Here is a 72,089-nt window from a genome sequence, read left to right as displayed (position 1 = left end):
GTGATAGTTTTGGATTTGAACTCTTAGTTCTTAAAAGTACACGGTATTAGAATGACTTTTTACAAGAATTTGAGTGTTAATAATTGAAATAAGTATATTTTACATGTATTTTTATAATAAAAAGAAGTTAAAGTAAGTTGTAACTTATCGAAACCTATAAAATGGAGAGTTTATCTAAAATTGTTTATCATTTTTAAACTCCTAAGATCAATAAAATTCAGAATTTATTTTAAATAATAATAATTTAACTAAATTAATTTAAAAAAAATGGCCATGAAAAAAAGAAGAATTACAAAATTAATGTAAATGAATCTATTTATTTTAAAAAAGGAGTAATTTATTTTTGAATTTAGAAATATAAATTAGTTTTATTTTATAAAATTGTAAATTTTAAATAATTTATAAACTCATATGATTATAAAATATTAAGATGATAAATTTAAAATAAATTTAAGTCTTTATCTAAATTTTAGTAGTTACACTGTTTTAAATCTTAATTATAAATATTTTCAGTATTTAATATTTTATAGATTTAATTTATGTTTAAATTAAATTTATGAATATTTAAAATAAAAAATGTAGCCAGAAACATAAAATGAAACTTCCCTAAATGATGTAAGGAGGTGTTTTTTCCCACCCCTTCCCTCACTCCTTAATTAACTCCAAAATGACATATTTATCTCTATCACCTTTATATATTTACATTTCTTATTTTATTTATTTTATTTAATTTACTTATTTATTTTATTTAATTATTAAGTTTTTTTTATTAAATTTAATTAATTAATTAATTTTTTATATTTTTTAACTTTATTTATTTAATTAAAAATACAAAATATTATTATTTTTATATTATAATTATTTAAAATATATATAATATTATTAAGTAAAATATTATGATTAGATTAATTATTAATTATTATTTAATAGATAATTTCATTTATAAAAATATTAATAATTATTAATATTATGTTTGAATAATTATTAATATATAATATTATTAATTAAAATTAAAAATAATTATTAATATATAATATTATTAATTAAAATTAAAAATATTATGTTTGACTAATTATTAATATATAATATTATTAATTAAAATGTTATGATTAGACTAATTATTAATTATTATTTAATAAATAATTTTTATAAGTATTTTAATATATATATATATAATTAATATAATAAAATATTAAATATTTATATTTTATTAAATTAGTACACATTTCAATATTTAATATATTTTAAATAATTATAATATAAAAATAATAATATTTTGTATTTTTAATTAAATAAATAAAGTTAAAAAAATATTAAAAATTAATTAATTATATTTAATAAAAAACTTAATAATTAAATAAAATAAGTAAAATAAATAAAATAAGAATATATAAATATACAAAGGTGATAAAAATAAATAAGTAATTTTTGAATTAATTAAAGAGTGAAGCGAGTGTGAAAATATGGGAGGGATGGGAAAAGCAATTTAAAATAGTACCAGTAGTGAGTCCTTAGAGCATCCGCAGCGCAAATGACCTCTGCCCTCTTATTTTGTCAAATTAATGTTCCACCTCAGCATAAAGCGGGCACATATTGAACTTGGGCAAAACACTCCAATGGTTCTGCCCGCCCTCTTATCTAAATAATTTAAAGGTGTTTTAAATAAATAACTAATTTATACTATTATAACTAATATTCCTATATTATAGATATTATAGGAAAATTTAAGAAATATAAAATATTTTTATAATTTAAAATATATTATAATATTAAAAACATTATAAGAATAAATTTGAGAATATATAACTAATATTCCTATATTATAGGAAAATTTGAGAATATATAACTAATATTTCTATATTATAATAAAATATAAAATATTTTTATAATTTAAAATATATTATAATATTATTATAATTTAATATATAATTAATATTCCTATTTTATAGTAAAACTTTAGAATATATATTTATTTAATGTTATTATAATATTACTTAAAAATAGTAGAAAAAAATATTATAATTAAATATATAACTAATATTCCTATATTATATAATATATTATATTATATAATCATGAAAAAGTCAGAAGAGGGCATGACCGGTATAGAGGGCACTGCCCTCTTTTTCCTTTTATCTACAATGCAAAAAATGAAAAAATCCAATGACCTGCCCTTTTCCACACTGTCCGATGCGGGCACAGGTCATGCGTTGGAGATGCTCTTAGTCCTAACTCACAGCCGGGCCGGGCCTAGATGGTTGCAAGTTGACGGTTATTTTAAGATATGGGCCATTCAACTGGATTATACAGGTTGGCCTCACTTATTTAATACTCAAGTCTAAATATTTCGAGTTACTATTTTTAGGAGCTAATTTACATTCATTCAATTAAAAAAATAGTTATGAAAAGTTATTTTATAAATAATATATATAATAATGTTTAATTTGAATTTGTTTATTTTTCGTTGAGAAACGGTGGTTAATTTATTTATATATAAGAGTAAATGAATACTTGGGTCAATCATGGGTTGACTCGCTCATAAACTTGAAACGATTAAAAATAAAATTAAAAATACTATGTATATTTTAAACTTTCAACTTAACAAAATAATTACAACCCTTTAATCAACTAAGTTAATAAAACTTTATATTTTAAATTTAATACCAAATTTGATAAACATGCGACATTCATAACAATATAAGTTCAACTTTTTAATATAATAATGCTTAATTTGAATTTATTTGGTTTACCAAATCGAGAGTTGTGTTTACTTTGAATATATATATATATAAATATATGAGAGTAATGGATACACGGGTCGAATCATGGCTTGACCCGCCCATAAATTTGAACGGTTAAAAATAAATTTAAAAATACTATATGTATGTTTCAAACTTGTAACCTAACAAAATAAGTATAACTCTGTAACAAACTAAACTAATAAGATTTTATATTTTAAATTTAACACCAAATTTGATGAACGTGCGACAATCCTAAAAATATAAGTTCAACTTTTTAACTAACTAATATATATATAATATATAATTTAAATTTACTTAGTTTATTAACAGAGACGAATCTATGTAGGGGCTCGGGTGGACTGAAGTCCACCCCAAATTTTTTTTATGATTCAAGTTTGACAATATCCTATAATTTCTTTAAAAATTTCAATATAATTCACTGTTTTTTATCTATTTATTAAAAATAATGGTAAAACTTACATTTATACACTCATTTTATTTAGAATTTTTTCGTTATTTTTTTATTCCAACCCCAAATTAGTTTTAAACCCACCCCAGTCCTAAATCCTAGGTCCTTCCTTGTTTGTCGGGTCGAGAGTTGTGATTAATTTGGATATATATATATATGTGTGTGTGTGAGAGAGAGTAAATGAATATTTGGGTCAAATCATGTGTTGACGCGCCCATAGACATGAAACGGTTAAAAATAAAATGAAAAATGCTATATGTATGTTTTGAACTTGCAACCTAAATAAACAAGTATAACCTTTTAACCAAGTGTGATTGAGTTATGGTTTTCCGAAGAATAATAGGTCGGTAACAAATGAGAGCGGTTTGATTTGACCAAAGTGTGTGGTCACGAGGTTAAATGTCGATTGAGATTGGTGGTTTATTTCTTAAGGATAAGAGTCGTTTGAAAGTGTGATTGAAATGTGGTTTGATAAGGGATGAGAGGTGGGTAGTTCCGGCCCCGAGAATTGGGTTGCCCCATCCCCATTTAGGAAAAATAGAAATTTTTGTTTGATGCCCTAATTTTAGTTAAAACAATTATTAAAAGTATTTTGGTGATATTTGAACCCATGACCACTAATTATAATATTTTTTTTCATTTTAAACGATTAGGCTAAACACTATTATGTTTAAAATTTAATATATTTAATTAAAATCCTATTTTCTTTTTTATTAAATGGCTTTTTTTTAGAGTGGGTTGTCCTAGCCCGTGGGCTAGCCGGTCTTACCCTAGGGCTGACCCTAGAGGTTGGTAAAAAGGATCGTGATTTCACAAGATTAGAAGTCGATTGATATTGATTTGAAAATGTGATTGAGATTGATGGTTATTTTAGCGAGGGATATGAGGCGTGTGAAAATATGATAAAGAGACACATGAAAAAGTGTGAGTCATAAGATGTTGACTAATTAACTAATTGGTAATAAATATTAAATATAAAATATATATACATACACCAAATTATAAAATAATTTCAACAATCTCAATTGGCCTAGCGGTTAAGGTGTGAAATTGTCCTAGCGGTTAAGGTGTTCACATTTCATGTTTAAGAATAGAGTTTGAATCACAAAAACTGTAAATTTAAAAGTAAGTATTATAAATATTTGAGAGATTGATGTTAAATAATACATTATTGAGTGTAGTATATGGTGACACACCTTTTAAACAAGAGATAAGATGAATGTGAAAGTGTGAGGTCAGATTTTTGGGTTGGTTTGATGAACATTTGAAAGTGTGAGGTCATGAGATGGAGGTCGATTGTTGGGTGATTTGTTAGCTGAGGGGATAAAGAAGCTTATGAAAAAGTATGAATCACAAGATGTTGGTAAATTGGAAGGTTAGTGGTTAGTTTGACGGGGTATGAAAGGTGTGTAATCAATTAGTATTGGTTGTTGATTTGTTGAAGTGGGTGATAAAAGAGGTCGTCTAAGATTGGTGAGTTGTATGCCAAGGGGTTAAAGAGGCACATGAGGGGATAAATAGACATATGAAAAAGTGTGAGCCTCAAGATGAGGGTCAATTGGGGGATTAATTGTTGGTTTGCCGAGGGGATAAGAGGCGTGTGATCAATTGGAATTGGTTGTTGATTTGTTGGTGTAGGGTAAAAGAGGTCGACTAAGATCGGTGGGTGGTTTACTGAGGGGGGATAAAGAGGCATATGAAAAAGTTTAAGTCACAAGAGGTCAACTAAATTTGGTGGGTAGTTTACTGAGGGGGAAAAAGAGGCATATGAAAAAATGTGATTCACAAGAAGTCGACTAAGATTTGGTGGGTGGTTTGCCGAGTTGATAAAGAGACATATAAAAAGTGTGAGTCACAAGAGATCGACTAAGAATGGTGGGTGGTTTATCGATGGGATAAGAGGTGTGTGAGGTCACGAGATAAATTGTTGATTGGAATTTGGTGGTTGGTTTGTCGAAATGAGAGTAAATATAAGAGGTTTTCTTAACAAATAAGATATTAATTGTTAAAGAGGCATATGAAAAAGTGTGAGTCACATGAGGACGACTAAGATTTGGTGGGTGGTTTGTCGAGTGGATAAAGAGACATAAAAAAGTGTGAGACACAAAGGTCAACTAAGATTGGTGAGTGGTTTGTCAAGGGGATAAGAGGTGTGTGAGGTCATGAGATAAAATATCGATTGGAATTTGGTGGTTGGTTTGTCGAAGTAAGGGTAAATATAAGATGTCTTCTTAATAAATTAGATATTAGTTGTTAAAGAGGCATATGAAAAAGTGTGAGTCACATGAAGAGGTAAATTAAGATTTCGTGGGTGGTTTGCCGAGTGGATAAAAAAGACATATAAAAAAAGTGTGAGACACAAGAGGTTGACTAAGATTGGTGGGTGGTTTACCGAGGGGATAAGAGGTGTGTGAGGTCACAAGATGAAATGTCGATTGGAATTGTGTGCTTGGTTTACCAAAGTGAGGGTAAATATAAGAGATCTTCTTAACAATTTAAATATTAGTGGTTAAAAATATATGAATGATATGTTGATTGACCGTATTGGTCGATAGGGAGATTGGTTGTTGATTTGTTGAAGTGGGGATAAAAGAATTGCGATAAGAGTAAATATGATGAAATGTAAGGTGAGGATTTGTGGTTGATTTGTTGGGATAATAAACTGATAATATAAGGAGATATCGATGGTAAAAATTTATAAATGAGATGTTGATTGACCGAAGTATAAACGTATGTGTGAGGTCATGAGATTAGAGGTCGAAATTAAGATTGGTGAGTGGGTTGCCGAGGGGATAAAAAGAAATATGAAAAAGTGTGAGTTAGAAGATGAGAGGTATATTGGGAAGATTGATGTTTGGTTTGATGAAGAATAAGAGGTGTGTAAAAGTATGTAAAAGGTCATGAGATAAGATGTCGATTGAGATTTGGTGGTTGGTTTACTAGAAGTGAGGAATAATTTAAGAGGTTAATAACAAATGAGATATTACTGATTAAAAATATATGAATGAGAGGCTAATTGACCAAAATGTAAAAGTGTGTGAGGTCACGAGATTAGAAGTCAATTGTGATTGGTGAGTTATTTATCGAGGGAAAAAATAGACATACGAAAAAGTGTGAGTCAAAAGATGAGAGGTTGATTGAGGGATTGATGTTGGTTTGACGAGGATAAGAGGTGTGTGAGGTCACGAGATGAGATGTCGATTAAGATTTGGTGGTTGGTTTATCGAAGTGGGAGTAAAAAAAGAGGTCGCGATAATATAAAAGAGGATGGTGATAAATGAAATATTAGTGGTTAAAATATATGAATGAGATGTTGATTAATTGAATTGTAAAAGTGTGTGAGGTCACGAGATTGATTGAGATTTGTGGATGATTTTCTGAGTGGATAAAGAGATATATGAAAAGTGTGAGTCATAAGATAAGAGGTCGATTGGTGGTAAAAGATGTCACGGTAAAGATAAAAATCATGAGATGAATGGTGAGATTTGTGGGGATAAGATGTCCATAATAAAAGAAATATCGATGGTTAAAAACAATATGAATAAAATTTTGATTGACCGAAATGTGAAAATGTGCGAGCTCAAGATACTAGTTGTCGGTTGAGATTGGTGGTTGTATTGTTGAGTGTGATAAGAGGCATGTGAACAATGTGAGGACATGATATGAGTGATCGATTGAGATTTTAATGGCTGATTTGACGAGAGATAATAGGTGTGTGAGGTCACAATATGAGATGTGGATTGTGTAATTGGTGGTGGTAAGAAATGTCGCACTAATAGATAAAGGGTCGGTAATAGTGTAGAGCACGTATAACATTACTTTAGATAAGAATAAAGTATATGACACAACTTTAAGTAAAATCTCTAGATCAATCTATATTAACTAACTAGATAAATAGTGTAATTGACTTGATTCTTACTTAAAAAAAAAGAAGTGTTTTACAAATTTATATAAAAAAAAAAATTAACTTTATATATTTACTGAATTTAAAAATATATATTAACATTAAAATGATGTATTAAACTTATTTTTACAAATTAAAATTAATTTTAGATTAATTAAATTTGAATAATATTAATTTTGTCTAAAATATTTATAAATAAATAATATTTTGTTTATATTTTTATCCATATATTTGCACAAAATTCAGATTTGCACAAAATTCAGATTTGACATTATTCAAAATTCTTAAATTCAATTTTGTTGCAATGTGCCATTCGAGTGAGTAATTTCTATTAGGGTCATTATGGCTTATTTGGAATTAATTTATGTAAGCAACCTATTTTATTTATTTTATTTTCAAATTAATTATTGGAATGATCAAATTCAGTATTTTTATTACTCTTATAAGTAATCAATAAATATATCCTAAATTTAATAATTTATATTATATATATATATTTAAATTATTACTTTGATTAATTATATTTTAATATATTTATTTAAGTTATTATTTTTATAAATTTAATTATTTATATTTTCATTTATTTTTAATTTGATTATATATATATATTTAAATAATAATTTATTTTATTTTAATATATATTTTATTTTTAGGTTAATTATAGTAATTTATACTGTTTATTAGTTTTCAAATGTTAGTAAATATGTACAATTTAAAAGAAAATTTATTATAATATTTAGATATTGGGAAGGATTATATTTTAATTGACAAATTCATTTATATCCGTTTTTGTTCAATTGGTTTTATTTATTATCTTTTAAATTATTCAATTCTTTTATTATTTTTTTCTCAACATGGTGTTATATCAATATCATAATTAAACAAATATGAAAAAGAACTTTTCATATATATAAAATATCAATGAATGTCTATGCAACACTAATCTCTACAAAATTTAAGTAGAAACTATTGAAGTAATAATTATTTAAAAATATAATATTTTAACAATAATTGAAATTACTAATAGATACAATTAATGTATTTTATAAATTAATAATTAATTAAAATAAAAAATTTAATATTACATTTTCAAGGTTTTTAATAAATTTATATATATATATATTAAATTTTTTAATAAATAAATATATTATATTAGATCCGTAACAAATAGTTATCAATAAACTTGAATTGAATGGATATATATTTTATTTTAAATATATATAATCAAATTAAAAACAACAATTTATAGATATATTAAAATATAAATAATTAAATTTATAAAAATAATAATTTAAATAGATATATTAAAATATAAATAATCAAATTTATAAAAATAATCATTTAAATTGATATATATATATATATAATATATATATATATATTTAAATATAATCAAATTTATAAAAAATAATAATTTAAATATATATATATAATATAAATTATTAATTTATGATATATTTAATAATTAGTTATAAGAGTTAAAATTAAATAAATAAAAAATTAAATTTGAACTGTCAACTAGTTAGTTTGTATATAAATGAAAAAAACAAGTTAATTTAAAAATTTTAATTTCAGAATTAGTATAATATTAATATAGGTTAAAAATTAAATTAACTTAAGTGATGAACCGTTTTGAATATTTAGATTAAATAATTAAAAAGAGAAAAATTGTTAGATAAATTAGATGATTAATTAATAAGTAATTAATTATTTAAAGAACTTAACCAAATTCATCATTTGTGCAGGATAAAAAGAAATCAAAAAGCTAAGAAGTTCGATTTTTATCAAAACCGGAAATGCAGAAATCGGTAAAATCGCAACCGGTAGTCTACTCCTTCCGCTTTACAAATCGGCAATATGTTCAGTTCGGTAGTGGAAAACGGTTTTACCGCTTAGCTTGATTGACCGGTGTTATAAAGACGGCGCAAATCGGTATTATCTGATCGACTTTATGTTCGGTTATCTATACAAGAACCGAAACCAGTAATGAATCAATTCGATAGTGAAAAACGGCTTTACCGCTTAGCAAGTTGTTCGGTAAAATTATCGATAATATGTCAAAGAACCGGAACTGGTAGTAAATCGGTTTGATAGTGGAAAATGGCTTTACTACTCAATAACATGATCGGTAAACTTATTAGTTATGTGTCAAGATGCAGAATCGGTAAACCGACCAGCAGTATGACCGATAATATCTTTGGTTTTATAAAGACGGTGCAACCGGTAATTTGTCCGGTAGTTTTCTCGATAAAATCCTCGGTTCTTATACATGACACGCAATCGGTAATTTGACCGGTTTTTATACCAAGAAGCGGAACCGGTAGAATCCATGCAACGGTAACCTAACCAGTTATTTACAAAGGGCGAATTCGGTAATATGATCGGTAGTTTGACTGGTCAGATTCAAGAAGAGGAACCAGTTTTATGCTAAGACAAATTTATACTGAGAGCAGCCGACAGTTTCCTTTTCGATGCTAGATAGAACAATTTAGGTAATTACATAAGGGAGCCTTCAAATTATTAGACTGTATTATTGCCATTTAATATAAGTCTGATGAAATCTTTTAGGAAGCAGAAACCTGCTAAAGAAGATCAGATTACTATTTCGGTATAAGTCCAATACAGTCTACATGGAGCAGATATTTGCACACTACTCTAGATAGCCAAATCATTAAAGAGAAATCTGCATGATGATCCGCTCCGTGGAAATTATTAATCCAATTAATGTCATGTTGACTTATTATCACAAGATCAGAGGATATCCCAAGGCTGTACCTCAACGATTCTCAACCAATCAGATTTAAGAAACAAAGTACTATCAAGGAAATATATCCATTGAAAAAGAAGAATATGACCTTTGTCATATTTCTATTTAAGAGAATTCAGCTCAACCAGATCACATACCTTGGAACAACCTTGAGAAAACTGATTGAACATCTTCCGAACTAACAACTTTGCTAGAACCTTCGAACCACTTTTACGATAACCTTTGTTCAAGCTTTTAAACTAGTGTGTTTTAGAATTTCACGTGTATTACAAGTTCATCTATTCTGTGTGAGTGGTGAGTGTTGTAAGTTGACAGAATCTGTTTCTGTTCAACAGAGTGAGCTTAGTGATGAGTCAAAAATGAGCAGTAAATAAGTCTCGGTTGTTCGACGTAAACACTGAAAATTGTTTGAATATTCTGAGTGAATATTCTTCTCAAGGTTTGAGAAGAAGGGGTGACGTGGTAACTTTATCTCCGAACATCCATAAATCATGTGTTGCGTTTCTCTCATACTTTGTGTCTTCTTATTACTGTCTAAACCGTGTTTGTGTTGCTTCAAGTTGAAATAAATATTACCGCACTTGAACTCGGTTCAAAAGTTTGTGATAACTTGCGAATTATTGAGACTGATATTGACCTCTAACAGGGTTAGTATCAACTGGCGTGTGTGTAAACGTTCAACCTAGCGAGACCACAGTCTTCTTCGACGATCCCGATCATAACAATATATTATAAATTTTATAACAAATTTTCTATATTAATATATATATATATATAGAATTTATAGGATAATTTCATATTACTATTTTTGTAATATAATATTATTACTAATAAATAATATATAATACATTAATAATTTATTGAAAAATATAATATAAAATCTATAAGCAAAATTTTTAAATTAAACATAAGTTATTATATTTAAAAATAATTATAATAACATATTTTTAATTTCACTAAATATATTTTTAAAATATATATATATATATATATTATTATATAATTTTAATTAAAATATACAATAATTTTAATATTATATATATAACTTTATAAAAATATATTACATATAAATAATAATTTTAAAAAAAATATAAAATTTCAAATAACTTATTAAATTATAAAAATATATATATTCTAAAATTATTATTTTTTAAATAATATTATGTCATTAGTGATAAGTAAATATAATAAATTTAAATTATATATACACAACAAAATTTGTATCAATAATAAGTAAAATTATATTTAATAAAAACAAATAATTTAAGATAATTGTGATAAGAATATACTTATTCAATTTTGATTTTGATTTATTGTTAAAATAAATTTATATAAAAAAAATTAAATTATTATAAATATTTACATTAATTAGAAAATATGAAAAAACAAATTTCTTCTCATTTTTCATTATTATTATTAACAGTGGAATTTATCATTATTATTATTTTTTAATTTTCAATTTATAAATAAATAAAGTTCTCATCTATCATCCTACATTGCAGTGGCAGCTAATGTGATTTAAATTAAAATTCAAACTTGACTATATAATGTTTTTTTTCAAATATATATATATATATATATATATATATATATATATATATATATATATATATATAATATGATGTTTAATTTCAAAATGTCCGAATTGTGGTTAATTTAGATATATGTAAGAATAAATAGATACTTTGATCAAATTGTGGGTTGACTCGCCCATACACTTAAAATAGTTAAAAATAAAATTAAAAATGATATATATTCGAACTTATAACTTAATAAAACAAGTACAAGTCTTTAACAAACCAATAAAACTTTATATTTTAAATGTGTCTGGATTGTTGAGTCGAGAGCTGTGGTTAATTTGGATATATATGTGAGAGTAAATTGATATTTGGGTCGGATTGTGGGTTGACCCGCCCATAAACTTAAAACGGTTAAAAATAAAATTAAAAATATTATATGTATGTTTCGAATTTTCAACATAATAAAACAAGTTCAACCCTTTAATTAAGTGTGATTGGAATATGGTTTGCAGATGGATAATAGGTCGTTAACAATTGAAAGTAGTTAAAAAATATGATTCAAATATTTGATTGATCAAAGTGTAAGGTCACGATGTTAAATTAAAAAAATATGAATCAAATATTTGATTGATCAAAGTGAAAGTATAAAGTCACGTTTATTGGAAAAAAATATGTGATAAGATATGTGAGAAGATGAGTTATTTTACCGAAGTAAATAAAATGTGGAATGAAAGTTCTTTTACCGAATTGAATAAAATGTAGAATGAGAGTATTTTATTTTTTATTTTAATATATTATTCGTGAAATTTTAAACATTGAATACATATTATTATAATTATTTATTTATATTTTTATTAATATGTATCGCACGAGAATATTATTAGTTTAAATTAAAAATACACAATGATTTAGCCCGTTAATTTTTATTTGTAAAACTAAAAATTAAAATATGATTCTATCTTAGGTTTTAATTTTCATTAATACCCTCTTATTCAAAATTTAACAAATTTAATTCAAACTCATTAGTCACCCTACAAATATTTGTATGAATCTATTTAGGGTCACCATCACATCCATCCCATACATGCTTCCTGTTAAAATGATAATAATGAATCTCAGAAATCAGTTTTTTTTCCAAAAACAAATGGAAATAAATAATTTTAATTGAAAATTTATTAAACTTGTTATATCTTACTAATAATTAATATATGAGAAATGATAAACTCAACGAAATGTTAGCGAAAACCTTGCTACGTGGATAGGAGAGAGAAAATAAAAATAAAAATATAAAAAATATAAAAAACGTTTCACTTCCCTCTCTTTCTTCTTTTCATTTTTACTTCCGGCGATCGTTCTCTTTCTTCTCTAGCGATTTGGCTCTCCGGCATCCGCGACTTCTTCTCTTTTCTTCATCGTCGTCCGATCGAAAATGGTAAGTTTTGAAGCTCTCCTTCGTGTATATTCACTTCATTTAGGGTAAGTCCATGTTCATACTACTCTTTTTTTCAGGCTGGTGTTGGTCCAAGTACATCGCCCGACAAGACTCCAAAATCTCTAAGGACTCCAAGGTAAATAAGAAATCTTATCTTTTAGAAACGAATCTGTTTAACATAGATGATTTTGATACTAATATTTTCTTTAATATTTGATAGAGTTTACCTCCATTTAGAGTTTCACGACAGAAAAGTATACAGGATTTAGGGTTTAACGTAGAAACGTTTTTGATATCCATATATTGTGTCCTAAAAGGTTTAATTGTCTGCATATTGTGTCCCGAAACCATGATTTCGGGACAAGAAACCATCATATTGTGTCCTAAAACCACCCTTTCAAGTCCTGAAACCACCCATTTCGGGACGAGAAACAATCATTTGAAAAGAAGAAATGATGGTTTCAGGACCTGAAACGGGGGTTTCGGAACCCAAAATGGTGGTTTCGAGACACATTATGATGGTTTCTTGTTCCGAAATCGTGGTTTCAGGACACAATATGATGATTTCTTGACCCAAATTTGTGGTTTCAGAATAATAAATGATTCATTTATTTACTTATCTGCTTCATGGTTCATTTATTTACTTATCTACTTCATGGTTTTTAAATGCTTATCTTTTGTTTTTGTAGAGAAAATAAACGTAAAAGAATTGCGGTCCAAGAAACCAAAGCAGCCCCCACAACATATATTTAACGAGGACTTTGTCTTTTGGCCTTTACAATCTTCTTCAACTACTGTCTAATAAATAAAAAGAGGTTGTGAAGTCAATAGCCTTTAGCTCTCTTCTATCACTATCGATTTCAAAATACTCCGGCGAGATATCTCGTTATCTCGTCCAACGTTTTGAAACTAGTAAATATGCATTCATCCTAGAGAGTGGCGAGAAAGTAAAAATAGAAGAAGAGGATATTCAAATCGTATTGGGTCTCCCTAAAAGGGAGCTGGACATTGTAGAATACGAGCATAACTAGACCGATGACAAGTTGAAGACCTTTAGGACTCGATGGGTTAACCCGCTTAATGTCGCTCCTATAGTGATCGATATGCCAATGAAAATCATGGAGAACAAAGCTGCTGATAACAATTTCAAGATAGACTTCGTGTTATTTGTTGTCAGCTGCGTTCTCTAGTGTGATAACCTAGGTCAACTAACCAGGTATATCTCAAAACTTACATATATATATGGAATATGTATTGTTAATAATCCTCAAATATGTTTTTTTCACTTGCGGATTTAGAATTCTAAAATATATTTCAGATGTTCATAATATCAAAAAGTTTAATAGGTGCAAATTTGTACTTGAATGATTAGTTCAATAATGTGAAAAATGGAAGGCGCATGAAAAACGACATTTCCAAGGACCACAAACGTTGCTTATTGTAAGTTATCACTAATTTATTTTCGTGGTTGCAAATGTAAATAGTTTTAACATATGTATGTTTTAAGCTGTGCTACGTGTAAAGGGTGAGCAACCCTGAACTAGGAGTTGATGAGCGTCGATTTCTTATATTATCATGTTGGAATGTGTTAGGCCTACGCATCAAGGCCTCGGTCCTAGAATAAATTCCAGCAACCTTCCTCGACACCCGGTCTCGGTCCTAGTGTGCACATGGGCCAAATTTCTGTTTTGTTGTATTAATATTTTGTTTTGCTTTCCTTTTCTATTTTACAAACCGAATTCTGTTATTTTTTAGTATTTGTTGTAACCAAATATTATGGGGCAAGACATCACCTATATAAGGATGATCTTTCTTCCCCAAGGACCCATGAATAGAATGATGAAGATGTGATTTCGCCCCTATTCGTCTATTATTATTATTATGGACTGTTTGATATAAACCAACATTATTTCTCTTCGCACCCTTGGTTCTTCTATCCCCTCCCCCCAAATTCTCTATCAAACATTCCGCTGCCCTTTGATTGTAGAATGTCCATCGGTCTTAGAAATCAAGAACTTGATTCTTGAACCCAAAACACACCTTACGAAATAAGTCGTAACATTCTTGTTATCAGAGCAAGACGATTCTCAAATGAAAGAAACCCGATAGCAGCAAGGATGGAGGATCTTAAGACCCTACTCGAAGGGTTGACCCAACAATATGCATCCATGAATGCTGCCCTGCAACAACACTTGACCGAACAGGCTGCCTTGCACAATGCCTTTCATCAAAATATAGACAGAAGGTATGCTGCTGGAAAAAGCTTGACAACAATTGAAAAATGTGCGTTTAATAATGGCCAAGATCCCCCCACCCGACCCCATATTATAGCTTCTTACCACCTTCCTCCAACCCGGCTCACAAATATTGATATTCCTGAATTTGATGGGACTGATTTGGAGGGTTGGCTCTTATCTTCCGAGCAAGTATTTAGGGAGAGCAAGACGAATGATGCCACAAAGCTGGACATTGTCCGCACTCACTTCTCAAAAGAGGCAAGAACGTGGCATGAATCATATTTACGGAATCGCAACCATATGGAAGCATTGACGTGGCATAAATTCAAGAAAGATCTCTTGCTGCGATTCGGTCGCAGGCCCTTGTACAATGCCAAATCGCCACTGCTGCCCAAACCATGCATTGCTAACACGGTCTGGCCGAGCACAAACCAGACGACCGATCCCAAGGAAGACCGGCGCTACACTTGGAATGATAACTTGTAGCCCAATTATAGGTGCAAATCCAGATTGTTCATGGCCCCGGCTAATGATCAAGAAGTCCAAGAACGCGTTCAAGAACCCGTCCAAGAATCAGATTTTTATGACCCGCCTTTGGTGCTTGAGACAAGGGACGAACGTGTCATTATCTGGCACACTTTCTCGGTCCAGCAGGGTGCCCCTCGGTCGCGGGTCAACTTAATACAAGGCAACCACCTAGAAAAGGCCTTGGAAAATCATAATGTTGCTGCCACAGTACAAATAATCAGCAAGAACGAATGCCAAAGTGTTTCACTTGTTTTGGAAGATGCTCCTGAAAATTTCCAAAAAATAATCAAAGGGCTCACCCAACACTGAAACACCAAGAAGGTAGTCCGAAGACATGGCTATGTTGTTGCGCATGTGTAGCTGGACTGGATAAAGGACTGGGCTTGGTTATTTGAAGACATTCTAGAGTATGCCTGGAAGAAAGATGACCCTTTTGCTGCACTTGGCGTGCTGGGTCGAAGGAAGGACTGGTCGTGGAGCAGAAAGACCGAAGGCTTCTAAGAAATGCAGTCCTAGACTCCGACACTTGCTGGACTTGCTGAAGTCCGACCGAATTCTTTGAAATATTAAGCATACGCATTAGAGGCTCGGCAGACTCGGCAGACTACGGTCTTATTTCGTCGAGGGCGACGAATTTGAAGGGGGGAGATAATGTTAGGCCTACGCATCAAGGCCTCGGTCATAGAATAAATTCCAGCAACCTTCCTTGGCACCCGGTCTCGGTCTTAGTGTGCACATGGGCCAAATTTCTGTTTTGTTGTATTAATATTTTGTTTTGCTTTCCTTTTCTATTTTACAAACCGAATTCTGTTATTTTCTAGTATTTGTTGCAACCGAATATTATGGGGCAAGACATCACCTATATAAGGATGATCTTTCTTTCCCAAGGACCCATGAATAGAATGATGAAGATGTGACTTCGCCCCTATTCGTCTATTATTATTATTATGGACTGTTTGGTATAAACCAATAGTATTTCTCTTCGCACCCTTGGTTCTTCTATCCCCTCCCCCCAAATTCTCTATCAAAACCTTCCGCTACCCTTTGATTGTAGAATGTCCATCGGTCTTAGAGATCAAGAACTTGATTCTTGAACCCAAAACACACCTTACGAAATAAGTCGTAACAGAATGACATGAAGTTGAAGTTTAGGTTGGATACAGAGTGGGAAAATGGAGGATTCAGATGTGGAAGCGATGTTGGACGCATTCCACTAACACCTCTTTAGAACGAGGAGACAGATGGCCGGGATGAAGGGGAGTACGAAGAGGCATATAGGGATTGGGGGGGGGGGAGAACAATTATGCATATGGAGGGTGCCTGAGCCTCAAAAAGTAATTCCTAAAAAGGTAGCACCTAAGAATGTAGTACATCTAAATGCAGCACCTCTGAACACAACAACACCTCGGAATGCATCAGCACCTCGGAATGCACCACGTTCGAATTTTACAGAGAATTTGTTTTGCATTTCTAAATGTACAGTGATGATTGACAAAGCCACCAAAAATTTGGCATATTTAAGTGCCGATTGAGATATGTCGCCATTGTATGACAACGCCATCCACATCTTATACACAACCATGGACAATGATAAACGTTTTAGGGATGTCATGCACAAATACTTCAAAGATCGAACACCCACTACAGAAAATAAAAATGTAAATATAAATGAAAAAATACCCGAAGTAAGGGTACCCGAAGAGGGGGTACCAAAAGGGGGAGTACCGAAGTGGAAAATCGTATACAAATAGTTGTTAGTGTTGTAAAAAGACCAAATTGGAGGCTAAAGAAAAAGTCATAAAAAACTTCTGCGGAATGCGAAAATTTCGGCACGCCTTCAATCTCCATATATGATGAAGAACAAGCAAAAAAAATTAACCTTACTTTGACTCTGCCCAAGTAGATTACCGAGATGAAATCATTTTGGGATTCATTTTTTGTAAATGAAGATGATGTGAAGACGAGGTAATTAATGATGTTTATATTTCATAGTTAGTTTAATGGTGCTTTTGGGTCCCGAAAGGGTGGTTTTAGGTCCCGAACTGATGGTTTCAGGTTCTGAAATGGTGGTTTCTTGTTCGAAAATGGTGGTTTCGTGACCCGAAATGGGGGATTTCGTGACCCGAAAGTATGATTTCAGGACACAAAATGGGTGTTTAGCGTCCTTAAATGGTGGTTTTATTTGTTTTTTTTATTATGTAGTTTCAGGAAGGAATTGTTTTATGTAATCGAGCATACCAAGATCAACATAGGGTATTTTCAATCAATAAAAAATGGATGCCATGTTGAAAGTGGTATTATTGATGCGTGGGCACACGTTACGTGTAATTATAGTAAACAATGTTCCCAAAAAAAAATATTTTTTTCGACAATAGTTTTTGCAAGTCACTATATCTTTTATTGTTGTTTAAACCAATGGTCTAATTGTGATGTTGATTCATTTGTAGAGCTTTTTATAGAGATTCAGAACTTTTAATGAAAAGTTATTGAAGAAATTAGACTATTCCCAATAACACCCGAAGAAATAAAAAATGTTAATCTTGTAAGTCCAATATTTTAATATCATCTGAATCTTACTCATATATATCATCTAAATCTTGGTCTTATTTTGTAGATATTTTTTCAAATTTTATATAAAGTCAGTATTATGTTGTTTGCATCAATCTGCAAAATAGAGTAATCGAAATCATCAACACCTCCCAGTGCCCAAAAAAATGCCATGGGAAGATAAATATATCACAACTCCGGAAACTGGTAATGTTGAAGTATTTGTATGAACATGTTTGTATGTTAAAGTATTTTTAAATATATGTTTATTAACTTCATTGATAAAATAGGTAGAAACCTTCGTGGAGTTATTCAAAACTATCGACCTAAACATCGCAACCAAAACTGCTAAATTCCCGTTTAAAGTTTTTAAATTAGCTTGGCAAGACAGTTCAAATACAACAGATTGCGCAATATACTGTAGGAGACATATTCAAACTTATTTGGGCGATGCAAAGTGGGAGTGTGGTATAACCAAAACAAATGTAAGTTACATATTTCACATTTTGATTGTTTTATAATTCTTTAATAACTGCTGAATTATTATTTTTTGTTGGCAATGAGAATTCTTGAAGCTTTACGAGTAAAATTTTGTGTGTTCATCGTTAGGTCAACTTTAAATAAAAATTTCGGGACCCAAAACCATAATTTCTCGTCCTGAAACTACCATTTCGGGACTTAAAACCATGATTTTGGGACGAGAAATCATCATTTCTTGTCCCGAAACCACAATTTCAAGTCCTAAAACACCCATTTCGGGACAATAAACCACCCTTTTGGGACGAGAAACCATCATTTCTTGTCTCGAAACGACCATATTGGGACCCAAAACACCCATTTCAGGACGATAAACCACCTTTTTGGGAAGAGAAACCATCATTTCATGTCCCGAAACCACCATTTTAGGACCTGAAACACCCATTTTGGGACGATTAACCACTCTATTGGGACGAGAAACCATCATTTCTTTTCCATAAACCACCTTTCGGGACCCAAAACACCTATTTCGGGACGATAAACCACCTTTTCGGGATGAGAAACCATCGTTTCTTGTTCCGATACCACCCTTTTGGAACATGAAAACCCATTTCGGGACAATAAACCACTCTTTTGAGACGATAATCCATCATTTTTTGTCATGAAACCACCTTTTTGGGACCCGAAACGCCCATTTTGGGACCTAAAACACCCATTTCGGGACGAGAAACCATAATTTCTTGTCCTGAAATCACCCTTTTAGGACGAGAAACCATCATTTCTTGTCCCGAAACCACCCTTTCAAGACTCGAAATCATGATTTCGGGACAAGAAACCATCATTTCTTGTCCTGAAACCACCATTTCAGCACCCGAAACCACCATTTCAGGACAAGAAACCATCATTTCGGGATGATAAACCACCCTTTCGGGGCGCATTCATTATGAGAAAAACATAAAAATATTCAAAGTTACAACATGATCATATAAATACTATCTTCGTTGAATGTTATCCTTACACACATTATCTTCGATATATATTTGAGAGAACAAAAGTGATGTGAAAGAAAATTGAGTCGAAAGTGGATCATTCCATTGTTGTTGTTGTTGTTGTGTTGAATCCAACACTATAGATATTGTGGCCGTATTTCCCTTCATTTTTGATCTCGACGACTTCTTGGGGATTTTCTCAATTAAAGATTGTTTCCTTTTTGTTGTTGGTCGTTCTCGACTTCTAACTTTTTTAGGAGAGTGTATCAAACTGGATGTAGCGGGAGATGGAAATGGAGATGGAGATGGAGATGCTTTTGTGCTTTTGTCTTTAAATGCTTATGTGCTTTCATGATTAAGTGACATAAAATGTTTCATTAAACATTTTATTCTGTTCATCCAAAATGAACAATTGTCTTCAAATTTTACTCCAACTTGTTGAACCTCTTGCATCAATCGAGTTAGACTATTATGACGTTTTTTTCTTCCACAAACAAATTTAAATCATAAATGTTGATGATATTTTGATACCCTAGTTTAATATCTTTAAGCCACTGGTGCATTATATGATACATTTGTACATCATTCACCCTCATTTTTTTCAACACAGCCATGATGCCTACACAAAATACCTTTGAACTCAAACAATCAACATTGATATTTAACATTGCAGTCTATTTTTGTATAATGCACTTTGTAAGAAACATCTCTTATATGTTCTCCATTAACCCCCAAAATGATTTCTTCAACTCTAAATATACAAGTTGTCACTTCCTCTTCAATGACTGAGATATCGCACAACATCAAGCCTCTAACTTCTTCTTGAACCAATCTAAATATATCTGGAGTGTAGAAGGTTTGGTATTGCCTTTCAAAGGAAAATCCACTAACAGTTGTTATCAAATAATTAAACGATTGAAAATCCAATTTCTTTTCTCTCTCGATATTTCTCAACAGAGCCCTATCATATTGCTCGACGAATTATTTGAGGGATGTTTTGGACTGCACGTAGTCATCAAAGAAGGCGTTCATACTTTCACTCCGTTGAGATGTTGACATCCCGACCCAAAATTGTCCTTTCACATAAACATGTATCCATTTCGATCTTTCCAAAAATAAATATTTTAACCAGACATTATCTTCCAACTGATGATCTTCTATTAGTCTAATCCAATCCTCTTCGCATTGTTGAATATTTATATAGTTGTATACTATGTTTTTCAGCCTCTTCTTTATTAGATGGTATTCAGTATGGCTTCCAAATTTTATAGGAAGTTTATTCATTATATGCCACAAACAAAATTGATGATGAATTTTAGGAAATACCTTCTCAATTGCAATCGCCATTGATCGATATTGGTCTGTGATTATGGCATTTGGAGGTCGATCATCCATACATTCTAACCAAGTTCTAAACAACCAAGTGAAAGAATTTGAATCTTCACTTGACAATAAACCACATCCAAGTAAAATGGATTGACCTCATTAACACCGACAAATAGAGCGAAAGACATGTCATAACGATTTGTCAAATAGGTTGTATCGAAAGAGATAACATCGTGAAAATATTCAAAGGCAGCCTTGCACCTACCATCTGCCCAAAATACGTTTTAAATTCGGGATTACTCGTCCAAATCAATAAGGTAGAAGAAGTTTGAGTTCTTGGTTTGCATTCTTAAAAAATAATTAGTGAGTGCTTCAACATCCCCACTCCTTAACTCCAACCTTCGTGCTTCTGTAATGTAATTTCTGCATTTCTCTCATTGAAAGACATGTTTTCATACCCTCCATCTTCCACTACAAGGGATTGAAATGTTTTGGCCACAGTTATTCCAGCTTCATTGTTTGTATCAAATCTTCTCTTTACATTTTCGTCTATTACTTTGTAGGATCTAACATGGCGTATCCTCTTAGGGCTTAATGTATGGTTGTGCTGAAGATAAATACTTGTTATCACATATTCCCCTTCATTCCGAACAACAACATTAATCTTTTCTTTACGATCTGTCTTTGTTATTGGTCTAGGCTGATGAAACTTATATTTGGCCTTCGATTCTTTCATAAAACTCTTGGCACAACTTTCCTCTTACCACCTACATTTTTGCTCTCTAATTTGGTAATGTCGAATCCAGTTAAGTGGGAATATGATGTGTAGAATTCAAAAAGTTGTTCTTTGAAGGAAAATGTCATTCCAATACTAGAAATGTCACTACAAAAAATAAGTGTAACTGTAAGAAATGCATCCCGAAACCATCATTTCAGGTCCCAAAACCGCCCTTTCGTGTCCCGAAACCACCCTCTTGGGTCCCGAAACCATCATTTTTTGGTTTAGAAACAATACTTTCAGGTCCCGAAACCATCAATTTTTGTCCCGAAATCACCATTTCAGGTCCCGATATGATGGTTTCGGGACCTGAAAAGGTAGTTTCGGGACATTTTGAGACATTGAAATGTATATTTTTTATACCAACAATCGGGTACCTTTCGGGTTCAACAGGGTTGAATTTGTTCAGGTTCAGTGCTTCATCTATTGTGTTGTTCAAGTTCGGTGCTTCAACAGTGTTGGTTTCCTATAAGTTCAAATAGTTCGTCATCATACAAAAACGAACTGAAATAAATCCCTAAATCCTAAATAACTAGATTTGTAAAAACTAAAAACTAAATAACTAGATCTGTAAAAACGATATCATGGGGTTTCGCCGGAGAGGTTTCAGGGAGAGAAATAACTAACGCCGTATAAAGTTTCAGAGAGAAATAAATGAAGCTGAAAAAGATTTATTGGTGAATATATTTTATTTTTTATTTTTTTCTCTTTACTATCCACGTGGCAAGGTCACGTAGAATTCGTGGTCTTGCTTTCGCTAACATTTCGTTGAATTTATCATTTCTCTTAATATATATATATATATATATATAATATTTTGACAAAAAAAATTATCTGATAAATCGTTACAAAATAAATTGTGACTAAGTGGGATATGTGAATAGATAAATTGTTTGTGCTTAAAGCATCCTTATCCATGACCAATTTTTGGTCATTATCATAGTCATGATCGTGAAAAAAGCTTTATAACCAAGATTTTGGTCATTGTGTTTATTCATAACCAACAAAATATTCATCATGAATTAAAAAATATTTTTTATTTTTTTAATTTAAAAATAAAAATAATATTTTTTAAATATAATAATAATATTTAAATTCTAATTTTTATACATAATTGTAAACAAAGGAGGATAATTAGTAAAAATGGAGAAAATGATGATTTTTTTTGTGCTCCGAAATATAGCAAAAGTGGTCTATATTTATAGATCTCGAAAAATTATGAATTTTGATATATATATATATATATATATATTTAAATTATAAATAAATTTAGTTTTAAAGACAAGAGATAAAGAAAATCTAGGCAACCAATCAGATGCTGACAAATGGCAGCATTTGATTGGATGACTTTGATTGTGATTTTTGTCATAATTTGACAAAAACCAATACCCAATAACATGATTTTGGTTTTGGTCATGGAATGACCAAACATTTGGTCATGATAAATTGACGAGATCAATCAGCATCATGACCAATTTTTGGGTCATGGATAAGGATGTCTTAATAAAATTTGAAACTCTGCAAGTAATATTTACACTAGTTATAAAAATATTTGTATAAGAAATTGATTATCAAATATAAATAAATAAAATTATTAATAATATTAAGGAAATAATTATTACTGACCTAAATGCTACCCTAGGGTCTCAAAATGTTTCCAACAATGTTTGGTTACTTGATTAAACAAAAAGTAATAAAGTTAAACTGTATTGAATTAATATTTAAAAATGATATATATATATATATATATATATATTAAATGATTAATTATTAATGTGTATTGTTACAAAACATCTCTAATTGTCTAATCGTCCCAATAAAACACATATACGTGTGATCAATTTGTAATTATATTATATATTTTTATTATTTTTACTTTTACTTTTAAGAAGAATGATTAGACCATAGTCAGTAATGAGAAATTATTTGTGCAAGTAGCAGATATGTAATGGTTCATTTAAGTGGGCCTGGGCCTATTAGTATTGGATACTCAAGAATATAAATGGAGATTAGAGCATAGAATTGATGATCCATGACAGTGGCGGATCCAGAAATATTTTCTCGGGGGGGCCAAATATATAGTAACGTAACATTTTTTGGTGATCAATTAAATACATTTTCTAATTAAAATTTACTCGATAATTACATAAAAATATTAACAAACACAATTACAAAATACTAATAAACACAATCACTAAATTATTCTTGTTCATGAGTCGGTTCAAAAGAAGACAAATTTATTTTACGAGATTCTATTTGTTGAAAATATTACAATATTTGGCTCATTTTCAATTGTTGAGAAAATATCTTTCTCAACATATACAACTAAACTATCATTCATCTATTCATCTCCCATTCGATTACGCAAATCAGTCTTCACGGTCTTCATTGCAGAAAAAAACTCTTTCAACGGATGCGGTTGCAACTAATAAAACTAAAGCCAACTCTATCAATCGATAAACCAATGGAAAGACTATATGTTTTTCTGTTGCAATCAATTTTTGAGCAAGAATTCCCAAGTCTTCAATTTAAGAAAATTGAGGATCATCCCGCAAATTAAATAAGTAAGCCCGAAGTTGTTGTTCCAAAAATAAATAATCATTGCCTGTGAAATTTTTGGGATAAAGTTTGGCAAGACGAATGAGTTTACGAATATCAAATTGGGAGAATGAATTTCTGGGAGGAAGACATGATATGCAGCCAAATAATTCTATATTAAATTCTGAAAAACGATTATTCATTTATTGCATAATCAAGTCAACAACCTAACATTAAATAAGAAATAATAACTATTAATAGATAAGAAATAATTTTTATTATACCTGACAAAAGATTTCCACACGATAATGATGAAGATTAGTGAACTGTTAACTTGGTCCAAAATATCATGTCATCCATCTTCTCTAAATTTTTATAATTGATTTTTCGAACTCGAAATCAATGACATGGCTTGAACTATATTTTGCTCTCCTCTTTGTAGGCAAAGTGACAACTCACTTGTAATTCCCAATAAATTTTTTATCAAATGCAACACAAAAACAAATTCATAAAAAATTAACTATATAAAAAAAATATGAAAATCTATTAAACTGTTAACTTGGTCCAAAATATCATGTCATCCATCTTCTCTAAATTTTTATAATTGATTTTTCGAACTCGAAATCAATGACATGGCTTGAACTATATTTTGCTCTCCTCTTTGTAGGCAAAGTGACAACTCACTTGTAATTCCCAATAAATTTTTTATCAAATGCAACACAAAAACAAATTCATAAAAAATTAACTATATAAAAAAAATATGAAAATCTAATTTAATAGATTTTAGCCTAACTATTTTAACTTGTTTATTAATATTAATTTATATTTTCTTATAAATTACACTATAATAAATTAAAAGTGAGGCCAGGGTTTGATCACCTGACCTCATCTTCAGAGTTCAATTATCAAACCAACTGAACTAAGAGATACTTGTCAAATATATATATAAAAAATAATTTATCTTAAGGTTGGGGGAGGCCCGGGCCCCCCAAGGCCCCCTTGTAGGTCCGCCACTGATCCATGATATATATTACTCTCAAGAATTTAAATAGAGAATTTTTAATAGTCTTAATTATTGAAGAAAAAGTTTCCAACTTTCTAATATAAATTTTCTTTGATTCCAAAAAATCCTTAAAATGTTAAAGAAAAATTAATTAATAAAACTTTATTTTTATTTAGATTTTAGATAGAGTGAAATGTTAAATCAAAAAATTATTATTTAAACATTATTTGATAGTTGAGTTGGGAAAAATATAATAAAATGTGTTCAAAATTTTGTGTAATTATTATTATTTTTTAATTTAAAGAACTTAGCATCAAACCATAATAATGACCTAATCCAAGTTATTCTTATATCAACATAATGCATGTCAAATTAATATTTCATTATTAGTTATTCTAAAAAAATTATTTTTTATTAAATAAATATGTGTCTTTTTCTAATAATAATAATAAAAATCAAGCCACAAATCATGGGAAAAACAACCATTATAATATAAGTTCATTGATAGGTAATGGAACCAATGGTTAATAAATTTGCATATTTTGGCCAAAAACTTATTATTTTGACCTAATGAAAAGTTAATTTTAATTTAATTACCCATTTTTCTTTTATTAATTTTTACAAAATTTAGAAAGGAACCACATAGTATCATCATTTTAACTCATGATATTCTTTTTATAAACCAACTGAAATTTTTAATCTCTTAATCAATGTTTCAATAAAGGAGGCAATATGCTCCTTCCAGCAATAAGAATCTTTGGTTCAATGTCAAACGTGAAATGGGAGAGCAAATTGAATGTTTTCTAAGGATTAGGTTTCAAAGAAGATAAAATAGGTCAAATGATAAGGAGAATACCTTAAGTGGTTGGAGTTTCAGAAGCAAAGATGAAGGAGATAACACCGTTTTTAGTTAGTAGTGGAGAAACTGATTTGTCTATCATTGCTCAATACCCTATATATTCTGCTAATGTTCAGTTTGAAGAAGAGATTAAAACGGCGTTTAGAAGTGCTTGAAGCTTTGAGGAGCAGAAAGAAGAAGAGTAAGCTTTTGGTTATTGAGAAACATAATTTGGTAACATTTTGTTGGTTGTCTAATGCTGATATCATGAATAAAGTTGTTCTTCCTCATTATGATATATTATCACCTTCTTTATTGAATTCTAAATTGGAATTCTAGAATAGAATTATCTTTTAGGAATTTGGCTGGTTTAAAGTCACAAACTTGATGTGCCTCCAATTGCCAATCTATTGGTATGTTTTCTAATTCAATACAGATAGAATGACCTCAAATTATTGAGTCCATTTAGAAACTATACATTTTTTAAAATAAATTTCTTGTAGTTGTTTATTGGGTTATATGCCAAATGGAGTTGTAATTGGATTATCATCTTACTTTTTTACATATGTATATAGTTGAATCTTAGATCCTCTAACCATGAGAGTCAAGACTAGTCATTTCAATTTAAGTTATTCGATTTCCTATAAGCGTTGATTTCCTATAACCGAACTCGGAACTCGGACACCTTTTAAGCGTTGATTTCCTATAACCACGAGAATTAACTTTGTAGAGTCTATTCGATTTCTTGTTTCGGTTTGACTTGTTCTTTGGTTTAATTGAAAATTTATGATAATTAATGTGTTGTGCTCCAAAAGAGTTAACTGAATAATTCAATTTAGTCATTTATTAGGATAATTTGGTTAGGTTGAGGCTTTTAATAATGTTTCAAATCAATCCATTCCACATCAAACAACCATCAACATGTTCAAACTTGCAAACATTAGGGAACTGCAAAATAGAAAGGCTAATAGAGAATTGATTCATCTTAAAGCTCAAGGTATTGATTGACTCATGACTCGCCTATAACCGGCTAATGACTCATATCTAAGGAATCCCATCGCATTGGCGAAATGTCTAGTTTAAAATAACATATAAATCTATGATTTTTTTAATCTAAATTCAAATTAAAAAGAATTAATAAATTACAATTCAAGTGATGATAGTATGATCTTATTTTTTATTCCCCATTATTTGGGTAGGTTAGAATATGAAAATATAAATTATATTGGATGAATTACCGGGATACATAGGATATGTCATAAACATTATAATCAACTTTTATGAAAACTAATATAATATAATAATCATATTATCACAATTTATAATATTGTGATAATATCTTATAAATATGTTATTTTATATTTAAAAAGAGACTCATTTTGACCAACGGTTGGATAAGATCTAAAACCTTTTTATCCATAATCCCCTCAAACTTAGCCGGATGATTGGAGTGAAGGCTAAGTTTGGAGCATCCATGAGTACCACCTCATTAAAAACCTTATCAAGGAAAATCCTTTGGGAGAGAACCTTGATAAGGAAAAAAAGTATGGTCTTCACGGATTAGGGAAGCAGATCAAGGCCTCGAGAGATCTACTAGCCCAAGTTTGTTGTAGATGTGGTTGCAAATCTCGAGGCTAGCGGCCTTGGTGAATATGTCAGCCAATTGATCTTTGTTCTTTGTAAAACATAACAATGTTACTCCTTCTTCAATCTTCTCTTACTTTGTGGTAGTCAACCTTTATATTCTTTGTTCTCTCATTAAAGACTAGATTTTTTGTTATATGGATTGCCGCTTGATTATCACAATGCATAGTGATTGGAGTTGATGCTTTTATACATAAATTCTTGATGAGCGCCTTTAACCATACCAACTAATTTATTTACTTCCTCATAACTCGATATTCAACTTCAACACTTAAACCAGACACCACCTTCTATTTTTTAGACTTCCAAGTAACTAGATTGCCTCCTATGAAAGTGCAATAGCCCGTGGTTGATTTTTCTATCAACGGTGTCTCCAACATAATACACATCACAATACCCAAAAATCTCAACCTTTCCATTCTTTCCTATCCAAATGCCTTGACCGAGTGAGCCTTTGAGATACCGGAGAATCCTTTCAACCATGTTCCAATGATAGACCGTAGACTCCTTCATGTGTTGTCTAACCTAGTTCACAACAAAACATAAGTTAGGTCTAGTGATTGTCAAGTAAATGAGTTTACCTACAAGTCTCCGATATTGAAGAGGATCGACATAAAGTTTGTCTAGTGGATCATCCTTTTCTTTCTCTCCCTTTCGCTTGACCTTATAGCCATCCTTAAGAGGTGTTTTTGTCTAGTTTAGTACCTAATTTTCTTGTTTCACTTATCAAATCAAGAGTATACTTCCTTTGTGATAGAAATAAGCCTTCCGGAGAATGACATACTTCTATCCCCATGAAGTATTTTAGTTCTCCCAAATCTTTAATATTAAAAATAGATTTTAGGAAATATTTAGTTTCTTGAATACCTACTTGACCACTACCTGAAATGATCAAGTCATCCACAAACCAAGATAATAATGATGCATTGAGGACTTTAAAGGGTGAATATGGTGTGATCAGTTTCCGATCTGCTAAAATCTTTATCCTTGAGTGTTGAGTTGAGCTTGTGATACCACGACCTTGGAGAATGATTGAGTCCATAAATTGCTTTCCTAATCCTTTGGACTTTTCCTAAAGTGATTGAATTTTCAATACTTGGTGGCGAAGTCATGTAGAAGACATTTTTCACGTCCATTTGCCACAAATCCCATGAAAGATTGGTAGCAATGGATATAATAACTATAATTGTGTGAAGTTGTTCTATAGGTGCAAAAGTATCCTTGTAATCCCCCTCATAGTTATGTGTGAACCCCATTGCAACTAGGCGTACCTTGTACCTTTATATATCACCATTACTTAGGTACTTGATTGTAAAGATCCATCTTGAACTAACGACTTTTTATCCCATGTATGGTTTCTACTCATGGCACCAATTTCATCATGAACTATTGCAACACATTCTTTACTCTTTTTAGCTTCTTTATAGCTTTGAGGTATGTGATGTAGATCAATTTTTCCAATAAATGCTTTATGATCTGATGGAAAAAGGTCAAGTGAACACACAACTTGTATTGGATGAGCAATAACTTGATTGTTGTAATACTTCCAATGTTTTGAGACAAATCTTTATCTAGTAATTCTTCTTAGTAAAATGATTTCTTCAACTAATTCTTCCACTTGATCCGAAGCTTGATGTTGATCTATAATGGGTTCATTTTCAATCTCCCCCTCAGCTTGATCTGGAGATTCATCATTTTGATATGATTCCATTGAGTTTTGATAATTTTAATTTCCCATTTCTGGACCATTCTTCAGATTCTCATTTTAATTTGGTTGTGTACTGGTACTTTCTTGATTAATCATGGTACTAAATGAATGAAACTGAAGACCCCATTTTATCTGATGTAGAGCTAACAAGATCCTTGATACTTTTTCACTCTATTTTGTCATAGTATCTTTGATTCTCCATAAATTTCACATATATAGACACTAGTAGTTTATTGTTGACCGGATCATAACACTTATATCCCTTTTGTGTTTTTGAGTAGCTTAGAAAGATACTCATTGTAATTTTAACATCCAACTTGGTTCTTTAAACACCTAGTATAAAAAAATACACACACCAAAAAACTTGTAAATGATCAAGAGAGGGTTTCATTTTGTTTAGTATCTCAAATGGAGATGTATCTCTTAGTACTCTTATTGGAATTATGTTGATGGGATATCATGCAATCATTACAGCATCTCCCCGGAATCTCTTTGACGCATGCGAGTGAAACATCATTGACCTTGCTACTTTCATAAGATGCCAGTTTTTTTCTTTCAACAACTCTATTTTGTTGAGGCATACAGGAACAACTCATTTGATGTATAATTACATGCTTAACTATATGTTATTTGAACTTATGTCTAGTGTATTCTTCACCACTATGTTGGGTTTTTTCCTCTTAGTTGGAGAGATCCAATTTGGTATGAGCTTTATTTAGGCCCACATTATATAATGTGAAGAGACATTATTTTTATTTAAGTTTTCAGTGGGTTTTATAGAATAACGAGAAAAATCAGAGCTAAAATAAATTCAGGGGTTTGAGGTAGCAGTTGGAGAAGAATTTTGTTTGTAAGAGTTTGTATCTTTTGATCGACTTCAAACATTGACAACTTGTTGGTTATTTATGAGGTTACGTTCTAAATGGTGAAGATCTATTTTCTAAGGCTTCTAAGTTAGTCTAAGAGAATACCAGAATTGTAAAATTGGTAAGGTTGGTTGATCTTGTTCTTTCTTGTCTTTGTTGTTATTTGCCAAGATTGTTGTATGATATTGATGTAATTTATATCTAGATAGAACCCTTATTTGTAATCTTGTTGATGATAGTGAATTGTTAAGTGGCTTATTCGGTCCCGTGATTTTTTATTCTCGATTTAAAGAGAGTTTTTTCCACGCTAAAACTTGTCTTGCATTATCGTTTCAATTTCATTATATTTTGCTAATATTTTATACTCAATTAATTGAGAAATTGTTCTATTTTGAAGAATAAATTTTCCCATCAAAGTGGTATCATAGCTTAGTTTTTTATTTGAGTATAATAATATAGACTAACACATCTAGAATGGTGAGCTTGAATGATTCTAATTATAATATCTAGAAGGCTAAAATGGAAGATTTGTTGTATGTGAAAAAAATCATTTACCGGTGTTCTCTACAGCTAAGCCTGCAAAGAAAATGTGAATTATTGGAAATTATTTTCATAGACAAGTATGTGGTTATATTCATCAATGGGTTGATGACAATGTTCTAAACAATGTGATCTCTATTACTGATGCTTGTACCCTTTGAGCTAAACTTTAAGAATTGTATGACAGAAAGATAGATAATAATTTGTTTTTGATAAAACAATTGATGTCCTTAATATATCAAGTTGGTTCTGTGATGACTAACTACAAATGCTTTTGTGGGGATTATTTATCAATTGGAGGCAATGAAACTCAACTTTGATGACGAGATACATGATATTTACTTGGTACTCTACCTAACTAATGAGAGACTTTTAAAACAACTCAGTTCAATTATGCTCCAAATGTTGTTCTCTCAATGGATTTAGTAAAAAGTAGTATAATGAATGAAGAGATGAGACGAAAGACATAAGACTATTCTTTACAATTCGAGGTCTTAGTTACAAAATCCAAGGGGAGAAGTAAATTGTGAAAAAGTAATCGTAGAAAATCTCGTTGGGCTTCTAATAAGTGGGCATATGTTGAGTGTCATCATTGTGGCCTAAAGGGCCATAGCAAGAAAAAATTGTTTTAAATTGAAGGAGGAGAACAACACAACCACAAATAAGATAAAAATCATGATGATTTTGCTATTGTTATGATTTCCTTACTATTTGTTATAATGATGTTAATAATGTTAATGTGTATTGTGATGAGATGGAATGAATTATAGATAATGGTGTTTCTATTCATGCTACATCACGAAGAGATTTTTTTCTCAACATACGAGGATGATAATTTTGGTATTGCTCGTATAAGAAATACTAGTCAAGTTAGAGTGGTTGAAATTGGTAATGTTTGTGTTGAGATGACTAATGTAACTACTCTTGTTCTTAAAGAGGTTAAGCATATTCCTTATATTCACTTCAATCTTTTATCAGTTGAAATTCTGGATGATCAAGACTTTTATAATTCATTTTCTGCTGGTGAATGGAAGCTTACAAAAGGATATATGGTTGTTTCTAGAGGTAAGAGATTTTTAAATTTGTATATTATTCGTTCTGAAATATCTAAATTTTACATCAACACTTGTGAAAATGATTTTTCTTTTGGGTTTTGGCACAAACGTTTGACTCATATTAACGATAAATGGTTAGCTATGTTGGCTAAGAAAAATGTGTTATGTGGGGTTTCAATTTATATTTGAAGAGATGTCCAAACTGTTTGGTTGGAAAACAAAGACGAGTGTGATTTAGATCATTTTAATCATAAAGAAAGCCAGAATTACTAGACTTGATGCATTTTGATGTATGTAGGGCAAATGAAGTCAATATCACTTGATGATGTATACTACTTTTTAACCTTCATTGATGACAATTCTCGAAAAGTTTGGACGTAAATATTGAAGACGAAAGATCAAGTTCTAGACACATTCAAAGTTTTTCAAGCCTTAGTTGAGAGAAAAATTGGAAAAAAGGTGAAATATATTCGAACGGATAACGGGGGAGAGTACATTGGGACTTTTAATAAGTATTGTCGACAGTAGGGTATTCGTCCCCAAAAATCACCTCCGAAAATACCACAGTTAAATGAGTTGGCTGAGAGGATGAATATGACACTTGTAGAAATTGGGAGATGTGTGTTTTCACAAGCAAAGTTGCCAAGATATTTTAGGGTGAAGCATTGAGTACAATGGTACATGTGTTCCTTTGAACTTTGATGTGTCGAACCATGTTTGGAGTGATAAAAATGTCTTTTATGATCATTTTTGAGTATTTGGGTATATAGATTATATACATGTTCCTAAAGATGAGAGATCAAAGTTGGAAGACAAGACCAAGAAGTGTGTTTGTCGGATATGGACTGGATGAGTTTGAATAACGATTCTTTGATCCAATTAATAAGAAGTTGATTCGTAGTCGCGATGCTGTATTTATGGAGCATTATACCATTGAAGATATCGACAATGTAGACGAGGTTGTTCCCACTAAAATAAATGAGGAGATGGTTGAAATGAATCCAATTATAGTTGTTTTTAACTCGATAAGCACAAACAACGATCAAACTAAAAATCAAGGTATAGATTTACATGTTGGTAATCCTTTAAATACTAATGATTTTGTTGATATTGGCTTAGTAGTGAACTTAATGCTGGAAATGAAAATGAGCAAGAAAATGTTAAAGAGTCCATGTCTTTTAATGAATTAAGACAGACTACTTAATAAAGATGTCCTTTAGTTAGATACCCACCAAATGAGTATATATTTTCACCAATGGTGAAAAATTCGAGAGTTTTCAAGAAACATTGGAAAGTAAAAATAAAAAGGAATGGATGAATGACATGGAAGATGAGATGCAATCTCTTTGTGTGAATAACACTTTTGAGCTAACAAAACTGTCCAAGGATAGTAAGACTTTGAAAAATCGATGGTTTTATCGATTGAAGCAAAATGAGCATAATTCACAACCTAGATATAAGACTTGGTTGTTTGTAAAAGGCTTCTTGCAAAGAAAATATGATAATGGATCAGATATGATGACAAAAGTGTTGTCACAAAACACGTTTGAGTTATGTCGCTTGGTTGTCGGGTTGACATTAACCTTAAATTAGTCGGTCGGGGGAGTTTGTTGGATTTTGTTCTCTTAGTTGGAGAAACTCAACTTGGCGTGGGCATTATTTAGGTCCATATTATATAATTTGAAGGGATATTATTTTTCATTTAAGTTTTTAGTGAGTCTTATAGAACAACAAGAGAGAACATAGTAAAAATAGATTTAGGAGTTTGAGGTAGCAGCTGTAGAAGATTTATGCATGTAGAAGTTTGCACTATTTGATCGAATTTAAACGTTGATAATTTGTTGGTTATTTATGGGGCTACGTTATAAACGGTGAAAATATGTATTTTAATGCTTCTAAGTCGGTCTAAGATTGGTTGATCATGCTCTTTCTTGTCTATGTTGTTATTTGTCAAGATTATTGTATGATCTTGATGCAATTGATTAGACTCTAGTTTTGTTATATCTTGAGTGAACCCTTATTTATAACTTGTTGATGATAGTGGATTGTTAAGTGGAACATTTGGTCCCGTAGTTTCTTACTCTCGATTTGAAGAAAGGTTTTTCCACACTAAAACTTGTCTTGCATTATCATTTTTATTTTATTTTATTTTGTTCATCTCTTATACTAAATTAATTGAGAAAGTGTTCTGTTTTAAAAAATATGTTTTCCCTTTGCATTGTTCAATCTTAGTACCTTAATTCTATCATTAAACTGATTAATAACATAGTTTTGAAAGTTGAGAAAATCATCAAATACTCTATCTTTAGATGAAAGCAATGTTAACCAAGTGTATTTAGATTTATCATCTATAAAGGTGACAAAAATATTTATTATTATCTCTAGATAGACAAGGTGAGGTTCAAACATTAGAGTGTACTAAGTCAAAACATTTTTCATATATAGTAGAGGACTTAGTGAAAATAATTTTGTAATGCTATCCTAAGATACAAGCTTCACAACTAGTATTTTTAAACGAGATTCTAGGCAACATAAGTTCAAGAGCTCTAGAGTGTGGATGTCCTAATCTAGAGTGCCATAATGCATTATTAGCTAAGCATGAATTAAAATATAAGGCTTGATTGCTTGATATTTTATCAAATAATTTCAGTTCTCCTACGTCTCTAACTAGTATTTATCCCCATTTGTAATTACAACATTTCCATTCGCAGGTTTAATAGTAGTTAATATATCTTAATTGTTAATCATATGATGGGAAGCTTCAGAATCTGTTACAAAGGTTTTGCTTGGTTTAGAGGCAGATAAGATGATACCAGATTGATTTATATTGGCGATTGTTTTGAGGAGAGACTCCATGTCTGATTCCCTCACTAGATCACCATGAGATGTTGCCATTGCCACTTCTTCCATTTTTTATATGAGTCAGCTTGATCTTGACCGCTTTCAACCACTTGAGAAATGTTTTCCCTTGGTAAGTTTGGCCTTAGGTGTGGATAGAGTATGTAGCATTTTTCAACTAGGTGACCCTTCTTCTTACAATGGGTGCATCATGGTGGCTTGTAGTCTTTGATGAAGTTCTTTCCTTGGTATCCACCTTTATTGGTTGTTGGAGTCTCTACATTGTTATCCATTGTAAGATCTCCTTTGTTTATAAACAAGCTAAATGTTTCTTGCTCCTTTTGAATTTTGTAGTACACTTCATCTAAGCTTGGAAGCTTGTCTACCCTCAAGAGATGCTTGATGAGATCATTAAATGAGGGGTTTAAAGTAAGAAGTAATCCAAATACTTTGTCTTGCTCCTTTCTTTCATTGATCATACACGGATCCATGGTGCTAGGTCTCAACATATCTAACTCGGCCCAAAGTGATCTGATTTTTCCGAAATGCTCGGTGAATTCCATGTCTTCTGGACTGAGATTGTTAATGGCTTTCTTGACTTCAAATATTCTAGTGAGGTTTGATATGTTTCCATAGACATTTTTGAGAGTTTCTCAAAGATCTTTTGTTGTTTCACAATAGGAATAAGCCTCTAGAGTAGGCGCATCAAGATAATTTTGAAGGAGACCAAGAACGGTTTGATCTTCTTGAAACTATTTGTCTTCTGCTTCCATATTGGTTTCTTCTTCCTTTCCGTTGATGGTAGAGTTAGAGTCTCCATTTTTTATGATGGGTTTTGGCCAAGGCTTGGTTCCTTCAACATGAATCTATTGGGTCAAATTATTTTGATTAAAATAATTAAGAGAATAAGCGTTTTCTATGCCAACTTTATTTTGATGATATGTAATTAAAACATAATTGTGAGTAAAACTTAGTTGAGAATGAAGCTAAGTTGTCTATTTGTTTCTATGCAGGTGCATTAGACTATGTTATCTTAGACGCGGTCTAAGTAGGCTAATGAGACGAAGTTAGATGTTGACGTCTAACTCCTTCAGACAAGTCTGAAGGGATGCAAAGTTAGACGTTGTAGTCTAACTCCATTAGACGTGGTAGTCTAATAGGATGCGAAGTTAGGCGTTGTAGTCTAACTCCATTAGACGTGGTAGTCTAATGGGATGCGAATTTAGACGTTGTAGTCTAACTGCATTAGACGTGGTAGTCTAATGGGATGCGAAGTTAGACGTTGACGTCTAACTCCTTCAGACAAGTCTGAAGGATGCGATGTTAGACATTATCGTCTAACTCCATTAGACGTGGTAGTCTAATGGGATGCGAAGTTAGACGTTGACGTCTAACTCCTTCAGACAAGTCTGAAGAGATGCGAAGTTAGACGTTATAGTCTAACTCTATTAGACTTGGTGGTCTAATGGGAAACGTAGTTAGACATTGACGTATAACTCCATTAGACTTGATAGGCTAATGTGATACGTAGTTAGACGTTGCAGTCTAATGGATACGTAGTTAGACGCTGTAGTCTAACTCCATTAGACTTGGTGGTCTAATGGGAAACGTAGTTAGACGTTGATGTCTAACTCCATTAGACTTGATAGTCTAATGTGATACGTAGTTAGACGAGGACGTTTAACTCTATTAGACTTGGTGGTCTAATGTAACGCGCATTTAGACGTAGACGTCTAACTCCCTTAGACTTGGTAGTCTAATGGAGTACGTATAATGCCTTGCTTCAGCAACCGTCTGAAGTTAACATACGTATAACCACGATCAACTAGTTATCTACTACTCTGCTCCACTCACTCTTGTGCAGTCTGACAAGGCAGCTATATGTATCCAATGAACGATCTCCACGTACGCAAATGTCCATCCAACGGTTTATCTAGTACAAGACAATATCAGAGAGGATATTCGGCGCACTACCAGTTCGGTACGGCCATGATCCCGTTGCTCAGAGTCTGCAGATTTTTGGTACTATGGGAAGCCTTCCAATGGATGTTTGTCATGTGTCAATGAAGAAGATTCGACCATTGGTGTTCTTCTAATACAAATAGATGCTCAAGGACAACAGACGAATCACCAGTTACCAATATTACTTGCTTACACTCTTTCACTTACTAATTTCTTACATTCTTCAAGCTAGGGAGAGGAAAGAATCAATTATTGTCTAGCTGTGAGAATATTATTGAGAATATTGTAAGTTGAATAGAGGTTGTTCTGTTCAACAGAGAGTTATCTAGCTCAGTAAGCTGTATTTGATTCAAAGTATTTAGTGGATATCCTTCTGGTTGTGGAAGAAGGGGTGACGTAGGAGGGTTTGCTCCGAATATCCATAAACAACTCCCTGTGTTCTTTACTTTCTGTCATTCATCTTTCATTGGTTCAAAGCTTCAAATCCGACGAACATTTTTGCACTTGAAACCGTTTCAATAGTTTGATAGATTTGTGAAGAATATAAATAAATTTTAGCTTTTAACAGAGTTAAAATCGAACTGAAGTGTATAAGTTGTTATCAATAGTCAGACTCTAGTCTCTATTGGTAGCACCGATCCTAACAAGTGGTATTAGAGTCTCGTTTTCTATTCTCAAGCAACAAGAACCTGAATCATGTCTGTCTTCAACCAAATTCGTGTGCTCTCAAAAGAAAACTACGACTATTGGATGATGAGAATGCAAGCGCATTTGGCAGCCCTCGATTACAACATGTAGAATGTCATCACTAATGGTACTATAAAGATTGAAAAGTCAAGATGCAAATGAAAGACTGAAGATAAGATGATGAACAACCTGGATAATGTCGCCAAAGATATTCTGTACAAGTCGATCAACATGAACATATTTAATGAGATCAAGTCATGCTCTTCCGCAAAAGAGATTTGGGAGAAGCTGATTCAAATTTTGGCTGCAATGATCAAATAAAGGAGAACCAAAAAGAACATAAGGTTCTTGTGAGCATTGAAAGTAAGTCCAAATGGGCCGATAGCGACTCAGAGGATTCATCTAGCGAAAGCGATAACGAAGTCGTCACATGCTTGATGGCAGACGACCAATCCAACATATTCGACTTCTCCTCGAAAGACTTTACTAGAGATAATTTAATTGTTGCACTCAATAATATGGTCATTGAGTACAAGAAGTTATCAGACACATTTAATGAAATGAAATCAAAATATGAAGCCAACAACTCTCCATCATCTCAAGTTTCTGAATTAAAGTTTTCTGAAAACAAAGTGGCTGAGCTCTCATCTGAGAATGAGATGCTCAAAGAAAAGGTTCAAATTCTATTTTCCGAAAACAAACGCTTTGACATATGTGGTCACTTCCTAGACGAAGTCTAGAGACGCTAACAGACAGCAAATTTATATGTTGAGGCCTGCCGGATGCAAATCTGGTTTAAGATTTGACAGTAATGACTCAGACAAGTCATGTAAGAAGTTAAACTCAGTAACGGGCAAACTTAAGCCAATAATCTTTGTCAAAGGAAGTCTAACTGATAATGGAACTGATCTAAGTTGTGAGGATCTAACCCTAAATAATGAGATTACTTATGTTCCGCCAGCTGTAAGTTAGCTGAAACTTAAAAAGAAAACATCCAGCAAGTCTGGTAAACTAAAACCTAACAAGAAGTCAAGGAGTTTTAAACAAAAATCATCTTCTAATGTTAAGGGATCAACTGCTAGCAGGAAGACGTCTACTAAGCCTAAAACATGTGCACTTATCACAAAAAAAAAGGGAAATCCATCAAAATAATTGAAATATGGATTCCTAAGGGACTGATTGACCGAGGATCCAAGTGAATGTGGGTACCAAAATATTGTAAATATATTTTTGTGTAGGTGAATCAGACTAACTGTCTGGAGGATTCAGTTTGGTATCTAGACAGTAGATGTTCCAAACACATGACTGGAGATAGACGACTTCTAACTGAAATAAAAGACTGCTCAGGTCCTAAAATCACGTTTGGTGATAATAGGAAGGGTAAGACCATGGGTAAGGGTAAGATTATTCATGGTAATTTAACCATTAACAATGTGCTACTTGTAGAAAACCTGTGCTATAACCTGATCAACATTAGTCAATTATGTGATAATGGATTTTCTGTTGATTTTCAAACTCATGCATGCCTAGTTAAGGATCAATAGGGTAACGTTTTGTTGACCAAAAGCAGGGTAGGAAACTCTTATAAGATGAACTGAAAAAATAAGATATTTGATCCCATGTGCATGAATGCCAAAACTGATCAAAATTGGCTATGACATAAGAGATTAAATCATCTTAATTTTAAAACCATTAACAACATTTGTTCGCATAACTTGGTTTCGGTTTACCCAATTTGAAGTTTTTAAAAGACAAGGTTTGTCCTGCTTGCCAGTTAGACAAGCAAAGTAAATCATCGTTCAAAAGTAAAGAAAAATCTCACTCCAACCGGTGCTTGGAACTTTTAAATATGGATCTTTTCGGTCCAATTCCTGTAAAGAGCTTGGGAGGAATGAGATTCACCCTAGTCATTATTGATGATTTTTTATGATTCACATGGGTTATGTTTTTGCTATCTAAGGATTAGACGGATGAAAATTTGATTAAGATCCTTAGACGACTATAAAACCAAAAATCTTTAAGCGTTATAAAGATTAGAAGTGATCGGGGAACCGCATTCACCAACAGACGCCTATCTTCATATCTCGAGGAGTTTGGTATTACACGCGAGTTTTCTAGTGCCAAAACCCCACAACAAAATGGTATTGCTGAGAGAAGAGTCAGGACACTAAAGTAAACCGCGAGATATATGCTTGCCGACTCAGGTGTACCTCAGAAGTTCTAGGTAGAAGCCATAAACACGTCATGTTATACACAAAATCAGTCAATAATTAACAAACGCTTTGACAAAACACCTTATGAACTGTTTTATGGAAGAATTCCTACAGTTTCTTACTTTCGAGTATTCAGGTGTAAGTGTTTCAATCATAACAATGGGAAAGAGTATTTGACCGCTTTTCATGCTAAAGTAGATGCTGGAATCATGTTAGGTTACTCCTCAGTCAGTAAAGCTTTCAGAGTGTACAATAATCCAACACAAACTATTGAGGAATCCTTCCATGTTGTTTGTGATGAATCTGTTGAAAACAATTCTATTGATCCCATTGACCTTGCTAACATATTAGAAGTAGTAAGTCTTGAATCTGATAGTGAAGATGAAGCTCCGGTCAAAAGAATTTATTCGTCTGATCAAGTGGCTGATCCGGTTGAGAATCAACAAGACGTCCAAACTTCTATTCAATAGGATATTGACAGTTCGGACATCGTAGAGCCATTTAATCAAACGACTAACCCCTTGGGATCAAACTTCAGATGGAACAGAAATCATCCACCAGAACTGATAATCGGTAATCCTAACTCTCGTCGTAGGACAAGACGTCAATTATTGGATGAAATGGCTAACTCCGCATTTATTTCTCAAATTGAGCCTAAGAAAATTGGTGAAGCTGTGCTTGATCCAGATTGGATTAATGCCATGCAAGAGGAGTTAAACCAATTTGTGAGAAATAAGGTGTGGCATCTAACTCCAAGGCCGACTAACCAATCGGTCATTGGAACAAGATGGGTCTTCCGAAACAAGCTTAGTGAAGATGGCTTAGTTGTGATAAACAAAGCACGGTTGGTTGCTCAATGATATAGACATGAAGAAGGAGTTGACTTTGAAGAGTCATTTGCACATATAGCTAGACTTGAGGCAATAAAAATCTTTTAAGAACTTCAAAGTTTTTCAAATGGATGTAAAAAGTGCATTTTTAAATGGTAATTTAAATGAAAATGTATATGTTGAACAACCCCCTGGTGTTCTGGATCATTCTTTACCAAATCATGTTTTTAAACTTCACAAAAATTTATATGGTTTAAAACAAGCTCCAAGAGCTTGGTATGATACTTTGACTAAATTTCTGTTTGATCATGATTTTATTATCGGCTCAGTTGACAAAACATTGTTTAAATTTGTTAAAGATTCTCATATTTTTCTTGTTCAAGTCTATGTTGATGATATCATATTTGGGTCAACTAACCCCAAATTATGTGAGAAATTTACCAAGCTGATGTAGGAAAAATTCGAGATGAGTATGATGGGATAATTAACTTTCTTCATCGGGCTCCAAGCTCGTCAACTGGAAAAAGGGACTTTCATCAACCAATGCAAATACACTAAGGAGTTGTTAAAGAAGTTTGGAATGGAGAGTTGATCAGTTGTAGCCACTCCAATGAGCTCTTCCAGCAAGTTAGACAAAGATGAAGATGGACAAAGCGTTGACATCACTGCCTATAGAGGACTCATCGGATCTTTTCTCTATCTTACTGTCAGCCAGCTAGACATCCAGTTTTTTGTTGGTGTCTGTGGAAGATTCCAGACTAATCCTAAACTATCTCACTTTATTGTTGTTAAGCGAATCTTGAAATATTTAAAGGGAACTCAAAATGTGGGACTGTGGTATCCAAAGGATTCTAGTTTCAACTTAACGAGTTTTTCAGATGCAGATTATGCAGGTTGCAAGATTGATCGAAAAAGAGCCAGTGGAACTTGCCAGTTCCTTGGTGATCGTTTGATTTCCTAGTTCAGCAAGAAGTAGACGTCGGTTGCCACGTCTACAGATGAAGTAGAATATCTTTCAGCAGGTAGTTGCTATTCTCAGCTCTTGTGGATTCAACAGCAATTGAGGGATTATGGAATTGAGGCAGAAGAGTCTCCAATTTTCTACGACAACACAATTACAATTGCAATCACCTAAAATTTAGTTCTGCACTCTCGAATAAAGCATATCGAAATTAGACATCATTTCATCCGAGAGCATGTCAGTCAGAAGCATATTCGCCTTGAATATGTCCCAACAGATCAACAAACAGTAGACGTGTTCACAAAGCCACTACCCGAGACTAAGTTTTCTCACTTTAGAAATATTTTAGGGTTTGTTGATCTTGACTAATTTATATGAACTGATTATGCATAAATTGAGGGGGAATTTGTTGTTTAAAAGTAACTAGACAGACATGTATAGACGGAGGTCTCAATCGGTCTAATAGATCAATCGTTTAAAGAACATACCTACTTAGACGTATATTTTCTTAAACAGTCTATGCTTCTAGGTTGGAAAATTGTCTTGGTTTAAAACCTACACAGGTTAGACATTTGAGTCTAATAGACGGTTAGACATCTGTAAGACAATCGTGATTAGACGCTCACGTCTAACTAGACACGCATCTAACATGTGGTGTTTAAGTGTAATTAAACGCCTACATCTAATAGACGTTTAAACGTCTATAAGACAAGAATGGTTAGATGCCTGTGTCTAATAGATGCTTATCCAACTTAGATGCAACGAATGTGGATAGTAAGTTAAACGTCTAACTACGTACGTCATTATAGCTTTCATCTTTAGACGAATGGCACAGTTGTCCACTGCCACATTATCTGTCTATGTACTATTCCTTCCAAATAATGAACTTGAAGACATGTGTTCTCAATGTTAAAAGAATGACTAAAACTTCTGATATCCCTCTACTTCACGCTCTACATTAATGACAAACTTTAATGATTATCCTTAAATGCTGCTTATTTTAAATGATGAGTCTCTTGGGAACAGGTTTCTACATTTTTTACGGTTCATTTACTCATTGCCATTAATAATCATACGTCAATCTATGTCTAAAAAAGAACGGTCATATTCAAATGGATTGAATATCTCTCTTTGCATTCTCCTCTAAGAAATCCTCTTGTGTCTCTTAGTATTCTAAATCTCTAGTTCTCAAACAACTCTTCGAAATGGGTTATCTTGTGTCGTCTACTCTTCAGATAGACTTTGTTTCTGTGTCCACCGTGATCATTCCTGAAATGGTCACCATGTTCGATTCACTCAAAGCTTCGGGCCTTGAAAATTTTTCTCAAGGCTCCTATCATTATTCACGAACCCGAGGTTCGTGAATTCTTTAAGTACGGAGGTATATACGACAACATGCTTGTCGTAGCAAATTTTTTTAATGATCATGCTTGCTTCTGTGAAGAATCCTTCGCTCATTTCTTCAATCTTCCAATAGAGGGGTTATCTGAGTTCCCAACATCTTTCGAGGAAGTCCTATCTGAGATGAGGTTTGCCTTCTCTAACAAACCTCTTGATGGGAATCTCATTCCTGTCGAAACTCACGGACCAAAGTCCGCTCTGAAAGTTGAGTTTTCCCTACTCAACGATATCATTTCCAAGTCCCTCTTGGTCAAGGGTTTCTCCAACTCAAACTCGAAGATGGTATTCGAGATAATGATTACTATCACAAAGGGGACAACAATCAACTAGTCGAAAATCATTTCAAAAACTTGGCGGAAATGATCTCTCCTGAAAAGAGGTCACCTGGGTATGCTGCCGAACTCATCATGTTGCTTCCTATTCTCCTCTCAAGTGTTGGAGGACATGGGGTCCTCATCAAGTCCTCCAGAGTCTTGAACTATCAAAGAGTTCTTGATTATGTTCTCCGGGTAGGAAAGATTAAGCTCAAAAGAAGAAATCGGGAGATCCTTTTGGCCGAAAGAGCTCATTAGTAATCTATCTCTCCCAATGATGTTAAAAAGGGGGGAAGTAAAATAAGTGGCCTTAGGCCCATGAGGAACTAAGGGTAGAAAGGGATAAGAAAAGACCCAATCTTTTTGTTTTTGGGGAAATTTTTGTTTATGTTATTCATCTCCTCCAGAAAGTATGAATATAAGATCTTTTGTTCATTGTTGCTTTGTTGTTTATCGATTATATCTAATTGTTTTAATCTTTTAACTAAGTTCTAACATCATCAAAAAGGGGGAAATTGTTGGTTGAAATTATTTTGATTAAAATAATTAAGAGAATAAGCGTATTTTATGCCAGCTTTATTTTGATGATATGTGATTAAAACTTAATTGTGATTAAAACTTAGTTGAGAATGAAGCTAAATTATCTATTTATTTCTGTGTATGTGCATCATACTATGCTATATTAGACACGGTCTAAGAAGGCTAATTAGACGAAGTTAGACGTTGACGTTTAACTCCTTCAGACAAGTCTGAAGGGATGCAAAGTTAGACGTTGTAGTCTAACTCCATTAGACATGGTAGTCTAATGGGATGCGAAGTTAGACGTTGTAGTCTAACTCCATTAGACGTGGTAGTCTAACTCCATTAGACGTGGTAGTCTAATGGGATGCGAAGTTAAAGGCTACAGTCTAACTCCATTAAACGTGATAGTCTAATAGGATGCGAAGTTAGACATTGACGTCTAACTCCTTCAGACAAGTCTGAAGGGATGCGAAGTTAGACGTTATAGTCTAACTCCATTAGACGTGGTAGTCTAATGGGATGCGAAGTTAGTCGTTGACGTCTAACTCCTTCAGACAAGTTTGAAGGGATGTGAAGTTAGACGTTGTAGTCTAACTCCATTACACTTGGTGGTCTAATGGGAAACGTAGTTAGACATTGTCGTCTAACTCCATTAGACTTGATAGTCTAACGGATACGTAGTTAGACGCTGTAGTCTAACTCCATTAGACTTGGTGGTCTAATGGGAAACGTAGTTAGACGTTGGCGTCTAGCTCCATTAGACTTGATAGTCTAATGCTCCATTAGACTTGGTGGTCTAATAGAACATGCAGTTAGACGTAAACGTCTAACTCCCTTAGACTTGGTAGTCTAATGGAGCACGTCTAATGCTTTGCTTCAGCAGCCGTCTGAAGTTAGCATACGTCTAACCACGATCAACTAGTTGTCTTCTACTCTGCTCCACTCACTCCTGTGTAGTGTGACAAGCCAGCTAATTGTATCCAATGAACGAACGCCACGTATGCAAATGTCTTTTCAACGGTTTGTCCAGTACAAGACAATATCAGAGAGGATATTCGACGCACTACCAGTTCAATACGGCCACGATCCCGTTGCTCAGAGTTTGCAGATTTTTGGTACTATGGGAGGCCTTCCAATGGATTCTTGCCACGTGTCCATGAAGAAGATTCGACCGTTGGTGTCCTTCTACTTCAAATAGATGTTCAAGGACAACGGACGAATCACCGGTTACCAATCTTACTTGCTTACACTCTTGCACTTACTAATTTCTTACATTCTTCAAGTTCAAGAGAGGAAATAATCAATTACTGTCTAGCTGTGAGAATATTGTAAGTTGAACAGAGGTTGTTCTGTTCAACAGAGAGTTAGCGAGCTCAGTAAGCCGTATTTGATTCAAAGTATTTAGTGGATATCCTTCCGGTTGTGGAAGAAGGTGTGACGTAGGAGAGTATGTTCCGAACATCCATAAACAACTCCATGTGTTTTTTACTTTCTGTCATTCATCTTTCATTGGTTCAAAACTTCAAATCCGACGAACACTTTCACACTTGAAAATGTTTCAAGTTTGAAGGATTTGTGAAAATATAGAAACAAATTTTAGCTTCTAACAGAGTTAAAATCGAACTAAAGTGTATAAACTGTTATCAATAGTCAGAAGTCTCTATTGGTGGCACCGATCCTAACAGAATCCATAACCCTCAGCCACAAAGAGCTATTCTTGTGGTTTTACAATATATGAGATAACTGATTTAGTGTTATCCGTGATTTTAAATTGATTCTATCTTCAGCAAAATAGAGATATCTATAATTCTAACATTTTTTCACAACTCATGAATCAATGATTTTGAGGACTAAGTCTCAGATTGAAATAAGGCTAATAAGTGAAGATTAAAGAACTAGAAATTTTAAGATTTGAAAACAGAGTTTTTTGCGGATACTATGTTAGAATATGAGAAGTAGAAATTGTATTGGATGTATTATTGAAATATATAGGGTAGGTCTATTATATAGACATTATAATCAACTTATATGAAAAATAATAATATAATAATATATTATCATAATTTATAATATTGTGATAATATTTTTATAAATAAATTATTTTATATTTAAAAAAAAGTTTATTTTGACCTATGGTTCTAAAATCTTTTTATTAGTAATCTAAACGATTAGAGTTTAGGGTCGAAGTTAAATCGATACCACTATCAAAATTGTGGAATCGATTCAATCAAAATCGAAAACTAATCAAACTAAATAACTGCAGTTTTAAAACTATTGAATTGACTCAACGTTTTGTTAGTTGATTTAGTGAATGTTAAACGTTTAATAGACCAGTCATAATTAAAATTTAAAAAATATACGTAAGTGGTGAAAATTCAGTTGTAAAACATAATGAATTGTGTCATCAAGTTTTTGGGTTCATACAAACAAATATTTACATTTATTTAATAATAATTTGAGAGAAAGAATAAAATTAGTTAAACCTTGTATTTTTCTAAAGGTTGAAATCTAACCTAAACTCGAAAGGTGTGATTGAAAGGTGTTTTAATTGTGAATTAAATTCAGGACTTTAATCTATTAAAAATTATAAGGTTAAAAAATTGAATATTCTAATTTACAAACAAATTGAAATAGACTTTTTTTTAGATTTAAATAATCCTATTGAAAATTTAAAACAACATAAACCCTTGTTTGTGCGAGGTAGAATCCGCAATTGGAAGGATCTCTCACTCCAGTGTCCAGTCCAGACAGAAATGTCTTCTTCTTTGTACCGCCGCCTTCACGGTCTATTCGCCGCGTCCACCGCCATAGCTGAAACCGGCGCGGCCAAATCCAAAGTTTTCATTTCCAAAACTAAAGCCTCTTCCCTTTCACCCCAAGCACCACGAGACAAAGAAAAGGTGTTAGAATTATCCTAATTAGATCCTAATTTAATTTGTGAGAAATTAAAATATTGAATGCAGCGTAAACGTACCTTAATTAATTAATTAATCGCATGAATAGTGAATCTTCTCTTTCCTTAAACTTTGCATGGATTGAATGATTATTTCCTTAAACTTTCCTTATATGGAATGGTTCTTCCAATTGATGAGTAAGTCAATAGGTTTCTCTCTCTGTTGATGGGGACGCAAAGGAGAATTGACGTTACTTCAAATGGGGACCATTACCGTTACATATAACCAACAATAAGTTAGTTATTATAGTTTGACAATTTCTAATTTAGCCCCTTCATAAAATTAGAAATGTCACTTAGGTATCCTCACTTTATTTTCATGACAAATACACCCATAAGCCATAAACTTAATTTCACATTAGATCACATTATTTTGGCTTATATTAAATATGACACATGCACAATTATTTATTATACAAGTGACCCTAAAAATTCCAACAATCTCCCACTGGGTCACGTATGTACAAAAATAAATGTATCAACCATAATGCGCCTGAAGTTTTATGTCATCTTAATCATATGTTGTATAAACAATTTTATCAATTAATTATATTAATATAGGACCAAAGAGCTCGTCGTTGTATTTAAGCACAACTAGACCCAACAATGATCACATAAATCAATACAATTAATTGAAAAATCATATCATGAATGTGAGGAATGAAAATTTCATGCAAGGTGATCTTTTCATGTCAATTTTCAACTGGTCCTACTTGACTTTAGTGAGATCATACTTTAAACATAATTATACAAAGTGTAATGAACTGAATAATACTTAAGTTCTGATCAGAATAAAAACTTTATAAATATCTATAAAATAATTAAACTGGAAGATGTCAAAATTACAAACTCCCACTGAAATTAGAGATCGGTGATCTCTACAACACTCATACGAGCAATATCCTCATGAAAGACATTAGATGATAAACTTATTTTCATGAGGTTCATAACCATAGAGATTGTACATATATATTTTATAGAAATCTATCCACTTTGTATCATTTATTTCATAAAATAAACTTGATGTCAAAATCACTTAATTTGATACCTAGTAACATGTCATAAATTTCGCTGCAATAGTGGATGACGCCATAAGTGTTTGTTTGACATTTTTTCAATAAACGACAAACCAGCTAGCGAAAAATATTATCCGAAGTAGATTTCATACTATTTTGGCATCCCGTAATATCGGAGTCAGAATACTCAATGATCTCAAGACTTTCCGACTTTCTATATGTGAGCATTTAATTCTTCGTTCTTTTCAAATATCTCGTAAGTATTGGCTACTTAATGTCAAGCAAAATTTGTGACAAACAAAATGTCACCCATAATAAAACCATAAATAGACGTTTACTCCCACTAAACATGTGATACACAAATAATCAATTAAATTCACCTCAAAACCAAAAGAGAGAATTATTATTTTGTAAAATTTGTGGTATCACTAACGAGATGCTTCTTTAAGTCTATAAATGAATTTCTTTAATTTGCAAAACATATTAATTTGGTCTCTCGACACAAAGTATTTTCATTGCACCAAATTGTTTTTCAATGTCTCTATTGAAAAACCCCTTAACATCTACTATGGTGAAGCTCCATATCAAAATATGTAACGGGTACCATAAATTGTTCTTAAAAAGTAATTTAATTAAATTGGATTGTCATAAAGACACTTGATTTTGAGGTTGTTGAGTTTGTACTTAATGAGTTTGATCATATTGTCTTGTTATTCTTGATTTTTGAACATTATCCTCAATATCAATAAAATCCTTATAAATGTCAAAAAAACACTTGAGATATAAAACAAGTATTCGACAATAGGAATTATTGATCTAAATCATTTTTAAAGACACAATCTTTTCTCCCCTCAAACTCAATATCCTCAAAAAAATATTGCAGTCTCGTCTAAAAATAACTATCTTTATCTTGACATAATAAAAAAATTATAGCCCTTAATCACTTAGAATATTTAATAAAATAGTTGCTCACATTTATAAATTTAAGTAACAACTAAATTCAAATAATGATTTATCCCATCTCAAAATACTTAATGCAACATTAATATCAAGTCTTTGGACAGTAATATTAATTGTTAATAGTATTTTGGTGTAATGATCAAACATTAATAATAAGACATGTCAAATAATCAATCTATCTTTGGATGGATTAATTATTCACATAAATAAGACTTTATAATTATTACATATTTATCATCACAAGTATTAATGCAATTCTGTCAATTAATTATCAGCCTTTGGACTAAATAATATAATCACATGAATTACACAATACTACCATTCAAAATTGTCTTGAATTAATTTCAACAAACATTGTCACTTTGGTGATTATTTGTATCAATCAATACAATCCAAATAATGAACAATAATATCATTAATTTAAATTTAAATGTTATATTATTGTATATAACCCAAATCAATAATATATAATTTTCCAAGAAACATATAATTTATTTTATTATAAAAAATAAAATTATACTATGCCAAATCTTACTTTGAAATTTGTAATGTCTCATATTAATTAAATTAAATTAAATAATAAAGCTTCAAGATTTATTTGACCAAATTTCAAATATTCGCCTAAATCCAATTATTAATTAATTTATTAATAATCATTAATCTTTTAATCCTAAAATAAAGGATATAATTAAATTTTATTATATATACTTAACAATAAAATTATTCCTTAGTTTTCTTTGATTTACAATATATATTATATATTATTTAATCACTTAACAATAAATATCCCAAATGATATTTAATTAACCAACGGTCAATTTTAAAACAGAGAGTTTCTCTTTTAACGAGAAAATCTAAATTAAAACAGAGAATTTCTCCCTTTAACGAGAAAATCTAAACCAATATCAACCGTCAATTTAAAACGGATAATTCCTCCTTTAACGAGAAAATCTAAACCAATATCAACCGTCAATTTAAAACGGATAATTCCTCCTTTAACGAGAAAATCTAAACTTTAAAACAGAGAATTTCTCCCTTTAACGATAAAATCTAAACAAGAATCTAATTATCCATAAATCTAGTAAACCTTATTAAATAATATCATAAATCTTTATATTCTGTAATCAGTTATTCCATATTATTGGAAAAATCAATATATCAATATATTCCGAAATTATTGAAAAGAAATTATTGAAAAGAGAAAATTCAAAATATTCTTTTAATCTTAATGGTAAAATTCAAATATCCCTTAATTTATTAACATATATATTCGATTATCAAAATCAATATATTTATTAATAAAAAAAAACATATTTTTAAATAATCTATAAATAAATTCATGCATATATATTCTTGAAATATACACAAATCTAGGAATCTTATATTGATAATTGCTTAACCTTAATCTATCGTCAAGTCAATCTTGATGATATGTATAACTGTTACTCTTTAAATGTAAAATATTTATATTATCTTACTGATAACATGTTTTTAAATAATTTATAAATAATTCAAGCATATATATATATATAATCCGAATAACATACATGCTTTGAAATTATCTATCCCTGAAACTAGGGATCTTATCTTAATAATATAATAACTAATCAAAATAGATAATTATAATATATCTTAAATCTATCGTCAATCTTAATTAATCTTAATTGATATATAATCGTTCCTCTTTAACGAGACTTAACAAGAGAATCTTAAATATCCATATATAGGAACTTAACCGATATAATCTAAATATCCATATATAGGAACTTAACGATGAGAATCTTAATATTCATAAATCTATGATAAATCTTTATACCAAATTTATTTCAAATTATCACAAATTAATATATATATATATATATATTCCTAATAACATGCTTTAAATATGAATATATATCTACACCGATATAATTTTCTCACATAATTAAATTAGGATGGCTCTGATACCAATTGTTAGAATTATCCTAATTAGATCCTAATTTAATATGTGAGAAATTAAAATCTGAATGCGGCGGAAGCGTACCTTAATTAATTAATTAATCGCATGAGTAGTGAATCTTCTCTTTCCTTAAACTTTGCATGGATTGAATGATTATTTCCTTAAACTTTCCTTATATGGAATGGTTCTTCCAATTGATGAGTAAGTCAATAGGTTTCTCTCTCTGTTGATGGGGACGCAAAGGAGAATTGACGTTACTTCAAATGGGGACCATTACCGTTACATATAACCAACAATAAGTTAGTTATTATAGTTTGACAATTTCTAATTTAGCCCCTTCATAAAATTAGAAATGTCACTTAGGTATCCTCACTTTATTTTCATGACAAATACACCCATAAGCCATAAACTTAATTTCACATTAGATCACATTATTTTGGCTTATATTAAATATGACACATGCACAATTATTTATTATACAAGTGACCCTAAAAATTCCAACAAAAGGTACTAGCAACCATTGTCAAGAAATTTAAGAAAGCCACCGACTCAAAACGCTTCCGCCATCACAGCCATAACGCTTATCAACAAACCGTAGATCGCCTCGCCAGAGCCCAAAAGTTTTCCTACATAGAAGATATCTTGGAACACCAAAAGAAGTACCCCGACATTACCACTGAAGGATTCGTCATCCGTCTAATCTCTTTATATGGGAAGTCAGGTATGTTTGATAACGCACGTAAGCTGTTCGACGAAATGCCAGAGCTGGGTTGCCAGCGAACTGTCTGGTCTTTCAATGCCCTGCTTGACGCCTGTGTGAATTCCAAGTGTTACGACAAGATCGAAGAACTCTTCCATGAATTACCGGAGAAGTTATCGGTTAAACCCGACAAAGTCTCCTGCAACACAGTTATTAAAGCCTTCTGTAAAATGGATTTACTGGATAAAGCAATGTTCTTTCTAGATGAGATACAGAAGACCGGCATTGAGCCAGATCTGATCACTTTCAACACACTGATAGATGCATTTTACAGCAGAGGGTGCTTTTCTGATGCAGAGAAAATTTGGGTGTTGATGGAGGAGAAGAATATAAGTCCGAATACGAGAAGCTACAATCCTAAGCTGAGAGCATTGGTTGCTGATAACAAAATTGAAGAAGCAGGGGAGTTACTTGAAGAGATGAAGAAGAAGGGACTGGTACCTGATACTTATAGCTATAATGCTTTGATTTTAGGATACTGTGATAAAGGAGAATTGAAGGAGGCTTGCAGGTGGTATGATGAAATGTTGAAAATGAATTTGTCAGCTAATCAATATACATTTGGCAATCTTGGTTATTGCGCATGTAAAATGGGTGATTTTGAATTTGGTTTGAGGATTTGTAAGGATGTTATTAAGAGCAAAACTGTTGTGGCTTCAGATATGTTTCAGAAAGTGGTAGATGGTTTGGTTAAGTTGTCGAAAATGGATCAAGCAGAGGAGCTCGTTCAGCTCGGAAATTCAAACAACTATTTCAATTTTAAACTGAAATTGACTGCTGAAGGAAAAGAAGAAGAACTGAAATTGACTGAAGGAAAAGAAGAAGAACTGAAATTGACTGAAGGAAAAGAAGAAGAAGATGGACACTAACCCACATCTTCACAAGGTCATCTCCCTTCCCCCTTTTTTCATTTTGTTTGGATTCTTTAATTGGGGTTTTAGTTTCTTATTTTGAAGGATGTTATTTTGGGGACTTATTGTAAACTACTATGTTAATGCCTGTGTAAGCATTTCGATTGAGTCGGGTTTTTTCATCATTGAACCATTCGTTGGCGGTTTAACCTGATCTGTTATGTTAGTTTGGTTGGTTTATATCCTTGAATGTTAGCTTATTAAGAACAAAAGAATTACTAAAACTCTAATCAATTAGCAAAAATATGAAATATAGTGACAACTTATATAACAAATTTTAATAATTTCTCATTTAACAAGGTTATGACATTTCTTGGCTAGGGTATTATTCATCTAAGTTAAAATACTGATACTAAATCAATGTTCAATTAAATAAGTTAAACAAATCAAATATACAGTAACTGGACGACTCATGATACTTAACCAGATTATGGGAGTGCGCTATGCCCAAGTTTCTAAGATTCTTTTTATCTGTTTTCATTCATTCATGTGACAAGTATACCTCTTGCTTTTTCGCACTTTTAAGATTATTTTTACCTGTTTTCATTCATTCATGTGACAAGTATACCTCTTGCTTTTTTAATTTTCTTCTTTTTCATCTAATAAAACCTAACTTTATTAGGATAGACAAAGGTAAAGAGTTTTGTGTAAGAAACTAAATGTTTGATGTTTCGTTTTCATTAAAAATTGGGGTGTGGTAGCTTCCTAATATTTTTTTAAAAAAAATCGCACTAATTAATGTTCAGTTGTTTTGACTAAACAAATCAAAGACAATATACTACTATTATTATGCATATCAGTAAACTAATTAACTAGTATTAATATGCATGCGTTTCACCAGTATGCAAAGAAATTCAGTTCAAACTAAGCAGATATAAAAGAATTATTCACTAATCATGGTTTAATTATGGGAATAATTCAACTTAAACTAGCAGTTAGCAGTATTTGAATTTCTTGAATATTGAACAATTGAGCATTACAGAAGAAGATCAAAACAAACGAACTTCACACTTGAACAGTTAACTGATTTTCGAGGGAGAGATTAGAGAAGACAGAAGATGAACTTGATTAGATTCAAAAGATATTGTCATTTGGCTGCTGAAGGTTTTAGTCTTTTGGTAGAGAAATTCCAGATAGTTGGACAATACTCAATATGTAGCCACCAATGAAATGAAGAGTTATGATTAGAGAAAGTTAATTGGCTGAGGATAACAACCACATGGAAATGGACCTCCATTGTGGCCATTATAGTTGTAATCGTATGCTCGATCCTAATACTTAATTGTTGCACTTGCTTTCCTCGCTTACCACCGGCTCGATCCAAACACTCATCAATCATTTAGTTGAATATGTAGACCGAGATTAATATAAGATGTTTTGAAGGAAAATATATGAAAACTGGAGACATAATACTTATTCTCTAAGCATGTTCTTCTGTTTTTGCTGATATTTTTTTTTATAGCATATCACTTCGTTATGCTCTCCAACCATCTACGTCTGGGTTTTGGGCTTTTGATTTTGCTTTGATTTGGTATATGGGTTGATTATTTTGTTCTTGGTCTCATTTACTTTTAGTTGTGTTAACAATTTTTTTTAAATATTTAATTTATACCCTTGACAATGGTCTTATGAAAAAGAGACTCTTTTACATAGATCCACAATACTGGGTGCATGTCTCATGCTAAAAACTAAATTTGCATGTCTCATGGATACATATTTGTTATGATGTGTACTCTTAATACTGCAAACAAACCAAAAGTTAGAACAAGAGAACATATAATAATAAAAAAAAGAATTGCAACTTATTTTTAAAACGAAAATTAAAATATTGTAAAATATTTGACTTGGCAACTTAATAAACAATTAAAAATAAAATATTATAAATTTTATAACAAATTTATCAATAAAATTTATGCACATAAAAAAAAAGCTAAGACATTTTATCATTCAATACAAATAAAGTCATTAAATAATTTGTAACTCAGGAATAGTAGAAAAATTGATAAATTTCTTATTTCTCTTATAAATTTTTTATTATTTTTACAACATAATCATTTTGGAAATTGCTAATATGTTGTAATTATAATAATTTCTATAATATAATTTTTAAAATATTAAAAATTGAGAATAAAATTAATTTATCAATTGTGAAAAACTTATTTTTTATATTTAACTTATTTTTTAATATATATTATTTCATTAAATTAATAATATTTTAAAGATGGACCAAAGATGGACCATAAGTTTGCATATGTAACTTTTATTGCAACTTTCATTGTAAGATGAGTGACTGATAAAGTTGTATATATTCAATGAATGATGTTAATGCAAATTAGGTTGCAATTTTATTTTACATATATATATTTTTAATTTTTTTTTGAATTAAAGAGAATTAGAATCCCGCCATAACTTTCTAATTTAACTTAGAGTGTTTTCAAATATATTTATAATATTAAAAATGTAATTTATATAATATATAAACTTCAATTTTATTATAAAAAATAAATTATGAAAGCCTCAATATAAAAGACAATAATTTTATTCTATTCATAATATTGTGTTCTTATTATACAGTAAATAAATATACTTTCAAATATTTTCATTTTACTATTGAAAAATAAAATTTTAAATATTTATTTATAAAATTTAAATTATTTATTTTTTAACTCAGTAATATAGTTATAATTATTAGTTCTATATAAAATATAATATATTTAAATTTTTTATTTAAATAATTTAAATTTTTAAAAAATATATATATTTTAAATTATTTATACGTAAAAAATTAACTGAATACATATTATATAAATTTGTGATTTTACTAAAAAAAAAAATGTATAATAATAATATTAAAATTAATTTTTAAAAAGACTCCAACGAAGTCTATACTAGCTCTAGACTTATATATAAAAAGAAACAAAAACTCATATTATATAATATATTAAAATTAAGTTTTAATTTAAAAAATAATTAGGAAGAAAAAGAATTTGAGCGTTCACAATCGGCTAACTTCTTTAGAATTTGAAAGACAAAAATGCCCGAGAAATTACAAGTTATCAACGATTGGCGGTAAGCTCGACAATTTAGAACAGTCCATTTAATAAAAATAATAGAATTTTAATTAAATTTATTAGTTATTTAATATAATAGTGTCTAGTCTAGGGAAATTTGATCAAATAACCTCAAAGATGAGGTTATTTGATCTGATAGTAATTTGTTATTTTATTTGCGCTCGTGGTGCTCTATTTTTTTATACGATTTTGCCCTTGTCGCGAAACGCTACGCGAAGTGGATCAGGGGTTTGTATAAATACTCAAATATTTTCATTTCCTTATTTTTCTTTCTCTCTCTTCTCCATTTCTCTCCTTCACTTCACGGCGGCCGGCGGCGACGACGGCGACGGAGTTTCCTTCACTTCATACAAATCTATACAAATTTACAAGCTCTTCTAACCTAACTAATTCATTTATGTTTTTATCTATTGCGGATTTACAAGATCTAACCCTAAATCTATTTTGCATGCAGGTTTCCGATTTTAGGGTTTAGGGTATGCAGGTCTCCGATTCTAACTATTTGAAGGTCGTCGAGGTAGATGTTCATTTCAGATCTGATGAACAGTTATGTTCATGTTTACATTTTCTTCATTTCAAAAACCTTTTCATAGGTTCATATTTGGTCGTATTTGTTGATTCTTATTTGTTATATGGTTCATATTGGTTCATGTTTGAGCATTTCGTTAGGTTTTTATTTGTTATTTGTTCATATTTGCAGAAAATCTCTAATAAGCGTATGTGTTTCCGTTTCAGATCTGCTTACCGTTTCGCTACGGACCGTTTCGATACGGACTTACCGTTTCGCTACGGACTTACCGTTTCGCTACGGACTTACCGTTTCGCTAAGTAGTACCTCGCGATTCGCTAAGTATCAAGATTTTTTGTTATTTATAGTTAATCATGAACTTCATTTGACAAGGTATCTACATCACTTCATGGTTATGAAGAGAACCTGTGTTAGTAAAATATACCTTATAATTTTACATTAATGCCTTTGAAGAAAAATGCCTTTGGAAACATTTAGATTCTTCAGAAAATGCCTTTGAAGAATCTATCATTGACCTCCAGATAAGCAAAGATTGGCTGACTTTGATTTCGTTAGTCATTAAACTAAAGAAATAAATTTCAAACAATTTTCTCTTAGCTGGAGTTCAACGATAGCTTCTTCAAAGGCTTTTTCTAAAGAATCTAAATGTTTCCATGTAAAATTATAAGGTTTATTTTACTAACACAGGTTCTCTTCAAAACCATGACTTTGTTGTTGATACTTTGTCAAACGAGATAGATTACCTATGAAACCAATAAAAAATTTTGTACTTGACGATTCGCTAAGTACTACGAGCTCCAGCTAGGAGAATGGTTTGAATTCGATTTCGTTATTAAATAAATATAGTAGCAAAAACGTATTCAAACCATCTTCTCTTAGCTGGAGCTCGTTGACCTCGCGATTCGCTAAGTACCTCGTGATTCGCTAAGTACCTCCCGATTCGCTAAGTGCCTCCCGATTCGCTAAGTGCCTCCCGATTCGCTAAGTGCCTCCCGATTCGCTAAGTGACTCCTAACTCGCTAAGTGTCTCCCGATTCGCTAAGTGCCTCCCGACTCGCTAAGTGCCTCCCGATTCGCTAAGTGCCTCCCGACTCGCTACGGAAGTTGAAGAGACGCGCGTACGCACACGCACTATACCTTATATATTCAAAAAAATTCAGAACATTTCATTTCAACCGCCCGACTCTCTCTCTCTCTCTAACCCATTGTCTCTTCACTGAATCATGTCAAGGCCGATCATTTCTGCTTTCTTCTCGTTCGTCATTAAGGTTGGTTCATTCTTCTCCCTGCTGATCATTTTCTGGTTTTTTGTTTATGATTTTCGGTTTTTGCATGTTAAGTGTTTATTTGTCTTTTTCTTTGTTTTTATTAGTTTATGAAACGTATGGTAAAATGTTGTCTTCTGTTCAGTATATTTTTTCGCCATTAGGGTTTCGCTAGGTACCTCCCGATTCGCTAAATACCTCCCGATGCGCTAAGTACCTAGCGATTCGCTAAATACCTAGCGATCATTTTCTGGTTTTTTCTTTATGGATTTTGGTCTTTGCATGTTAAGTTTAGGTGTTTGTTTCAGATTTTTTGTTTAGGGTTTTTGCATGTTAAGTTTTATTGTTTGTTTCCGATTAGTTATGTATGGTTCTCTAGGATCAACAACTATGTCCAAGAGGTAGTTAGTGTCCTTCTAAAGTGTACGATTTTGACTCCTCTTTTGTTGGTATAAATAAACCCTTTGTGCTATTCGAATGGAAATATATTTAAAATCGAATAGCACAAAGGGTTTATTTATACCCAAAAGAGATGAATCAAAACCCTAAACAAAAGTGTCTTATGTTCAGTTAACGGTTTCGTTAGGTACCTAGCGATTCGTTAAGTACCTAGCGATTCGCTAAGTACCTAACGATTCGCTAAGTACCTAGCGATTCGCTAAGTACCTCCTGATTCGCTACGGACTAATCGATTCGCTAATTGTTGTGTTTGTTCTTAGATTTTTGATGATGTTGTTCCTTTTGTAGATGGCAGAAACAACTGTTACTGAGTTTCCCGGTCGGATTTCGTGGAAAAGTGCCCTCACCCTGAAGAAGATTGTTAATAAGTTCGAGGAAATGGATCTTTTGGAGAGTGTGTACAATACCCAGTTCAGATCATTATTCACAGCCCCCCTCTTGCAGTTCTCAGGAACTATTGTACATCATATGTTGATGAGGAGGTTAAGCTCAAACTCCAAGGAGATAACTTTCATGGTGAATGGACAAAAGCTTATATTTGGTATGAAGGAGTATGCATTGGTTACCGGCCTATGTTTCGGCATTTATCCTGAGTTGGACCAAGAAAAATTGCGTTGTTGTCCACCTCTCTCAGTGAAATACTTTAAAGGGAGCATGAGTGTGAAAATGTGCGACTTGGAGAAAGCTTTTTTCAAATGCAAAGACAAGGAAGATGCATTCAAGATGGGGCTGGTATGCCTGATTTGCCAGTACCTATTCACCTTTGACCCAAAAAGAGTTATATTTCCAAAAATACTCAACATGGTGGAATACAAGGACACTTTCCTCCAATATCCATGGGGGAATGTCACCTTTAGAGCCACCTTCAAGGGTTTAAACAAGAACATGAAACATCTCAGTAGCTCATATTTTGAGAAGAATGAGAAGGCTGAAGATCCTTATGCTCCTTTTGCATATAACATATATGGGTTCGCATTGGCACTTCAAGTGTGGACTAGGGCTGCAAATGAGTCAAGCCGCTCGTGAGCTGCTCGCGAGCCGCTCGATCAAAGTTTGGCTTGAGCTTGACTTTGATCGAGTTCGAGCCGAGCTCGAGCCGGCTCGTTTAATATTCGAGCCGAACTCGAGCTCATATAATGCTTGCTCGACGGCTTGTCGAGCTTTTTCTAGCCTGATAATATATAATATATTTATTTATTTAATATAAAAAAAACTTAAAATTTAAAACAATTTTTTTCTCTCTATTTTCAAAGCCCATATAGAAGGCCCATAATCCACAATATTATATTATATTGTCATAAAACAAAACTCTAATTTCTAATGTATCAATCATAAGTGACTCTTAATCTCTTTTTCTTCTTCTTTCTTCCGTCTTCACTGTTTCTTCTTCTTCCTCATCTTCACCATCTCTTCTTTTTTCTTGTTCTTCCTCTATCTTCACCATTTCTTGTTCTTCCTTCTTCAATATTTCTTCTTCTTTCGTCTTCATCATTACTTTCACTCATTCATAATAGGTTAATACATATTTTTATGTTATCTTTCATCTACACTATTTTTCTCGTTCATTCACAAGAACCTCCAGGTAAATTAAAATATATTTTTATTTCTACTATAGCTATTGCTCATACTTTTAAATAACTTTGATTTTTTTTTTTATATTATGAGAAATTTGTGCTTATATAGATCGTTCATAGATTTATATAGAAAAACACTATTATATATATTAATTGTTCATATATCTATATGGAAAAACACTATTATATATATTAATAGTGTTCATAGATCTATATAGAAAAATATTTTTAATATATATTGATCATAGATCTATATAGAAAAACAGTATATATTTTGTATATATTATGAAGAGATAAAAAAGGTTAGTATATATTATATATAATATGTTGAGAGAGAAAATGAATTTATAATATTAATAATATATTGTAATATATAAATAAATTAATTGAAACTTTCTATAAATATATAAATAAGTCAATAAATTCTTGTTATATTTGTACCCAAATAATTTAATTATATATAATAATATTTAATAAAAACTAGGTTCAATTTGTTTTTGTCCGTATCTCCCTTAAACCTTAAAGTAAGTTAAATTTTAGTTATTTGTTTTAACATGTATTTTTTATATTAATTATTTTTAAGCTTAAATGCAGGTAGGTGTACTTGTGCTATGCTTGAAGAATGTGACTTAAAAAATATTAATATATTGAATGTTCAAACAATTTATATAGTATTGTACTTTAATTTTAGAATTTTGAATAGTAATTTTGGTTGAATGCTTTTTGAATTATTATGATTTTGGAATTTTAAATAGTTATAATTTATTAATATTTTCAATTTTAAATATTATGTTTTAAATGTTGTATATGTATGAAAGTTTGATATTTCATTTTGAAAATAAATTTTAGTTTGAGTTCGAGTTCGAGCTTGAATTCGAGCTCGAGCTTGAGTTTGAGCTCGAACTCGATCTTGAATTCGAGCTTGAGTTCGAGCTTTTCGAGTCGAGCCGAGCTTATAGGTAAATAGTCGAGTCAAGCTCGAGCTCAAATTTATAAACTCGTTCGAGCTCGAGTTCGAGTCGAGCTAATAAATACTAAATCGAGTCGAGTTCGATCTCCAGCAAATTCGAGCTCGACTCGGCTCATTTGCAGCCCTAGTGTGGACGTATGAGGTCATCGAAAACTTTATCCCTAAATTCGCCAGAAGGAATCAGATTAATGACCCTCTACGCCCAAGGTTGTTACTCTATCATTCCAACAGGAAAAACACATCGATCGAGGTAAAGACTGCCCTAGAGACCAAGAATGTGACTGAGATGGAAGAGTCCTCCATGGAGAAGAGGTTATACAGTGGTGAGGAATTTGAACAAATCGACGAGACAACTGATGATTTTTTTGAGGGATTTACTGATGGGAAAGTAATAAAGATGATTTTGATGAAGATGAAGAAAGTGAACATGAAGAAGTTACTCCAAATCCCCCCAAACCTGCCACCAAGAAGAGAAAAGTTGATGCTACTCTTAAAGAAGCAGTCAACTTGAAGAAGAAGCTTGCTTATGAATCGATTCTGGCCCGCATTCTTACTCCCCCCTCCGCGACCTCAAGTCCTCGGGCTGAGACACCTCCTCCTCGGGCTCAGACACCTTCTCCTCGGGCTCCAACACCTTCTGTTGGATGTGAATTTAATGAGATGAAGGAGGAGCTGAAAATAGAGATGAAAGAGGAGCTGAAAAAGCTGAAAACAGAGCTCATCAAAGAGCTGAAAATCACAATCCAAGAAACTCAAGAAACTCACCTTGAGTCGTTCAAGAAGATGGTTTTTAATATGTCCAAACAGTTGTTAGATAAATCCAATAAAAGGATGTCCATATTATTAACCAGATTAGATGATATGAAGGAGAATATAAAGAAGAAGAAGAGTAAGAAGAAGGATTCTAAGAAGGCTGTGAAGGTTGAAGAGGAGAAGACTACTGAGGTATGGAGATATTGAATTTTGCACTTTACATTTCATTTCGCTGAGTACATATCTGATCTGACCAGTACCTATTTTGCAGGTTAAGGATTCTAAGAAGGATATCGAAGTTGAGAAGAGCAAGGTTGAACAGAAGGAGGAGAAGAAAGAGGTATTCTGCGTACTTGTCGTTTCGCTAAGTTAGTACTTGTCGTTTCGCCAAGTACTTGTCGTTTCGCTAAGTTAGTACTCTGCGTTTCGCCAAGTACTTGTCGTTTCGCTAAGTTAGTACTCTGCGTTTCGCCAAGTACTTGTCGTTTCGCTAAGTTAGTACTCTGCGTTTCCCCAAGTACTTGTCATTTCGCTAAGTTAGTACCACTAGCTAAGTACTGACCAGAATTTTGTCTATTTTGTAGGAGATGATAGCGATGCAGGAGACTGTGGGGGATGATGAGAAGGTGAATGATGGGAATAATGGGAAGAAAGATGATGTAAAGGAGGACGATGAGAAGGTGGAGGATGAACAAAAAGAGGACGATGAGAAGGTGGAGGACGAACAGAAGGTGGAGGACGAACAGAAGGTGGAGGACGATGAGAAGGTGGATGATGATGAGAAGATGGATGAAGTTAAGGTGGAGGACGGTGAGAAGGTGGAGGATGAACGAAAATAGAACGATGCGAAGGTGGAGGACGGTGAGAAGATGGATGATGAGGCTAAAGTGGAGGACGGTGAGAAGCTGGATGGTGTGGCTAAGGTGGATGATGTGGAGGTTGATCTGAAAGTGAAGGTGAAGGATTTGAAAGTGAAGGTGAAGGATGAGAAGAGTGTGGGTGTGGATGTGAAGGCACAGACAAATGAGGAAATTATGGGAGGAGATGACAATGATGACAATGATGATTTCCAGTTATACAATACTCCTCCAAAAGGAAATTATGGGAGGAGAGTGAGGAAGCCGAAAAAAGATGACTCGTACACCAACCCTTCCTTGTCAAAAATGCCCAAGACAAAGGATCCAATGAAAGTGAATCACCTTCAAAAATTTGAAGATGAGCTGCTGGATAAAGTAAAAGCGTGGTTGGTTGATCTAGAAACCGATAATTTGACAAAGGATGTACATACTTGCCAAGCAAAGAAGGATATGTTTGTTAGAGTTATAACAAGGTTGACATAGCTTGAAGACACTGTAAGTCGTGCAAATCAATTCATTATTCATTAATACTCATCGTTTCGCCAAGTACTTATCGATTCGCTAAGTACCTCTCGTTTCGCCAAGTACTTATCGAATCGCTAAGTACCTCTCGTTTCGCTAAGTACTTATCGAATCGCTAAGTACCTCTTGTTTCGCTAAGTACTTAGTCAATGTTGTTTGATATATACTGAATGTATGTTGTATACTCCCATTGTGCAGGAAATCGATGCATTCTGCCATCTTTTGCGGAAAAGGATTTCCTACTATCCCAAGACATATAAAAATTCACATGTGGCAATTGGGGATTGTTTATTGTCGGACAGAATCAGGCGAGAGCACAGGACTTTTATTAAGGATCCTACTAACTATCCAGTCGCCGAATTCAAAGACTATTACATGGCCGCACCACATAGATATATGCCAGAATGGTCAACAATTGACGATGTCTACATGCCTGTGAATATTAACCAGAAACACTGGATTTTGTGTGTAGAACGTCTTCAAAAGTACTGCATTGACGTGTACGACTGTGATGCCTATCTTTATAAGAATCTGGATCCTTATTTGAAATCCTTCTGCGACATGATTCCACATATATTCTCAAAGACAATCACTCCTGGTGAGAGGGTAAGGTATCCTAAATTCAACTTCGAAGGCCCCATCCAACCAATGACTTACAAACGGTTACCACACCCCAAAGTGAAAACCGCTGCAGCTAAGGTTGGAGAAGTCCCATGGGCAACAGAGAGCGGGGACTGTGGGGTCTTCACGCTAATGTATATGGAACACTTGACCGTTAATCAAGCTGTGCACAATGTGACCTTAGAAAACATGGAGTTTTTTAGGCAGAAGATGGCGGTCAGGTTATTCCATCAGATTATCGAACCTTAGTGTAAACATTATTTTGAAGTAAATTGTGTAAATTGGATAACTTATTTTGATGTATTGTAAACCTTGATGAATATTTTGGAAGTTGGATGATAAATTATTTTGATGTATTGAATTTTGAACTTGAATTGCAGAAAACCTTCAACGTAAAAAACAAGTGTAACCCTTGAATTTACCCTTCAACGTACAAAAAAGATAACCTCATCGTTTCACTAAGTTAGTACTCTTCGTTTCGCTAAGTTAGTACTTGTCGTTTCGCTAAGTACCTAGCGATTCGCTAAGTACCTAGCGATTCGCTAAGTACCTCGCGTTTCGCTAAGTACTCATATACTACTACTAGAACATACAACATAAACTTTAAACCTGAATTAACAACATAGTATCTTACACATAGTATCTTACCAGTACCATAGTTCAATTAACAACATATATTACAACATAGTATCTATCAAGCTAAAGGTTCATATTGTTGAGATAATGAGTCATGCTGCTTAGATGATGAAGCTCTTGCAGTAGATGGTGCAGGCATCACTGCTTTGCATGTTGCCCTATTATGTCCTAGCCCAGCACATGAGCTGCATCGTCTCGGGACCTTACGGACCTCACCCTGGGATGACCTACGCTTTGTTTGTGGCCTGCCTTTCTTAACCTTCATATTTGGTTTAAGACACGAACGTTGCTTGATATGTTCGGGAACATCCCAATTTTCTTCATCACCGGGAGGATAACATGTCTCGGCATATGAATTTATCCAACACTCAGTTGTGTAATACCTGTGTGCAGGGAAAATATAACGAATTATTAATTGGTTAAACAGAATGAACACGTGAGCTAAATATTAATACCTTGAACAGAAGTCATAAGAAACCAAATTCCGACTACGGGCAGCAGCCATTGCATGCGTACAAGGAAGACCCGAAACTTCAAATACTCTACAAGTGCAGTTCATGTCTTTCAAATTGACATTGAAATGGGACTAATTGTCATGCACATAAAACTCGAATCGGTTAAACGATTGGACTGTATAGAATTTGGCCTTCTCGAATCCCTCACGTAACACCTTCTCATAATTTGGAGATAAAACTTCTTTGTGATTAGACGCTCTTTCTCTTCTATCGTTAAACCAATGTTGTATTGTGAATCTTAAATACTTAGCCATTTCAGAAATGGGATACTTTCTGGCTTCCCTTCTCTGATTATTGAAACTCTCAGCATAATTGCTTGTGAGTTTATTGTATCGCTTACCGGGAAAAAATGCTCTACTCCATCTTTGGAACCCAATTTCTTCCAAATAGGCAGCAATCCTGTGATCTTTAACCTTGATCTTGTCAAACCACCGATTAAATTCGTGGATAGTGTACGCCCTTGAAGCCGAATCAAACTCCGCATGACACTTATCACTTTTGAATTTGGCCACAATATTCATTTTTATGTGATATGTGCACGCACCGTGGTCTGCTTTTGGGAAAACAGCACACAAGGCATTAGCGATGCTTGGGTGTCTATCGGATACGAAGACGAGATCATCAACTAATCCAATTGTGTCTCTTAGTTTTTGCATGAAATAAGTCCAGGAGTTATTATTCTCTGAATCAACAACGCCGAATGCGACAGGATATAGTTGCTCATTCGTATTCAATGCAATAGCCACCAATAATTGACCACCCACCTTGTTCATAAGAAAACTAGCATCAACACATAATATAGGACGACAAAAGGATTTAAAACCCCTAATTGAGAGGCCTAGGGACATGAACATATACTTGAAGTGGCCGAGCTCGTCTGTCTGTATGTCGGTTATGGTACCAAGATTACACTTCTCCAACATGTAAATGTATGATGGCAGTATTCTATAGGAATTCTCTACCGTTCCTCGCACAGCTATTAAAGCATTTTCCCTTTCCCTCCATGCCTTATTATAAGTCAAAAATATCCCATAAGTTGTCTGCATGTCTTCAATTATTTTCTTAGGCAAGTGGTTATGATGATTGTCCATGTACTTGCTCTTCACGCACTGCCCAATAACCCATGCTAGTGTTTGCATTTTTTTCTTGGGCCTCGACAAAACTGAGCATGAGTGTTGTTGCTCAAATTTCCGGATCTCAAACATCTCAGAAAACTTACCTTTCACAGCCCGCAAGCTCCACTTGCATGTCTCATCCAAACATTTGAGTTCCCAAAGATTTTTTCTTGACTTCTCACTTTGAATTCAAAATGATTGGTCATCGCTTATTTATATAGAGCAAGTTGAAGTTCTTTTTTATTTTCAAACAACGAACTGACTTCCAATACGGTTTCACTAGTTAATGTCATCGCAAATGTGGGGTCTGGCGGTGATGTGTCTGTCGGGTCTGTCGATGGTGTACCCATTGAAGATCGTCTTGCACTAGATGGTGTACCCATTGATGATCTTCTTGCACTAGTTGGTGTACCCATTGATGCCTTTCTTGCACTAGTTGGTGTACCCAATGATGATCTTCTTGCACTTGGTTGTATAGGTATTGATGCTTTTTCACCACTATTAACATGCAAGTCCTGAGTAAGTGGGATGTGAGGCAAAGAGCTTTCTCCGACTTCATTTTGACTTTCAACAAAGAATTCCGAGGGTACAACAGGTGGTACAAATTTTTGAGTAAGTTGTGGTGATAGTATACTTTCTTGAGTTGGGTATGTAAGTAGTGGTATCTTTTTTTTAGTAAATGCTGACTTCTCCACTACAGATACACACAATGGTGACACTGTTCGACCCAAAATCAAGCGTGATAAATATGTGTTCAAATCCCCATCATTATCAATAAAAACAGGTTTTGGATTTCTGATATTCGGAATATCATACTTCACTTGAAGCACTAAATCGTATGTTGATATCTGCACATTAAGTCTATCGTAGAGTATATCAAGTAATTCAGCATAACGAGTACTTTGGGGTAGATCAAATGTTTTGATTGAAGATGCATCAAAATACAGTATTCCATCAGCATCAAGTTTCCACTCTCCATTATAGAAAACGAAAATTTCAGCTGCAATAAAAAAACATGATTTGATTTAGAGACGGATAATTAATACTTCGCGAATCGCTAGGCACTTAGCGAAACGGAAAGGCCTTCGCGAAACGGGAAGGGCTTCGCGAATCGTTAGGCACTTAGCGAAACGGGAAGGCCTTCGCGAATCGCTAGGCACTTAGCGAAACGGGAAGATAACCCTAATCAATCGAAGAAACCGAACATCAATAAAACATGCTTAAAATACACGTACCTGTTGGAACAGTGCTCGTGCTCGTCGTGGAGCTCATAGTGATTCGAACAAACCGTCGCCGCCGAGATCTCCGACGAGATCGCCGCCGCCGCCGGAGTTTAGAGAGTAGGAGGAGAAGAGCGGGAAGAGAGAGAAGGAGAAGGAAAGAAATGAAAAAAAAAAGTACGGAGGTTATATTAAATAGTAAGGGTAATCTGAACATTTCACATATCGTCACTTCGCGAAACGCTAAGTGACTTAGCGTTTCGCGACAGGGGCAAAATCGTCCAAAAAAATAAAATCACCACGAGCGCAATAAAATTAACAAATTACCATCATATCAAATAACCTCTTCTTTGAGGTTATTTGATCAAATTCCCCCTAGTCTAGTGATTTAAATTGAAAATTTTTAATTTTATTTGGTTATAGTTCCAAATCTCACATAAAACACTTTTTTTAACCATTTATTTTAAATAAAATTAAGGCATCAAATTTATTTTTTCAATGTTTTTTCCTATATGGGATGAGGTAGTTAAATTCTCGGGGCCGACATTGCTCCTAATGCCTCATCTCTCATCTACTATCTCTGATTTCATTTCTTCCATTTCAAATTCTCAAGTATTACTTGGTCAGTAGAGACATGCCGCTTCTCTTACTTCGTGCCTTCCTGTTTACTCACATATTTCGCTGGTATGCCATCTCCTTCATTTTAGTTTCCCATTTTTGTCATATAGTCAGAGATTGAGAGATGCAAGGTTTGACTAAAGATTTGGATACAAAGTTTTGAAAGCTAATTTAAGGCTGTGTTGTTCTTACCATATCGCTTCCATTTGTTTACATTCAATGGAGAACAATTGGGCAACTTCAATTTCTTCTATATGTTGTTTTGGAACAGTGATGAGCCAAATAGACCTGTAATGATTTGCGGTAATGATCGCAACACATAAACATCCAAGGGACTGAGTTTCGTTGCTTGTAACTCTGGTCTTTAGATTTTTGCTTCAGTTGGTTGAACATATAGAGCTTGACACCCTAAAAGTGTGTTTGGTAACAGTAAGTGAAGCTATATAGACTTGTTCCTCTAGCTCTCTAGTGTTATATTTTACATAGAACATTTGGACGTTGGGGAACTACATATTACTTCTTCCACGCTTCTTTTTTTATTTGTAGTGTCTTTTTCATCATTTTGATTATCTTATATTTGAAATCACATCCTATGGGTTTAAAGATTTGAGCATTTGGGGATTATATATTTCTTAATGGAAGAATTGAAGAAACTTTTGAATGTTGTAAATATGTGATGTAGAGAAGCATGTCTATGTGATTCTATGTTTAATATGATGTAGAAGTTGTTTGAACTTGAAAAGATGAGCATTTGGACTCTAGGGAACTACATTTTACTTTTTCCATGATTATTTTGATTTGAAGTGTCTTTTGTTGGGTTTTGCAACATAAAAAATACGAATCTTCTTAAAAATTAAATTCTGTTTTCAAAAGAAAAAAGTGATTACACTAAAAATGATTGAAATACTTCACAATCAAAAGCTCTCTCAACCTTTCTCTCTAGATCAGCCAAAGAAAATGAAGGAAGCAGAAAACCCTAGATCTGTTCACTCTCTCTCAACCTTACTGTGTTAAAAGAAAACTCTAACCCGTTTATTTATCCGAAAGTTAAAACCTGACCCAATAGCAAGGTACACCTCCACAATTATCCCCCTTCTGATCCATGAGAGAATGTTGTTATAAACATCCATCATTGTGACGCCCCTACCATAACCATTCCGGCTTTGGCACAACATATCTCATGATTGCCTATTGGCAAACCCTTTGTCATCATATCTGACCCGTTCTCATTTGTATGCACTTTCTCCAAGTATAATTCCTTCTTCTTAAGCACTTCACGTATTCAATGGTACCTTCTTTGGATTGTTTTGAACGTGAATGGAATTTGGATTCTTGCTCACATGTATAGCACTTTGTGAGTCACTAAACACCACGAACATGTTTTGTGTTATACCTGTTTCCTTCAATAATTCCTTCATCCATCTCATTTTCTTACACTATTCAGTAATACCAATATATTTAGCTTCTGTAGTAGACAAAATAACACATTTCTATAGACGAGACTGTCATGATACAACTCCTCCTCCAAAGGTAAACAAATACCCTGAAGTTGATCTCATTGTGTGAGTATCACCACTCATATCTGAATCAGAAAACCCTTCAACATGTGGTTTTCTAGTACTATAACACAAAGCGTATTTAGAGGTCACTCGAAGATATCTCATTAGCCACTTAACCGTTTCCTAGTGTATCTTACCGGAATTTGAAAAGAAACGACTAACTACTCCAACCGCAAGAGTTATATCCGGTCTTGTGTAAACCATTGCATACATCGGACTGCCTGTTGATGAAGCATATGAAACCTTGCACATTTCTTGTCTTTCCTCTTCATCCTTAGGAGACATTGTCTTGTTTATTTTCAAGTGTGTAGACAATGAACAAGAAACTGGTTTTGCCTTATCCATACTTAGAATCTTCTCAATATATCTCTCTTGAGACAACCATAACCCTTTTTCTTCACCCGATCACAAATGACCTGCTTTCCAAGAATTTGTCTTGTTGGACCGATGTCTTTCATCTCAAAAGACTTGGCCAAATCCTTTTTTAATTTGGCAATCTTGAGCTTGTCAATCCCTACAATTAGCATGTCATCAACATATAGGAGAAGTATAATACAATTATTAAAAGCAACTTTTTCATAAAGATACAGGGATCTGTAGATGTCTTCATGTACCCATGGATGGTCATGAACGACTCAAACTTAAGATATCACTTTCTTGGTGCTTGCTTCAAACCGTACAGAATTTTGATAAGCTTTCACATCTTGCTTTCCTCACCTTTCTTATTGTAACCTTCAAGGTTCTCCATATAAACATCCTCATCCAAATCACCGTGGAGAAATGAAATATTGGCATGAAGTTGTTCAACCTCAAGAACTATACAAGCAGCTAGACCTAACACCACCCGGATTGAAGTCATCTTCACTAACAGTGAGAAAATCTCATCATATCTATTCCATGTCTCTAGCCAAAATCTTTGAAAACCAACCTAGCCTTGTATTTTGGCTTGATATTATCACCTCTCTACTTGATCTTGTACACCCATTTATTTTGTAATATTTTTATGGTTTTTGGTCTTTCCATTAGTTCATATGTGTCATTTTTCAACAATGACTTCATCTCTTCATCCATGACAGCTAACCAATCTTCCTTGTGAGCATTCTCAAAAGCCTCCTTATAGCATACATGCTCCACATAATTGGTTAGAAGGACATACTCTGTATTCGGGTACTTAGAGAACTTGATCTTTTCTCCCTAGTAGACCTCATAAGTACTTTTGTTTGTTGATTTTGTTGATTTCCATCTTCTTTCTAAACTTCAAAGCCAGCCTCGATATTATCACCAAGCTTGATCCTAAGGAACATCGATCATCATCACTATCTGAGTGTGAAGCTAAAAGTGACATTGTCTTCTCAACATCATGAGACATCTCAAGACTAGGAAGATCACGTATGTGTGCATCAAACTTGTCACCATCTTCAAAATTATCAATAGTCTGATCTTCAAGGAATACCACATCTCGGCTTCTCAAAACCTTCTTGTCCACTATGTCATAACACTTGTATCCCCAAAACCCAAAAATATGCATTATCTAGTTTTTGCATCTAGCTTAGACCTCTCATCTTTTGGAACATGCACCAAGACTTTGCAGCCAAAAACACATAAATAGTCATAATTAACATCTTTATTTGACTATGCGTTTTCTGCAAACTTATTATTCAATGACTTGGAGGGAGAAACAATTGATCACATACATTGTAGTGCTCATGGCTTCAGCCTAGAAATTCTTAGCCAACCTGGAATGGGAGAGCATACTCCTCATCCGTTCCAACATTGTTATGTTCATCATCTCTGCCACTTCATTTTGTTGTGGATTCTTGGGCACAGTCTATTCATGTCGAATACCCTACTCTTTTTAATAATCATCAAATGAGCCTATGTACTCTCCCCCATTATCTGACCGTACCCTCATCAGTTTTATGCCTGTCTCTCTATCAATCAGCTTGTGAAATACCTCGAACATTGTTGCAACCTCATCCTTGGACTTTATAACATAAACCCAAACCTTCCTAGATGCATCGTCTATGAAGGTTACAAAATAAGAAGCACCACTTATGGATTTAATATTCATAGGATCACATACATTTGTGTGGACCAACTCAAGGACATTCTTTTTCAGTTCCACTTTCAACTTAGTGAAGGTGACTTTATTATGCTTACCTTCAAGCAATGCTCAACTTTCAAGGTGAGCATTCTTGAGATTCGACAACTCATTCGAGAATTTTAAAATTTGTCTTGTATAAGGAACGACATTTCTTACCTCGTGCAACAACCAAGGAACCCTTGATTAGCTTCCATGCTCCACCACTAAAAACATTACGGTAACCTCCATCATAGAGCTTACTTGCAGAAATCAAAATTATTCTCAAGTCAGAAACATGTCTTACATCTCTCAAAGTCAGGAAACAACTCATGTTTGTCTCGATTCTAATATCACAAATACCAACTATCTTGGATACACCACTATTTTCCATGCGAACCTCACCATAATCACCAGCTTTGTAGGACTGGAAATAACCTTTGTGTGGAGTAATATGGAATGAGGCACCTATTTCAACAATCCATTCTGTTTCATTTAAAGAAGTGCTAAGACATGAGTCTTGACATTTAGAAGCATATATCAGTTCACCATCTGAAGTATAAGCAGATGTATATGCACTCTGTTTTTTCTTTTCTATAGGCTTCACCGTACCCTTTGCTTTATCATTTTTAAATTTCTAACACTCGTTTTTTCTAATGACCCTTTTTTCCATAGTAATGATTAGCACCATTCTTCTTCGGAGCTCTAGACTTACTTCTAGACTTTCCCCTACTCGAACCACTTCTATTATCTTTGATCTTCCTCTATCAGTCACCAATATATCAGACTTAGAGGGTTTATCCTCTTTTCGATTCTCCTTATCAAGTAAGGAACTGGTGACAAATGCCATGTTAACTTTACCATTTGGTGTTGAGTTGCTAAGAGTGATAATAAGTGTCTCCCAACTTGTAGGCAATGATCCAAGGACTAAAAGTGTTTACACATCATAATCAAAATTTATCTTCATACTACTCAGCTGATTGAAAATATTTTGAAATTCATTCAAGTGTTCATCAATTGATTTATTATTAATGTACTTCAGATTCATCAGCATTCGTACTAGTGCTGCTTTATTCCTTGTTGACCTCCCAACGTAAAGAGTTTCAAGTTTGCTCCACACACCATATGTTGTAGTCTCATTCTAAACATTGTGCACAATATTTACGCCAACCCAAGAACGAATAAAGCTATACGCCTTTCTATCTGCCTTTTTCTAATCAGCCTCTTTTGTACTCTCAGGTTTAACACCCTTATTTTCAATTGCTTCATTAAAATCATCTAAAACTAATAGATCACTAATCATAAATTTTCATTGTCTGTATTTTGTACCATTTAGACTCACGATATCAGGTATAGTTTTTCCCATTATTACTATCTTAACAACTGACGAAAACTCCAACAAAGAAACTATTTGATCTTTTTTTTAATTTCGTCGAGTAACTAGTAGAGCACTCTGCTCCAATGTTAAAACAGGTAACCATTCAATACTTCTCTGATATCATTGTTGGATTTTGCAACAACGATACTACGGATCTTCTTAGAAATCAAACT

The 72,089-nt window shown here is 32.6% G+C and overlaps 2 protein-coding genes, 2 non-coding genes and 1 pseudogene across 4 annotated transcripts; 4 read left to right on the top strand and 1 right to left on the bottom strand.

Moving 5' to 3' along the window:
- Positions 1–18,761: 18,761 nt before the first annotated feature.
- On the bottom strand, positions 18,762–37,405 carry LOC124927229 (annotated as a pseudogene).
- An 8,935-nt stretch (positions 37,406–46,340) lies between these two features.
- LOC124920778 (pentatricopeptide repeat-containing protein At1g55890, mitochondrial-like) lies at positions 46,341–52,354 on the top strand. The gene is made up of 2 exons (XM_047461332.1): positions 46,341–46,535; positions 51,011–52,354. The coding sequence occupies exons 1-2, from the start codon at positions 46,389–46,391 to the stop codon at positions 52,130–52,132; spliced, it is 1,269 nt and encodes a 422-aa protein (XP_047317288.1). The 5' UTR covers positions 46,341–46,388; the 3' UTR covers positions 52,133–52,354.
- Positions 52,355–58,011: 5,657 nt separating this feature from the next.
- LOC124927223 lies at positions 58,012–63,044 on the top strand. The gene is made up of 5 exons (XM_047467599.1): positions 58,012–58,166; positions 60,432–60,828; positions 61,380–61,475; positions 61,647–62,027; positions 62,373–63,044. The coding sequence occupies exons 1-5, from the start codon at positions 58,012–58,014 to the stop codon at positions 63,042–63,044; spliced, it is 1,701 nt and encodes a 566-aa protein (XP_047323555.1).
- Positions 63,045–67,162: 4,118 nt separating this feature from the next.
- Positions 67,163–67,244, top strand: LOC124923063. Its single transcript, XR_007098085.1, has one exon. It is a non-coding gene; the product is annotated as a small nucleolar RNA SNORD25 (small nucleolar RNA).
- A 26-nt stretch (positions 67,245–67,270) lies between these two features.
- Positions 67,271–67,413, top strand: LOC124923239. Its single transcript, XR_007098239.1, has one exon. It is a non-coding gene; the product is annotated as a small nucleolar RNA snoR136 (small nucleolar RNA).
- The last annotated feature ends 4,676 nt before the right edge of the window (positions 67,414–72,089 follow it).

The sequence above is a fragment of the Impatiens glandulifera genome, chromosome 1, assembly GCF_907164915.1.
Source record: "Impatiens glandulifera chromosome 1, dImpGla2.1, whole genome shotgun sequence".
Taxonomy (NCBI): Eukaryota; Viridiplantae; Streptophyta; class Magnoliopsida; order Ericales; family Balsaminaceae; genus Impatiens; species Impatiens glandulifera.
Note: the sequence above shows the minus strand (reverse complement) of the source record. Positions and strands in the feature narration are given on the sequence as shown.

Excerpts from the sequence above, each read along its gene's own strand:
- LOC124920778 (XM_047461332.1), top strand. The coding sequence starts at position 46,389 with ATGTCTTCTTCTTTGTACCGCCGCCTTCACGGTCTATTCGCCGCGTCC. Across the intron at positions 46,536-51,010 it reads CACCACGAGACAAAGAAAAG|GTACTAGCAACCATTGTCAA; the intron begins GTGTTAGAATTA and ends TTCCAACAAAAG.
- LOC124927223 (XM_047467599.1), top strand. The coding sequence starts at position 58,012 with ATGGTGAATGGACAAAAGCTTATATTTGGTATGAAGGAGTATGCATTG. Across the intron at positions 58,167-60,431 it reads GGGAGCATGAGTGTGAAAAT|TAATAAAGATGATTTTGATG; the intron begins GTGCGACTTGGA and ends CTGATGGGAAAG. Across the intron at positions 62,028-62,372 it reads AAGATGAGCTGCTGGATAAA|GAAATCGATGCATTCTGCCA; the intron begins GTAAAAGCGTGG and ends CCCATTGTGCAG.